At 41.3% G+C, this 71,712-nt stretch overlaps 3 protein-coding genes across 4 annotated transcripts; all 3 read left to right on the top strand.

The window, feature by feature from the left end:
* The first annotated feature begins 21,610 nt into the window (after positions 1-21,610).
* On the top strand, positions 21,611-34,535 carry LOC146633647 (sterile alpha motif domain-containing protein 9-like). Of its 2 annotated transcripts, XM_085352391.1 has the most exons (4): positions 21,611-21,663; positions 23,712-23,774; positions 26,855-26,918; positions 29,629-34,535. In XM_085352391.1, the coding sequence occupies exons 3-4, from the start codon at positions 26,888-26,890 to the stop codon at positions 34,266-34,268; spliced, it is 4,671 nt and encodes a 1,556-aa protein (XP_085208517.1). In that variant the 5' UTR covers positions 21,611-21,663; positions 23,712-23,774; positions 26,855-26,887; the 3' UTR covers positions 34,269-34,535. The 2 variants fall into 2 exon arrangements, with proteins under 2 accessions (XP_085208517.1, XP_085208518.1); XM_085352392.1 differs by lacking the exon at positions 21,611-21,663 and having other exon boundaries at positions 23,696-23,774.
* A 4,470-nt stretch (positions 34,536-39,005) lies between these two features.
* gaa (alpha glucosidase) lies at positions 39,006-45,621 on the top strand. The gene is made up of 19 exons (XM_085352390.1): positions 39,006-39,570; positions 39,897-40,048; positions 40,267-40,432; positions 40,602-40,698; positions 40,805-40,924; positions 41,131-41,249; positions 41,621-41,752; positions 41,948-42,058; positions 42,150-42,263; positions 42,384-42,468; positions 42,557-42,674; positions 43,005-43,138; positions 43,304-43,455; positions 43,683-43,831; positions 43,968-44,109; positions 44,269-44,367; positions 44,817-44,981; positions 45,115-45,267; positions 45,365-45,621. The coding sequence occupies exons 1-19, from the start codon at positions 39,037-39,039 to the stop codon at positions 45,428-45,430; spliced, it is 2,808 nt and encodes a 935-aa protein (XP_085208516.1). The 5' UTR covers positions 39,006-39,036; the 3' UTR covers positions 45,431-45,621.
* Positions 45,622-51,655: 6,034 nt separating this feature from the next.
* On the top strand, positions 51,656-71,389 carry tbc1d16 (TBC1 domain family, member 16). The gene is made up of 12 exons (XM_085352389.1): positions 51,656-51,836; positions 54,417-54,579; positions 54,730-55,038; positions 61,672-61,866; positions 62,031-62,178; positions 62,312-62,476; positions 63,166-63,314; positions 66,605-66,739; positions 67,542-67,728; positions 68,313-68,492; positions 70,299-70,445; positions 71,096-71,389. The coding sequence occupies exons 1-12, from the start codon at positions 51,656-51,658 to the stop codon at positions 71,387-71,389; spliced, it is 2,253 nt and encodes a 750-aa protein (XP_085208515.1).
* Positions 71,390-71,712: the final 323 nt, after the last annotated feature.

Here is a 71,712-nt window from a genome sequence, read left to right as displayed (position 1 = left end):
TTCAGCCAACAATTGTGAAAGTTCTCCAATTTAAAAAAAATAAATAAAAATGAGGCCTGTCATAGGTATACCTCAACTATGAGAGACAAAATTAGGAAAAAACTAAACAGAATCACTTTGTCTGACTTTTAAAGAATTTATTTGCAAATTATGGTGCAAAATAAGTATTGGGTGACCTACAAATAAGCAAGATTTCTGGCTATCTCAGACCTGTAACAACTTCTGTAAGAGCCGCAACATGAAAAAAGACGAATACCAGAGTGTAGGTGAAACGAGGTTTTACCTTAAAATGGACTCAGGTTGGCTAAAATGGCTAGTACCACCAAGGCAAAGACTAGTGAGCTCCCGGGAAGCTTGCCTCAGGTATGCTTTTATCCACACCTGACTAGGTGTGGCCAATTAGCACCAGCTGAAAACATTGAGATGATTAGGGGCTGCAGAGGGACGTAACACCTCCCTCGAAGGGTTCCTCTAGGACCCTTAAATTTATTAAAAGCCCCTCTGAAGCCTTCAGGTCCTTGACCCACAAACCTGGAATAAAAGTTAAAGCTAACAGAAGCAGTGTTCACATTATAGTTGGCATCTCTAAGCATGGATGGGCATGAGGATTTGAAGTTGCCACACTGAACACAAAATGTAACATGTGACCAACACAAAGGAGCACAACAGTCAAACCCAAAATGATTACCTGATCTGCTACAACACAAAACCAAAAGTAGCAACAAATAATCACAACTAAGTGATCTGTTGTCTCCACCACAGTCACATACAAGTGGCCCTATACCACAACAAGTTACTTTGATCCAAAAAGTTCAGTAAATCAACCACAAAACTGAGAGTTATGGCCACACAATGATCACATCAAGGGTGGCTCAGCACCCCACAGTGTTATTGCCATCACCTGGCCAACAACACTCACAAGTGATTCAACAAAATAGCCATATTCCCCACAACACTAAAGGTCACAGCACAAAACACTCACCTCACAAGGATCTCATTAGCATCCATCAACACTGACATATGCACACACATGGTGTACACACAATGGCAACTTAAAAACAGCCTACCTGCCTCAACTACAGACCATAATCATGAATGGTCTCAAACCTCCTACCAAGTTTGGTGCCACTGATTTACTATGTGCAACTCCCAGCCTAAAACACTAAAAACAAAACCCTTACTTTTCCTACCCTAGTCTTCAGTGGTGTACCAGGCTCGAGGCAACTTTAAACGCGAACTCGAGAGCAGGCAGCAGACCAGAGATATAGTCTCCTACCAAACTCTGAAGCATACCCCCACCCAGGATAGCCACCAAACACAATAAACTAAAACAATAAAGCAAAACAACAAACAAGTGCTTCGATGGAAGGGCAGCACAGCCACCCAGCTGAAACACTTACTAAAGGGAGTTTGCTCAATTACAGTGAACACCATCACTCACCCACTTAAAAGCAAAACAAACTGACATTCAGTCTCCACTAAAATGTCCAAATATCCTGGACGAGCCCCCACTTATGTTACAACCTGGCTCAAAAGCCGCAACATAAAAAAAGGAGACGAATACCAGAGTGTAGGTGAAACGAGGTTTTACCTTAAAATAGACTATCAGGTTGGCTAAAATGCTTGTGCCACCAATGCAATGACTAGTACACTCCCCAGGAAGCTTGCCTCAGGTATGCTTTTATCCACACCTGACTAGGTGTGGCCAATTAGCACCAGCTGAAAACATTGAGATGATTAGGGGCTGCAGAGGGACGTAACAGCTCCTCTGTCCACTCGTTACCTGTATTAATGGCACCTGTTTGAACTTGTTATCAGTATAAAAGACACCTGCCCACAACCTCAAACAGTCACACTCCAAACACCACTATGGCCAAGCCCAAATAGCTGTCAAAGGATACCAGAAACATAATTGTAGACTTGCACCAGGCTGGGAAGACTGAATCTGCTATAGGTAAACAGCTTGGTGTGAAGAAATCAACTGTGGGAGCAATTATTTATTAGAAAATGAAAGACATACAAGACCATTGATAATCTCCCTCAATCTGGGGCTCCACGCAAGATCTCACCCCGTGGGGTCAAAATGACCACAAGAACAGTGAGCAAGAATCTAGAATGTCATATGAAACCAAAATAGAAATTTTTGGTTAAAAACTCTACTTGTCGTGTTTGGAGAAGGGGGGGGCCCTAATGATTTGAGGCTGTTTTTCTGCAAAAGGGACCAGGACGACTGATCCGTGTAAAGGAAAGAATGAATGGGGCCATGTATTGTCAGATTTTGAGTCAAAACCTCCTTCCATCAGCAAGGGCATTGAAGATGAAACATGGCTGGATCTTTCAGCATGACAATGATCCCAAACACACCGCCCGGGTAAAGAAGGAGCGACTTCATAAAAAGCATTCCAAGGTTCTGGAGTGGCCTAGCCAGTCTCCAGATCTCAACCCCATAGAAAATCTTTGGAGGGAGTTGAAAGTCTGTGTTGCCCAGCAACAGCCACTAAACATCACTGCTCTAGAGGAGACCTGCATGGAGGAATGGGCCAAAATATCAGAAACGGTGTGTGAAAACCTTGTGAAGACTTACAGAAAATGTTTGACCTCTGTCATTGCCAACAAAGGGTATATAATAAAGTACTGAGATGAACTTTTGTTATTGGCCAAATACTATTTTCCATGATAATTTGCAAATTCTTTAAAAATCAGACAATGTGATTTTTCTGGATTTTTTTTCCATCTCATATTGTCTCTCTCTCATAGCTAAGTTGAAAATTATGATGAAAATTACAGGCCTCTCATCTTTTTAAGTGGGAAAACTTGCACAATTGGTGGCTGACTAAATACTTTTTTGCTCCACTGTATGTGTGCAATCACCTAGGTATATGGTTTACCAGGACAATTGTATACATCGGGACATTGTTATAATGAGCTTCAAAATACAAGTCAATTTAACACAGTGGTTTTCAAAGTGTGTGAGAGTTCTGACAAGTTGTGTGTAAGTTACCTGGCAAAAAAAGTCTTCCAAGACTATTGTTCAACATCAGAATCACTTTTACGGCAGAACAAAGAAATTCGCAGTTATGTTAATAATATGCGCATCCGCTGCATCGAGAAGGGTCTGGCTGCAGCCAAATGCTCTTGTGCTCTTGGCTGCAACCACTGAAAAGCTGCAGCCGCAATAAAGAAGTGTACTGAAAATTGCGAACATGTGGTTGGGTCTGTCGTGCATTGTTTAGTGGTTCCAAAACCCAGGATTGGGGCATGAGAGACCCGACCACATGTTTGCACTTTTCAGTACACTTCTTTACTGCAGCTGTTGACTTGCATACATGGCTGCAGCTTTTTGGCTACAGCCTTCACACATCAATGACAGGATCTAGTTCATTCTGTTTTAAGATGGCTCTGCAGTCAAAAACAGGCTCACTGCAGCCACTAAGAGTAATAGTATTAAACTCTCACTAAGTTGTATATTTTTCATCTCTGTTCACAAGTTTCTGGATTTTCTTTTCTTTTTCCTTTCTTTTTTTTTAAGACTAAGACTGCCAAACATGGGAAAAATAAAGTTCAATGTTCACATTCTGTTTAAATTGTTGCTTTTTTGAAAAGGTGGTGAAGACTAATGAAGCAGCCTAGTGACAAAGGTTACAAATAGTTGTTTGGTATGAGAGTTGTTTGGTTTTAAAACAAATTACTGAAGGATTTATTGTGAATGTGTTTATCTAAATAAAGTTGCAGCTAGGCATTTCTGTCATTGTTTTGTTTAGATGGGAAGTGAAAATATTTCTTCCTGCCATGTGGGGAACGAGAACCACTGGGTTAACAGCTGAATTTGTGTGTGCAGTAACGTAGGTATGGTTTACGGGCACAATGGTACATATCTGGTCATTCTCATGAGTTTCAGAGCATAAGTCTGCTGTCACGTCTAGTTATGATGTGTGTTACACAAAAGGACCCGACACATATCGTTGCAAGCTGGTGAATGTTTAAGCGTTTTCTTGTAGCTTTTTGTTTGCGCAGCTTTCCTACTGCATTCTCCTGATCAGCGCACATTCAGGAGAGGCATGATTAGATGATAAAGATCACCTGGGGTGGTCAGTCTTCCCTGACACCACACCCTGAACCCACTACTCCACCCCTCCCCTGCAGCCGGCTAACAAAATACATTCCACCACCTAGCCCCCCACACAGTTCTTTTAGTGTGTGAGATATAAACGAGGAGCCCTGGTCAGTCAGGGCAATGGTTTTTCATAATTTCTGGTCAATCTCTTTATCTTTCCAGGTCACTGAAATGGGAAATGATAGCGAAGGTAGAGTAGGCCCCTGCTAGCTGTCCCCCAGCAGATTGTCCCAAGCAGCCAGGGAAACAAGAAGGCTGGGTGACGGTGAGGAGGAAGCATGGTCTTAACTCATTCACTGCCAGCCATTTTCAAATCAGGTAACTCCCCACTGCTCGTCAATGGCAGTGAATGAGTTAAACAGAAGCCCCAGGTACACAACCAACCTGTTCATGTGTCTAACAGTTTTTCCCCAAATTGCTGTCTGTCTGAGTGGTGTCCAAAAAAAGACGATGTGGGCTTCATAGATAATTGGGAAACTTTCTGGAGGAAACCTGGTTTTGTTAGGAGAGACTGCATCCAATGCATGCAACAATTACTTCCTCCATACCATCAACATGTTTTTTATACCCCATTCCTACAAAACTGCTCAAAGAAGTCCTGCCATTAATTAATGCTTCAATCTTAAATATGATCAACCTATCTCTAATAATCGGCTACAATAAATATTGATCAAAATAGTCTAGAGTACAGCCTCTCCCTTTCTCATATTAAAAGGTGCGAAACATTGCATTGTAGCAGTTTGGCCAAAAATGAATCTGTTTTACCCCAAAAGGAATTGTTATGTGTCTGCATGTTTTCTTTCCCTCCTTTTGTTTGCCATTTCCTGAGGTACACAGATTGCAGGCTGGTGTCAATTCGGGGATCTCCAGCTAATTAGAGGAAGGAGGCTTTGATTGGACAAACCAGGAGTGCACACCTTGATAAGGAGATTCACCTGTGGCTGGGTGTGGCTCTCTTCCTTAGAATTGTTTGGCACATGTGTAAAGCGCCTTTGGTGTATTTCTTTTGTTTGAAGTTTGTGGTGGGAGTAAAGAGGACTAGCTAAGTCTGGGGACCCCATACACTTACTCACGTAGAGTCCTTTCTGTTAGAAACACTAGGTAAGTAGGTTGGTGCCACCCATGTAATTTTGAGCTTGTTTTGAGTTGAGGATTAGGGTCTTTTCCCCCTGTTTTTGTTTTTCTAGGGTAAAAGCTCAGCTAAGTTTTGGTTTTATTTGGCACAACCAAACTGTATGAATTTGGGTTATTGTTCTTGTGAGAAAACTGCCATTAAACTTTTTTTTCTTTATTACACTTGTACCGAGTTGTTGAGGTACCCCCTCCTGCTCTCGAGGAGGCATAACAGGAATCAATAATATGGTAACAAAGCTGTACAGAGCTATTGTGTGTCAGATGATGTTCCTATATTTAAAGCCGGACTTTACATATTAGGAAATAAAGTCGGTGAATAAAATTCAAATATAGTTTATCCCAGAAGAATTACAGACAAAACACTAAATGGAAATGATCCCCGTTTACTCTTAGATGAGAACATCAGTGTCCAATTTTGTGCACATTTTATACTTTGAGATGTTAACTACATACATAGAAACGTTTTGAGTCACACCTATTAATCTTTTAATATAGATGTATAAAAATAAGAACTTAGCCATACAGTCTACCTTTCAAATATTACTGAAAGACTGAGTTATTCTAAAGAGCGCTCTGGATTCAGTGTGGTGCTGTAATAGGATGCCACTCTTTCAACAAGTAACAACAAGATATCCCACTTGTTGTTGGATATCTAGTAAGGAAGAAAGTTCAGTCCGCTATAAGTGTTATTGCAAAGTGGCAGACCACTGCATAAATCTTTCCACTGCTTTGCTGACTCCTTAATTGCAGAGCTCCAAATGTCCTCTGGTATTAACATCAGTACAAAAACTATTAACCTATACCATGAAGCTCAAGGTATTCTTAGCTAAGCAGCTCCTATAGGTGGCCCAGTACTTTTGTCCATGTAGTGCATCTCAAAGACTATAAAGAGGACCCAAAAGAAATTGTTGAAGGACTGGGTGCTACCCTGTAAGCTGCTTCATGTGGTGTTTGAGGTATGAGGGGTTTATACATCTGTTGGGGGAAAACTCTGTAAAAGACCCAGGAGAAATAAAGACACAATGAGACAAAGTTACTTTCTTTATCAAACGTGTACACGGGTGAGCTGCTAAGAACAACTCACACCATGCACAGTGGCTTGGTAATTTTTATAGGCACAGAGCACAGAGACAGTGAGAACAGGATAACAAATAATAAACAGATAAAATAAAACAACTCCATATATGGTGCTAGTCTCGTCAGCAGAGAGCTAGGGAAGATAAAACAATCTAAAACAATATGTCCCAGAAGCAAGATGTCTTTGCTGGGAAAGTCTAAAAAGATAATTCTAAACTAATCTAACCATAGGCAAAGGGCAGACAAAAGGCATCTTTGTACATTTAAAAGAAGGTAAAGAAACATAGAATCATTTTTCCTGTAACATTCCCTCCTGTTTTAACTTATTTTAAATGTAAACAACAATTGTCTGTGAAGGTTATTTATTAAGTATCTTAAGCAATTTTTTAATTTTCAAAATGTCAGCATAGCAGAAATGGAAGTCATTTGGTCTAAAGAATAAAACAAAAGAAAATAATAAAAAGAAAAACATAGTAAACGAAAATCATAGTAAATGAAATAAATTCGTTTCCAAAACCAACAAAATAATCAAACAAAAAACATAAACGTGTCAGGACACAAAAGAAAAAAGAAAAATGCTGCCACCCGAACAAGGCAGAAGTCTGCATATGTTGGCTTGTAATAGCATGCAGCTTGTAACATGGTAGACTAATGTGCCTGTGTTAATTCAGCTCCATATTATTGTGTGAAGTTGCACTGGGTTGGGAGTGGTTTTGTGTGTGTCACATTTTTGGTGAGCCAATGGCTGGAATGGGGTTGGACTAATTAGAGGCAGGTGTACTTGATTGCACTGATACACTGGTCTTCTTATAGCCCACACTACAAACACTGCTGTGTTGTTTTGTCTCTCTGTGCAGGTATGTAATGTGATGAAATCAGATATGTTTGGGATGGACGGGTTTTGCCCTAGGAATTTTATATTAAGTGTGTCGTTTTGTCTCTCTGTGCAGTCCAGGGCCTATTATATGCCACAGCCTAAAGGCAGCAGAGTTGCAGAGGCTTGAGTGACCACTGACTATATGCTTGCAGGGTGGGCGGGTCTCCAAGGACGACTTCTAACCCTGTTAAAGGCAACATGTGGAGTGCAACTTGGCTGTGTGGCATAGCTGGCTCTGGCCTTAGGACTGTGTGTTTTTATACAATTCTTAAGTGGGACACTGGACTGTTTTATCCTTTATCTCTTGATATATTTTTTGTCAATAAATTATCTTTTAGAATTTTATTGACTGACATCTTTTTGCCCACGACTGAGACGGTTGGTCAGACCTAGAGTCTTTGTTTGTAGTGGCATTCGGTAGCTGTAGTCGGAGCGACAGTTTAGGCCCATCAGCGTCGTGTTACTGGCACAGGTGGCGTTGATTGAACAGGCCATACACTTCCTCTCGTTCCTTGGTGGGCAGAAAGTGTATATGTGCTTACATAGGTGAGTAGGCAGCTCCCCCACTGCCCGCGAGCCATTGTTCATCACACATACTGGCAGTTGTGATGCGTTCAGTTTGTTCAGTAGAATTACATCAGGCAGTGGGTCTGAGACTTGGGGCCAGGTCAGTAGGTATGTCTGTCCGGAACAGTTCACATTTGTGAGTGATGATGACCTCCAGGTTGCTTTCGCTGGGATGCTGTAGTTGGCTTTGGACCAAAGAGTACCGTAGCCTGGATGTGTTGCCAGGCCCAACAGGCACCAACTGCGATCTTCAGGTATGCTGTACGGCCACAGGCCAGACGTCTGTGAGGATAGAGGCATATGGGTACATGCATAGCAGTCAGTTTTGTTATTCTTTTTTTTTTTTTTTTTTTTTTTTTTTTTTTTAAATGACATCAGAAACAGCAGTATGCGACATTACGTGATGGCAGAGCTTCAGTTCATCCTTTGTCATTTTTTTTTTTTTTTTTTTTTTAATAAATAGGACAGGGGGAATGAATGAGAGAGAGAGGGGGAGAGAAAGAAAGAAAACCAAAGGGGAGAAGAGACGGTGAGAAGGGGGGGGAAGAGAGAGAGAAAAAAAAAGAACTCCTGGGTCACCTGTATGGAGAAAAAAAAAACAAACAAACAAACAAAAAAAAACAAACAGAGGAGACAGCAAACAACAAAGAGCAACATAATAATAGAGAAAACAAAGCACCATCACAATAAACTAGCTAGTCATAGATATCAATATTTACTAAATAATAAACGATATTGTGCAGCACGCAAGATAGACAGCGCACAGTGTGCTTTGAGGCAGCAGCCAAGAAAGCTTTAGTCCGCGTCTGTGAATACCCATGTGTGCATACCTGTGTGGATCAGCATGCTTGCATTCCAAAGGTTTCTCCATGTAATGATCTGCTAGGGAGTGTGGGGGGGCCACAGCCCCGTCCTCCAGGGTGTGAAGCGGGTATGGAGGAGATCAAAACTCCAGACATCCAGAGGCCCCCAGAACACAAGAGACCATGGAAGACCAACAGAGGGGCAGCCGCGCCACTGTCCCAGTAAGAGCTGAGGAGAGTCCCAGATGAGGGCTCGCCCAGTAGCCGCGGAGCAGAAGTCAGGGGGAGTTGCAGTGACGCGCCCGTGAGCTCCGCCGGCCCCCAGCTGCGCCTGAGTGACCGAGCCCTAGGCCGAGAGGCCGGGGGCACCCCACCTCCAAAGGGGCCCGAGCGAGCCCCAGGCCCCAGGCCCCGACAAGCGGCCGCCAAGGAGTGAGCCGGTGTGTACCCGGACGCCCACCCCCAGACACAAAGAACCACCAACACACCGACACCTGAGGGAGTCCGCCACCGGCAGGGGAAGTGGTGGTGGTGGGTGGAGATAGGCCTCCAAACCTTGGAGGGCCTGAGGTGTCCCCAGAGAGGTGGCGTCTGATACCCAACCTGACATATAGACACAGACATACAGGCACACACAGACACAAACATCCATTCCCACCCTCATGCTCTCATATGCACTCACTCCACACTCAACCAACGTGGAGACAGACATAAAGAGACGCTGTACACACAATCACACTCCCCAAGCGTACTCTACAAACCGGGTCTAGGTACCCTTGCCCCTGGAGGGGGGAATTGCACCCAGACCCAGGTGGTGTTACCCTTTTCCCTGCGGTGGGGAGAGGCAGACCACCCCGACTCCGCAGCAGCAGGGAGGCCCCAGACCGCAGTCGGACGGCCAACTCCTCCTACTAGCCCTCCCGCTCCAGCAGGCCGCAGAGAATGGGGGTGGGAGAAGACTCCAAACCTCCCTCCACCCGCTCATTGTAGTGTTGATGCATATGTGTTCTAAGGTGCAATTAAAACCCAGGAGGGCATGGAGCTACCTGCCAAGGAGCAGCAGGTAAGCGCATAGTCCCTCCTGCTAACCCTCAATGACTAAGTGTATTTAAAATTGAGAGGTGGGCAACGACGTCAGGGGTGAGGTATACACCCTGATGGTGATTTGGACTCCGTGTATCGTGCCCACCCCCAAGATCCTATATGTATGTGTAATGAGAGTGTGAATAATGTGAATGTCTAAGTTGTGGGATAAAATTGAGGCAGAGGCAGCCAGAAGGGGACAGGGGGGGTAGCCTCCTCTGCACCCTGGTGACATACCCCCACTCCAAGGCCCTGCATGTGTGGGTGGTTGTGGAGGAGCGGGAAGAGGGAGGCAGCTGGAGATGGGGAGGGAAGGAAGGGAGGGGCAGGTAACCCCTCCCTGGGGCCAGCTCCCCCGCTGACCCCAGTAGGCACTCCCACCCTCCGCGACCCGCCAGGGAAGGGGGGCCCAGGCCCATCAGACCGGGGCCCAGTGCAGTAGCGCCCCCCGGCTCCACAGAGCCCTGGACAGTCCACCCAACCCCACCACAGAGAAAACTGCACCCACCCCACCAACCACACATCTTCCAGACTACATAAGACGGTAAACGCCCAGGCTGAGATCTTCCTCCACCTCTCCTGTATCTCCCCCTCCTGCAGAGAGTTCCTGAAGAGAAGAAAGCTCCTGCAAGATGTGACCATCCCCCCCACCAGTTGAAGAGCCCCCCAGGCGGCTCGACGCACCGGCGGCACCCTGCTCCAGGGCCGGGCCCCCATGCACCCACCCGCCCACAACCCCGGCAACACACCAACCAGGACCCAAGCCCCCGAGGCCCGGCCCGGGCCCCAGCCCAGAGACGGAGCGCCCCCAGAACCTCACGCCCATCCCGGACCCACCCAGGGGCAGCCAGGTTGCCAGGTCAGTAACCCACGTCCGTCAGCACAGACCCTCCCCTAGCCCCGCTGCACGCAGCCGCGAGGAAACAGTCACCTGAGAGCCAACAGAGCCCTCAACCGGACGTGACCGCTACCCCGGGTTGAGCCCCCCAAGGAAGATGCCTCCGGGGAACCCCCCGACGCCCTAAGCCTGTCCCTACCCCCTCACCAATCACAACAGTGAAGGCAGGACCAAACTATGACCCCCCACCCCCACTAGGTGATGGAGCTGATAAAAGGGGCCCAGAGCAATTGATCTAATGTGGTGGCAGAGGCTGTGTCAAGACTAATGTAATCTAATAGATAATTTCTATATTGGTTAGAATTAAGATTATTTTTATTTTTCCAGTTCATGAGGACTGTTTTCTTGGCTATGCATAGGGCGGTGAAGATCATATGGGCTATATTCTTTTCTGAAGTGATATTATCTAAGCTGCCCAACAAACACACTAAGGGGGAGGTTGGAATGTTACATTTCAGACACTTTGATAAGTCTTCACATATCTCGCGCCAAAACTTTTGCACTGGTGGACAGAACCAAAGAGCGTGGATGTAATTGTCTGGTGTATTGCCTTGACAGTGTGAGCAGTTGTTGGAAGATGTAAAGCCCATCTTGAACATCCGATGACCTGTATAGTGCACTCTATGAAGTATTTTGTATTGTATTAATTGCAGACTGGGATTTTTAATTAATTTAAAAGTTTTTAAGCAAATCTGAGACCAGAAGTTTTGGTCTAGGTTGACTGATAAATCTGCTTCCCACTTTGCAGTAGGAAGGGATATTGATTCATCTAATTTAGAAAGTGTTCTGTATATTTTAGATAATAATTTGGGGGATTTAAGAGTAAGAAAATGTGCCGCACTTAGTGGTGTTTGTAATTCAACTTGACTGAGGTTAAATTTCTTTTTTACTATGGATTTAATTTGTTGATATTCTAAAAACCTTGTCTTGTTGATCCCATATTGTTCAACTAGTCTGTCAAATGGAATAAATTCTGTTCCCTCTAATATATGTTCTAAGTATTTAATTCCTTTACAACTCCATTCTGGGAAATTAATCATATTATTGTTTTGTAATATGTCAGGGTTATTCCAGATAGGTGTACGTTTGCATGGGATTAATGAAGACTCCGTTATTTTTAGAAACTCCCACCATGCTGTTAGAGAAAAGCTGATGTTGATACTTTTAAAGCATTCATGTCTTTTGATGTTTGAGCTAATAAATGGTAGGTCTGAAATCTCTAGATCCTTGCATAGTGCCTGTTCAACATCTAGCCAGGGCTCAACTAAGAAGGTATGTTTTAACCATTCTGAGATGAACTGAAGCCTGTTGGCTAAGAAGTATTGGTGAAAATTAGGCAGATCTAATCCTCCTCTATCCTTGGTTCTTTGTAGCGTTTTTAAGCTAATACGCGGGGGTTTATCTTTCCAAAGGAATTTGGAAATATATGAATCCAGAGATCTGAACCAATCTTGTGATGGTTTGTTAGGGATCATCAAAAATAAGTAATTTATTTTTGGCAAGATCATCATTTTTATAGTGGCGACCCTTCCCATGAGTGATATGGGTAAAGATTTCCATCTAGTCAGATCGCCTTCTACTTTCTTTAGAAGTGGGATGTGGTTTAGTTTAGTTAAGTCTGAAAGCTTAGGAGAGACATTAATACCTAAATATTTAATATTTCCGGATTGCAGTGGGGCAGAGGAAGAATTATGGAAGGAGCAGTTAATGGGGAGAACTGTAGATTTTGGCCAGTTAATTGAATAATCTGAAACTCTTGAAAACCAGTTTATTAAAGTAATTACCTCAGAGAGGTTGGTTTGTGTGTTTTGCAGAAAAAGCAACACATCATCCGCATAGAGACTGATTTTATGTTCTATGTTCTTACATTTTATGCCCTTAATTGTTGTAGCCTGTCTAAATGCTGCTGCTAGAGGTTCGATAAAAATTGCAAAAAGTGAGGGGGAGAGTGGGCATCCCTGTCTGGTGCCCCTCAGGAGACAGAAGCTGGAGGATGTCTGGTCATTTGTTCTGATACGAGCCGTTGGGGAATTGTATAATATTCTTATCCAGTTTATGAAAGAGTTTCCAAAACCAAATTTGTGTAAAGTTGCGAATAAAAATTTCCAATTAACTCTGTCAAATGCTTTTTCTGCATCTAGAGATAATATTATGGCTTCGATGTTTTTATCGTATGAGTAGTCTATTAAATTAAGTAATCTACGAGTGTTTGTTGAGGAGTGCCGACCTTTTATGAAACCAGTTTGGTCAGGATGAATTAAGAGGGGGGTCATTTTCTCTAATCTCTTTGAGAGAGCTTTGCAGATTATTTTAAGGTCTACATTTAAAAGAGAAATTGGACGATAGCTTGAGGGAAATAAAGGGTCTTTGCCTGGTTTTAGCAGGAGACTAATGTTGGCAGAATTCATATTTGGTGGTAGTCTGCCCTTTTCCTCGATTTCCTGCAACATGCTGTGGAATACTGGTGCCAAAATTGTCCAGAATTCTTTGTAGAATTCTGCAGGGAAGCCGTCTGGACCTGGAGCCTTATTATTGGGCATACTTATCAGGGCTTCCTGGAGTTCACTTGGCGTCAGTGGCGAATCCAGTTCCATTGCTTGACTGTCTAGTAATTTTGGAAGAGTTACGTTGTCAAGAAACAGATCAATTTCATTTTTAGATGGGTTTATTTGTGGTGAGTATAAAGTTTCATAGAAATCCCTAAAAATGTTGTTTATTCTTCCAGGATCATATGTTGTGTTCCCCGATAAATCTTTAGCAGCACATATAGTTGTTTTTTCTTTATTTATTTTTAGCTGGTTAGCTAGAAATCGACCTGATTTGTTACTGTGTTCAAAATTCTGCAAGCGAAGTCTTTGTATAAGGAATTGTGTTTTTTTTATTAATAGTTTCATTTAATTCTAGTTTTGTTTTGCATATTTTGTTCAATGTTTCCTGATCTTGGTGGGACACGTAGGCTTCTTCTAGTGATTTGATGTTTTTTTCTAATTCCTGAATATTTTTTTCTTCTTCTTTCTTTTTGTGTGATGAGAAAGAAATTATTTTACCTCTCATCACAGCTTTCCCTGCTTCCCATAGAACAGAAGCAGATATTCCGGGAGTGTCATTAAAGTCTAAATATGAAGTCCATTCCTTTTTAAAGTATTTAATAAAGTCTTCATCTTTAAGTAGTGATATATTAAATCTCCAGTTTTTACTTGGCGTAGTATTATTCTTGTGCATTAGTGTTAAAGATACAGGAGCATGATCGCTGACAGCTATAGGATGAATCTCAGTGTCTGAAATGTCACACAGCAGTGAGCTGCTGACCAAAAAATAATCCAGACGAGAGTAAGAGTGATGAACATGCGAGAAAAAAGTATATTCCTTACTGGTGGGGTGAAGAGAGCGCCATGCATCGCAAAGACCAAAGTCGTTCATATACTGTTTGATTATATTTGTGGACTGCCAATTACGCTGAGTTCCTGTTGTGTTGAGCCTATCCATTTCTTCATTTAGTCCAAGGTTGAGGTCACCGCCAAGAATGAGTGTGCAATCAAGGTGTTCAGAGAGTGCACTAAAAAAACCGTGGAAGAATGAGGGTTCATCAACATTTGGACCATATATACTTACAATACATAGTTTTTTGTTCAATATTGATAGTTTAATAATTAGAAATCTACCCTCTGGATCTATAACTGTATCGAGTACTGTAAAATTAACATTTTTATGTATTAAAATTGCTACTCCCCGTTGTCTAGAATTATAACAGGCTGCAAACACGTTAGGAAACTCAGGTGTTTTAAGTTCATTTAAACCTGTGACAGGTTTGTGAGTTTCTTGTAATAAAACAACATCTGCCTGTAGTTTTTTAAGCTGGTTAAATATTTTTAACCTCTTTCCTCTGGTGCCAGCTCCATTTACATTCCATGTGACAAACCTCAGCATGCCCTTAATTGTGCGTGTATGTTTAATGATGTATGCTGGGTGTTTCGTTTAGACAGGTGGAGAGAATATGGAAACATCCCTTGTTTGTAAATAGAAAGAGAAAAAGAAGTGTGGTGAGAGACTCCATAAGTCTGACTATGTGTGTGAATATTCACTAATATGAACAAGCGTGGCTTGCTTATGTGTCCTGCAAGTCTGTGCGTGCTGTGAGGCTGTTGTGAATGTGCTGCCGTTGAGCTGATGTGTTTGCGTGATCGTGTTGTGGAAATATGGAGAAATAGAGGGTGTTGTTTGTAGGTGAGTGGGGGAGTAGGTGACCACAGCAGTGAAAGACAAGAGAAAGAAAGAAACCACATGAACTGTGAGCGACAACAAAAAAAAAAGAGACGAAACGGAAACATTCCAATTAAAGCAATGACGGAGGGTGACGGTGTTATATCTGCTATGACATCCTACTGATATTACTAGGTTAAACACATTTTAAAGGAGAAAGTGTGAATGAATAAGAAAAGAGTGTAGCGGGTTCTTATCTGGAGTGCAGTCAGTATAACCACGGTGTGGTGCCGGGGTCGCGGTACAGCTGTCCGTCCACGTAGAGCCGGTCCACAGCGATGACAGCACGGGAGCCTTTCTGGATAAAGCTACGTCGAACTGGGAACAGGACCTTGCGTCGTTCCAGGATCTCTTTGGGGAACTGGTCGTTCACGCTGAAGTCCGTTCCTTTCAGCTCTCTGCCGCGACTCTTCACCTGTTCCTTCTGTTTGAATTGACTGAATTTGGCCACAATAGGCCGTGGTCTCCCGGTCCGCGACCGCGCGCCCCCCAAGCGATGTACTCTATCGAAGTCGATGTTCTTTACGGTGTCCTCCGGCAGCTTCAGGTGGATTTTAATGAAGTTTTTCACCGTTGCCTCTGCGTCCTCTCCGGCAGTTTCTGGAATACCAGAAAACACAAGATTATCTCTCATGCTACGGGCTTGTAGATCGATAACGGACTCTTTTATTTTTTTATTTTCAATGTTTAGCTGGGTCACGTTATCGGTGAGAGATTTAACCGACTCCCGTAGCGTGGCATTTTCAGCGGCAAGCGTTTCCACCTGCTGCTGGCTGAATTCCAGGGATTCTCTCAGAGATTTAAATTCCCGGTGTAAAATCTCCACCAGGGACAGCCTCGCATCGAAACTGGACAATCGCTTGTCGATTGACTCCAGGATTTCTGCGATGTCTTTGCCGGCAGGCGATGTTGTACCGGGGGAGTCTGCCTGGCGACTTCTCTTCGATGACGGCGTCTCGATTTTGGCCGGGGAAGATGCACTCTGGGCCTTATGCATTACTAAATCTTGAAAACAGCGGTCGATGTAATCTTGGAGAGCGTCTAAACTCTCCCCGTTGTCCTCCAGGGTGTTAGAGATGATAAAACAGATGTTGTTAGTTATATGACAATTGATTAGTATATTTGGTAATACTGAAGCTTGGAAAACCTTTGTTAAACTCTATGCTACCATTTGCTTTTTCTCCGCCAAAATCTCCGGCGTCTGACGTCACCTACAACATCACTTCCGTCACTTACCTCACAGGTGGCGTTGATTGAACAGGCCATACACTTCCTCTCGTTCCTTGGTGGGCAGAAAGTGTATATGTGCTTACATAGGTGAGTAGGCAGCTCCCCCACTGCCCGCGAGCCATTGTTCATCACACATACTGGCAGTTGTGATGCGTTCAGTTTGTTCAGTAGAATTACATCAGGCAGTGGGTCTGAGACTTGGGGCCAGGTCAGTAGGTATGTCTGTCCGGAACAGTTCACATTTGTGAGTGATGATGACCTCCAGGTTGCTTTCGCTGGGATGCTGTAGTTGGCTTTGGACCAAAGAGTACCGTAGCCTGGATGTGTTGCCAGGCCCAACAGGCACCAACTGCGATCTTCAGGTATGCTGTACGGCCACAGGCCAGACGTCTGTGAGGATAGAGGCATATGGGTACATGCATAGCAGTCAGTTTTGTTATTCAAGTGAGCTGTAGTGTTCATAAACTGCCACCAAAAGTTAGTGGCGTAGCCATGGGGAAACTCGGTGTACTGTCCTTTGTCATACAGTGTCTGCCTTTTCTCCATATAGCGTGACTTGTTGTCCCTCACGGAAGCAAAGGTGAGGAGCCCGGCCATGGTCAGGGCCGCTGCAGTTGTTAAGAGCCACCACCTCATGACGACGGAACACACCCTCCTGTCGCGAGTAGACCCCCCGGCCAGGAAAGCTGACCCCTCCACCGGGCGAGATCACAACAAGTGGGCAAGCCTGCCGTCAGCTGTGTTTAGATGGCTTCACTGACTCGCCTGCAGTGACTCTGATGGATCCAGGATGGTCGTTCCGCAATTTTGCAAGCGGTCGGTGTAGTGAGGAGGACTTGGTATGGCCCCTCCCACCTGGGTGTGCTCCAGTTTTTCCTTTGGAGCACCTTGATCAGAACCCAGTCACCGGGCTTTAGTCTGCAAGACACTGGAGAAACATCATCAGGTTGTTGATTATGTACAATGATCTCTTTGTTTTCTAACAGCTTAGACATCCATTCTGCTAATGTGTTTTCTCTGATTGCTTTGTCTATTGGTTGACTGGTAATGGGCAGTGGAAACGGCCTGCCATGAATGATTTCAAATGGAGTTAGTTTATGGGAGCCTTGTGTTAAGCGCATCCACATTTTCACTAAACCCAAACATTCAGGCCACGGCCTTCCTGTTTCTGCCATGCATTTCCTGAGCCTTTGTTTTATAGTGCCGTTAGTTCTCTCTACAAGGCCTGCGCTCTGAGGGTGATAAGCACAGTGGTGTTTTATGCTGAAACCGAGTGCTTCAGAGACCTTAGTGATGACATCATTTACAAAATGAGTGCCGTTGTCTGATCGTATCAAAGCTGGGATGCCATATGTGGGTATGAAGTGATTGCACAGGCACTTTGCTACTGAAATTGCATCTGCCTTTTTCACTGGATAGATTTCCGGCCACTTTGAGAACACGTCTATAACCACTAGGGCGTATTTTGACCCTTGACATTCGCTTAGTTCAATAAAATGAACTAAATGAATTGTGTGAAAAGGATGAGGCGGAGTTGGAAAACGGCCTCTTTTTGGTCGCAGGTTACCCTGAGCATTATATTTTTGACACGTCATGCACGTTCTGACAAATGCTGCCACCCGAACAAGGCAGAAGTCTGCATATGTTGGCTTTTAATAGCATGCAGCTTCTGCTCTAAAAGAAACAAATAAATAAAAATAAAAGAAAATGTGGAACATGCTCATCAGCTTAGCAGTGTCTACATATTTAATTCAGCTTCTCAATCCTGTAGTTTTAGCTGTTGTCTACAGGGTTTTGCTTATTGGTTGTTATTATAGGTGTGCTCTATATCTCAGCAATGTGTCATTCTAGAATGATAAGTTTCAAGCTGGTCAAGTGCCTCTATGCACTTCATTAGTTTAGTTATTCTCCGTATTGTCTTCATCTCACATGTCATTACACTGAGTTTCAGCAAACCTTAAGCTTGATGCAGACTACTGCTTAACAATTATTCACCTCATATCATAACCGACTAAGGTGCCTCTTCATATTAATATTATGTCATTGTTAATATTATCCTCTTTGTCTTATATAACAGCAATAGCATATTATATTTTATCAGTGTGTACCACTATACTACTACTGAGCCAATTTGATAGTTAGGATCATCTTATTCAGCAAACAGATAATTTTGAATTCATCCAATCTGCGGTCACATTTGTTCTCTCTGTTGCATGGCGGACCAGGCAGTTCTATTATAATATATTATTTATATTTTATTTTGTATCCATCAAGGGCTTCAGATGACCTGCAGAATCATCCTTTTCCCAAGGTGGAGACAGTTACCTTTTCACACACTGTCCTTGGCTGAACAATGACACAGCCTTAATATACCTTATTTATGTTATTAAAATATTTTCGTGTGAATTATTTGCTTTATATTCATTTTATACATGCTGGGCATGGTCATCATGCCAACTGTTTCATTGTTAATATCACTTTACAGGTTGTAATCCTTGCTATTATTAATTTCAAATACTCTAAAGATAATTTCTACTGTAATTTTCCCTTTGTTCATCTTTATTTCGTACTTTTTATATTTATATCTACTCAGTGGGGTCTGTTTTCAACCCTTTTAAACTACTTCAAACTACTTTGATCTCTAGTTTTCACTTAATAAGGGATTATTAAGTTCTTCCTGATATGGGTGGTGCTGCAGATGCGGCTGCAGGAATGAGTGATGGCTTTCTAAAAGGGTTGTGGGAACTGCACAGTGTCTCGTCTTCTGGTTTTACTAAACTGGCAGTTGAGTTCTGTTCTTCTGACTGTTTATATTTTGTTTTCTTAAATCTCTGTTTACAGACACTGTTTTTGTCCGGCGTCTGGACTTTTCTTTTCTCACCACTGCTCGTCAGCAGGAGTGAGTTTTAATTTCACTTGCTTGATTACCCATCTTATTTATGTATTTACTTATTTTTGTTTAAGTAATATATACACAATACAGCTGCTATCACCTTCGCTGGTATTAGAGACGAGAGTGGTTGCTCACACGCCCTTCTACTTTCGGACTATTTCCAAAAGCGGTGTGAACTTTACGAGACGGAACTCGACCGTTCTCTCAACTCACCAGCACGTCAGTGAATAGCAGTAAAAGAAAAACACAGTAGGAGCAGCTCAGTCTCTTATTGGACCGTGAAAATTCAGCTTGCTCCATTAATTAAAACAATACACACACACACACACATTCACATTCACAGCTTCGACGCGCGCGCGACCGGAACCCTTATGATAAGGGGAGCTCCCAGAGCTACTTACTCCCTAGACCCAGTCTAGACCCAGCTGGGGGAGCTACCCAGAGCTCCCAGAGCTACCAGTCGACGAGCTCCCAGAGCTACCAGTCGACGAGCTACTTCCGCTATTTTAAATTCCCTGAATTCAAAATGCGCTTTTACGCAAGATTGTGTCAGTGTGTCTGTATCTACCTGGTCGGTGTCGCCGGGTCTGGTCCACCTCGATCGGGCCCCACCACCGTGGGTCGCTTTCTAAGACGTTGGCCAAGACCCGAATTTAACGCTCTTGGTCTTTTTCTACACACCTGGTGTGTGGGCTGTCGACAGGCGAACAACGTGGACTGGTCACGGAGATGGGACACGATGGAGGTGATCCGGCTGTCGAAGGACCAAGAAATGTTGGGGGAAAACTCTGTAAAAGACCCAGGAGAAATAAAGACACAATGAGACAAAGTTACTTTCTTTATCAAACGTGTACACGGGTGAGCTGCTAAGAACAACTCACACCATGCACAGTGGCTTGGTAATTTTTATAGGCACAGAGCACAGAGACAGTGAGAACAGGATAACAAATAATAAACAGATAAAATAAAACAACTCCATATATGGTGCTAGTCTCGTCAGCAGAGAGCTAGGGAAGATAAAACAATCTAAAACAATATGTCCCAGAAGCAAGATGTCTTTGCTGGGAAAGTCTAAAAAGATAATTCTAAACTAATCTAACCATAGGGAGAGGGCAGACAAAAGGCATCTTTGTACATTTAAAAGAAGGTAAAGAAACATAGAATCATTTTTCCTGTAACAACATCCCTCCTGCCTTTAAAGCACATAAGAAGAGGAAAGGATTATTAGGATTACTGTAATTTAGATTAGTTGATTACATGAAATCCACCTAATTTTTTGCCTAATACCTAACTGACCATCAGCAGTATCATTGGAAACCTGCAGGTATGTGCGACCTGTGCTACTTTTTATTATCCTTTAGGGCACTGCTGACAACAGAGAGACAGAAGTTACTCAGTAGTCAGTTGCTGTTATTATTTATAGGAACTACCTTGTAAACACACTCTTCCACATATGAAGGGATATTCACCCTCCCTAGTTGTTGAAACTCAACTTGGTCTCTACGCACAACATATAATGCGCTTATATTTATCATACAAACATAAAGGATGTGATATGAAAATACAACTACTTAGTTCAATATCTTTTTAAAGTGTTTACAGTAGTCTGCTAGTGTGCAGTTTTCAATATTTAACTTGGCTGGTGGTACTGTATTATGTAAATAGTCATTCCCTGGTTGAAACTAAGGTGTGGTTCAAACAGGTTACATAATGTGGTGAGCATACTTTGTACTGCTCAGGTCAAATCAGTCCAACCAGTACCTTATTTTCTCATTTCAATGGCACTTGGTCTAGCTTTCTTTGGAACTGAGTTCATTCTACTTTTTTTGTTGCAAGTTGTTTGGCCACAACTTACAAGCATATTGACACAACAAGGAACTTGTCACACATCCATAAACATATAATTAATGTGATCTGTATTTACTACACTCAACGTGTTTTCTGTCTTTTTCTGTTATCTGCTCAGATGCTCACAAACTCACCTGGGCTTCTACAGCATAATAGCCATACAACAACAGAAGGGCCACAGGTGTAAACTACTTCAGTACTGTGCTAAAATTAGGCCTACTCCATTAAAAAAAATGTTCATTCATTTTGGTGCTTCTTTTGATCCCTGAGCTTTTAACAAGCATTTTTAACAATTGGACAGAACATGAACCCTCATATTTTGTGTATCTCCCCCCCCCCTAAATATTCAGTTAATGCTCTCTGGACTTTGGAAGTATTTTTGTGTGTGTCTGCATTATTATACCTACATTATAATCAATCCACTACTTTTTGGCTACTTGATATATCTTTTTAGAACTGTGATATTGAATTTGTTGCAATTTATGCTGCTTTTGAAAAACACATTTTTAATGTCACCGACCTGACACCGACGTACCCGGATGAACAAAAAGCGACTTTGCCAAAAAATGACTGCGGGATCGCCTTGTTACAGGAATGTTCTTTCTGGCTCAAAATGACTTGATATCATTTATGAGAGATGTGTTTGACAGATTATAGACCAACAAGTCATTTATAACAGGCCTGTCATCATTTTTTTTTCCAAACACATACCGGAAATCCCTTTTTGGCAGGGTTTCTCCAAAAACGAAACTGTGAGCATACACTGTTTGCAGCACACCGTGCAAACAACATATCGCACACAGGCGGCACTGCTTTCTTTGTTCCTCTATTAGCCTGCATTCTGGAGCAGAGAAAAGACTCTGTCGGTACTTCGCCAAGGTAAGATAATTGCCTTGCCATGTTTTGTTCCATATTACAATCTCCATGCGTAGTTTTAAGTGACCCGGTTAATGCACTACAATATGATTCTAATATATTGAACTTGCTTGGTGTAACATGGTATTGTGCAGAGATGCAATGGGCATGAAAATGTGGAATATTGAAATGTCTTGTAGGCTCATGGTGGTTGCCCGGGGCGGCATCGTGGTGGGGGGCGGATAAAAAAATTGCTCGTACTTATGCTGCCCCGACATCAGCCAGCGCGTACTGGGAATGGCCTAGGCACCGATCGGTTTTCTATCGCCCATTTGCTGGGAGTAAGGGCGCCCTCCGTTAGCGAGGTGCGCCTGCTGCTTGCGGCACAGGGAGGAGAGGGCGGCGGAGGATTCTCTGGCTGGAGCAGCATCTAATAACCAGCTCGCAGAATAAAACAAAATAAAAGCAAACAACAAACACGAAAACACCAGACATTATGACACAGATTTATAATTTGCACCGATGTTTTTTCGAAACGTGAAAAGTGAGCGCGACAGCCCTCGGTGCGCCTGCTCGCTGCTGAAGTCAAAGTAAACTTTATTGTCATCTCCGCTACATACAGTCCAGTATATAGAGAGACGAGGCTCCAGTTACAGCAGTGCAAGTAAACAAACAATAAATATAAAAAGAGTAAGAAAATAAATATACACTTTAGGACCAGGGGTAAAGGGATCAATAACAATTTATAATTTACAGTTTGATGATTTAAAGTCTCACACACAACCTGCCGAAAGGGGAGGGGGGCCGGCTGCTTCCAAATAGAGCACATTTCATTCATAATGATGTAAATCCAAGCCCATTATGTATTCATGATTTGAATCCTGGGTTGTGTGAAATCCCAGAAATACACCTTAGACAAAGTGAATCTGTGAACTAAGGTGTAGGTCTATTAGGTTATGTTGTGGTGATCCTCGAGTTGGTGGATTTGTGGTCATACTGGAGTGCAAAATTAAAACCAGTGGAAGATGGACAAGAAAAGTTCAAAGCCATCAGGTGCTCAGTTTAGAAAAAATAGAAAAGAAGAGGAGAAACTAGCAAAAGATACAGGTAAGCAGGTGTGTCATTGGATAATGGCAGGGCATGTATCCTGAAACAATCAGAATCAGAATACTTTATTAATCCCTAAAGAAAATTATGTGGGTTACAGTTGCTCCAAGAAGAAATGGTAAAAATAGTAACAGTAACAGACTAAACTCCAAAAAATATATTAGGTTACAGATTTTAATATTAATTAGTCATTGTCAATTGTTGATTTGTCCTGTTCTCATTGTATGACGAATTATGATGGCGGTTTAGTAGCCGTTTGCATGTAATGCATACTCTCTCTCTCTTCGTGTGTGTGTTTCTCTGGTGAAATTCAGTATGGTTCCGACAACAGTTTTATGTTAATTTACAATCCTTAATATGTTTTATGTGTGTGTGTGGGCGGGGGAGGAGGGCCAGAGGGAGTGTTCGCCCGGGGCGCCAAACAGGCTAGGACCGCCACTGTTTACGACTAAAAACAGACCTGCAATACAAATGCATTATTTGGGAGCAGGTTATGAATAAAAACGTGTGATCACGTTAAGCCCACACAGCCCAGTTTTTAAACAGAAAAAAAAAAAAGATGCCACAACAGCAGCAGTGATGATGACGCTAGCACACTAACGTGGAGGCAGAGTCTGTTTACACAACACAAGGAGCAAAGAGACGGAGCCGTTACCGAAGCAGTGAGCTCAGAGTGAAAGAAAATGTGCTTCTAGCGTCCAAAACAGCAGCGCTGTTCCTGTAATCACCGTTAACACCTTTACTGGGGAAAAGGTAGCAGGAATTTGCTCTGAGGATATCCTTCATCAAAGCACCTGATCAACAAACTCCATAATGAAGAAAAGGGAACTTTTTAACTGCTCCATCGACCGCCGTTTGTTTTACACAGCAAAAACAAACTGCACTATTCCCCTGCACTAAATTGTATTAAAATCTGCAGATTAACTGTTTACTTAGTCTAACACCTGACTGGTTTAATTATACAGATTGCTGAAGGCTGACGGCGGCCATCCTATTTAACATGGAAGCGATACCTGCAGCAAACGATGGTAAGTCGAAAGGGGAGTGTGAGGTGTACTAGAACATGTTAATTTCAAAGGCTGTAACATTTTTAAAAGATAAAAAGTGAAATGATATGAAATATTGTATTCATGAAATTGCATTATCATTTATTACCGGGCAGTTAAAGATTCAGGCCGCACAGCTGTGGACTTTTCTATGTCAGGCAGTCTGCACACGGAGAAGTGAAGTACAATTCACAATTCAAAACATATATTAGACATATGAAAACACGAAATATTTGTGATTGGCTACTGATGGGGAAATGCCATGGTTCAGATTCAATGCTCCCTGATTTGTTCCTCTCGTGGTCCTTCCACATGGCAATGGTCTTTGACCTCCAGTCAGGGATCTTGTCCTGCGTGAGAACATTCCTCCCTACTTTACAGTTGTTACCAGGGATGTTTTATTTCCATGCTGATGTCAGCTTTAACCCACACAATAAAGTCTCCATTTCTTGTTGACTAGAACACCCGGTTATATCCCCCCACACACAAGGCCAAGGCAGTCTCTCCTATCTGAAACTGGTGTGTAAGCCTGTAGCAATTGATAGATGATCTGATATCCTCGTGTTGGTAATGTTCCCACATCATCATAATAAATGTTGTTCCAGGTTCAACATTGCAAGGGACCAATCACATTGTTGTGACATCATACTTTTGCAAGCCAAGTGATTCATTCATTTATGAAATTCCAATGTTGCAAGGACATTATGTATAGTGCTTACCGTTTATTAAAGAACAGTATCCGGAAATGCAACGAATTGCTGGATTGGCGGACAGAGGCGGTTTCTTGCACGTTTAGTGATGTGTCGGTCGCGAACGAAACGGCTCTTAGAGCCGCCTCTTTGAAGTGAACGACAAGAGCCGGCTCCTTATTGGGAGCCTTGTTTTTTTTTTTTTCTTTCTCTCACCCTCTCTCTCGCCCTTTTTTCCGCTTCACTCCGCACGCGAGCCTTGTGTTTTGCGCTGGGAAGAGGAGGGAGGGGCGGTAGTTGCACTCGCAGTAGCACAGGAACAGAGCAGGAGGGAAAGAGAGAGAAAGAGAGCCAGGGACAACAACGTCACATTAGAAAGGTATAATAATCATCCACAACTATTTTCAGTTGCGGATGATAAAGGATTCAGAAAGTTTATTCCTGCAGGCCCATATGACAGAGAATGTGCATCTTCTTTTTGTCTTCATATATTAATTTATATTTAATTGTGTTGTGGTTTGCAGTGTTTTGTGTTGTTTCACTTTAAATTTGTTTAAAAGGAAAAAGCTGAAAATTTAAATAGTTAAAAGTTTAAAATGTAAATAGTTGGGTTTTGTATCATATGATTTATTTATTACATTTTATGTGGAGTGAATAAATAAAAGTATATTTACGGTGGCCCCTACAGACAAAGCACATACAAACTCCAAAACACTTACAAACTCCAATATATATTTATATATAAACACATATAAATAAAAACAGAGTTGTTTTTTACATTAGGAATTCATTTTGTGCACAATTTTATATTGTTGTTAATAATAAATTAATTAAAGCAACAAAACAACTTGAAGAGCCCGTTGGGAGCCAAAAGAGCCGACTCTTTTTAGTGAGTCGAGCCGAAAGAGCCGGTTCTCTAAAAAGAGCCGGAAATCCCATCACTACGCACGTTAAGTAGATTCTTTTTTTTTTGTTTTTTTTTAAGGCGTTTTTTTCCAAAGTCGCAAAAGTATGACGTCACAACAATGTGATTGGTCACTTGCAATGTTGAAACTTGACACAACATTTATTATGATGATGTGGGAACAACACCGACACGAGGATATCAGAGGATATCAGATGGTGCGTAGCAATTTACCTTCAACACTCCACTCTCTGTGCCTCTTAGTTAACCATTGTTGGTGTGATTTTGATGCTATTTCAATAGAATAGAATTAAAATGAACTGAAAATTTCTAGGCGCAGACAGGAAGTAGAGGTTGGAGAGATTAGTGGTCACAGTGTCACCTGAGTGTGAAGTGTTTGTGAACAGAATCGACAGCCCCAAATCTGCAGCCATTGCTCTTAGTTGGGAAAAGGGCGAAGTGTGCGTTGCGAATGAGTTGCTGCCCCAAGCAGAGTTTCTTAAGGTCTTGTTTACCAGTGAGGGGAGGCTGAGGGGAGAGCTGGGTAACTGGCAGACAGACTAGTGCAGCATCAGTAGCAACACTGTACTGGTTTGCGGTGGTGAAGTGCGAGCGGGAAACAGTCGATTTACAGTCCATCTACATTCCTACCCTTACCAATGATCATGAGTTGTGGATAGTGATTGAAAGAATGAGACTGCAGACAAAAGCGACAGCAGTTAGCTTAGAGATAGGACGAGGAGCTTGGTCATTCGGGAAAGGCTCAGAGTATAGCTGCTGCTCCTCTTTATTGGAAAGAGCCAGTTGAAGGGGTTCGGACGTCTGATCAGACGTCCGAACCCCTTCCGTCTGTCAGGAATGTTCCACTGTGAGAAGGCCTCGGGGTAGACCCAGCACACTGGATAGATTTTGACTCTGGGCTGCCTGGTTGTGTTTTTATTTCAGTTATTTTATATTGGAGTCTAAATGACCCAGATTAGTTCATCATTAAAATGCAAATGAAAACTAGTACAGATTTTTGGTTGACAAAATATGTAAAGAAACAAAAAGTAGCAAAAATAATAATAATCTATGTTTTCTTAGACGACATTAATTACCTTTGGTAGTCCATGAATGCAAAATATGTTCATCAGATGAAGGTTAACATGCACCTTATACTATACATTAGTGTCTAATAATAAATTACACAACACTGCGTGAGTTTTTTTTCTCTAGTATTCTGCCTTAAAGATCCTATATCAGTAAGCTCTATTCTTGAATATTTGTAATGTGTAAATTCTAATGTAAAATCTGACAGTATTTCGCATTGGATTCAGGAGACATTTGGTACAATAACTCTATCAGGAAAGATAAAATTTACTAAAGTTATAGTCAGTTCCAGTTTCAAAAGTTAATGATAAAATTTGACAACATAAATGACCCAGCAAAAATAATACAGGACTTAATGTGACGGTTTTTCTTTTTGACAGATGGAATGTGATGATAAGTAAAAACCAATACTGATGTGTGACAAAACAAGAAAGGAAATCATGGGTGAGTGAAGTTTGTTTTTATGAGATCCCTTTTTTTTCTTTTTTCTTTTTTCTTACATACATGATACTTTTAGGTTTCTGTAGACTAATTGTATTTTGTTGTTTTAAACATTCCATGTTTAACTGGCTTTATCATCAGTGTATAATAACCAGACAGCTGAAAATGACTAACTATTTGCTAAATCTGGGCTATGGTAACTGCTTTAGTACAAACATCATCCTCTACTACAGCGGTCCCCAACCCTTTTTGCGCCACGGACCGGTTTAATGTCAGACAATATTTTCACCGACCGGCCTTTAAGGTGTCACGGATAAATACAACATGCTCTCTGGTTGCTATAGTAAAATGCGTAAGCATTTCGCATAAACACGGGAAAAGACCCAGGGAAACCAAGTTAACAATAAAAACTCTGAAAAACCCTGAAAACCATAAATTTCACACCTGAGCCTCAACTCTCGGGGCCCGGTACCAAACGACCGGTACCACTGCTCTACTACACCAACTTAACATGACAAAATTAAGTCAGATTAAAACATATTTAGATGTATGCACTTTACATGGACATCTTCACATCTTCACCATATTGTCCTTCTTCCTGGCTTAAGAACTTTTAAATGTTACAGCTTCTTTAGTTGAATAAATACCTACTATATTACCAAAAATATAGTAGGTATTCATTATTATTATTATTATTAATAAAGTATTGTTAATATAGTAGGATTTATTATTAGCTGAAAATGACAAGTTGTGGGGGAATTTTCAAACCATTCTTTTAGGAAAAGGCAATAAAATACTATGAAAACACCTCAATACACATAAAGGTATTATTAGAAAATTGTACATAAAGTTTCAAAAGTAAAAATAATATATATACATAATATACATAATCTTCTGTAAAGCATATATTTGCAGTGGCTGTCCTGTGAGAAAAAAAGATCAGTTGTTTGTAAGCTCAGAATCACAGGCTTACATCTTTTTTTTCCCCACAAAGTGTATTCAAATATTAGTAACAAAAAAAACATCTAAAAAGGCTTGAGCCATGTGTGACATAGTTAGATATCATTATTTACAAGCAGAATATCAATGCACAATGAAGATATAGTGTTGGCAAAAGAGCTCATTAAATCTGCTAAATTCAGACATTCCTATAGATGCTAATCTGACAGTTCTGTATTAGTGCTGCTGTCCCCTCTCCATCATCTTCAAAGTCATCTTCAAACTGCTTCCCCCTGCTCTCAGCCTACCAGGCTGAGCTGTTTCGGGACTTGGGCCACCTGCTGGATAAAGGTACTCCTACAGTTTGGGTGGAGATATTTATCGTCACTGATCTTATTCTCTGGACCTCTATGGGCGATAAAAAAATAAATAAAAACGCCACTACCACAGCCACAGCCAGGCATAGAGTCAAGGATGTTTACAAAAAAAATCTGAAAGTGGAGGTCAGTCTGTCACCTGAGACATCCCCCAGGTCCATTAGCTGCCAGAGATGCATGTGCAGTCAATCCATGGGTGTTAACAACTGTTGCCAGGGATTACAGACTACAGTTTGCAACAAAACTACCCACTTTCAGTGGCGTGGGTTCAGTTGCTACAGGGGAAGCCACAAAGGCTTTAGAGAGCAAAATCTCCTCTCTCTTTAGCCGAGGGGCAATAAGAGGAAATTAATAGAATCTAGACTTTTATTCCAGATATTTCCTCATTCTGTCCCATTCTGGATTTACGCTCCCTCAATTCTCATCTCAGAAACTACAAATTTAGAATGTTAACACAAAATGTGCTGTTTTGATCTATTTGATGGAGTGACTGGTTCACATCTACAGAATGATTTCCACATAAGCTTTAGTCCAGCACACAGGAAATTCCTAAGGTTTGTCTTCCAGGGCATAGCCTACAAATATCAAACCCTCCATTTGGGATCGGCCCTTGCCCCAAGGGTTTTCACCAGGTGTGTTGAAGCAGTTCAGAGCAACCATTTGACCTGCTTCAACACACCAAGTGTGTTGAAGCAGGTCAAATGGTTGCTCTGTTTCGCAACAGAAAGCTGGTCTCATTAAGAACTTGTATTTAACTGGGCTGGTAGGCACTGAAAACTGCTGCAGATCTGCTCTCCAGATCTTCTTTATGGAGAATGGGCACTCAATACAGAAATAGTGCACCAGCTGTGCATAGAGGTTTGGCCAGGCGAACCTCTATGCACAGTTCCTGTCTGCAGTTTTTCCCAAATTATAGAAAGGTGGCTCTGTGCCCTAAGCCTACCTTTGTGTCTAAGGTTAGGGAGTCTACCATTGGAGCTATCAGCTTTTCATCCACCGGCCATTTGCTGATTAGAGCCAGAGGCGGCTTAATTCACTTTGTCCTGTCTGCGCATTATGCATTTAGCTAAACAGGACTCAGGGGTTTAGGAAAAGCAACCAATTCTTTGTGTCCTGGGCTACCTCTCATAGAATGAAGCCTATGTCACATCTATGGCACAGGGGCTATTATAAAAGGATGTCTGTGTATGCAGCTTGCCTCTCGCCACATACATAATGCGATTAGGCGGAACGGCGAAAAAATGTTTTAATATACAAGGAATTTCAAAATAAAGAAGCAGTATAATATATTGTCAGTTTTTGTCATAAATAAAAAAAGTTATTGTCACACATATTATTTAACTGTTTTTATGCATAGGGTAATTCATGTTTTGTTCTGCTTTTTTGTCCTTTCGCAGCTGACACACCTCAGCAGTCACCCAAGAATTGGACTGAATCTGAAGTAAGCACCTGGCTAAGATCAATTGGAGTGAAGGAACAGTACATAGAAAAGCTCCATGAAGAAGAAGTAAATGGACAAATCCTACTTGCACTAAATGAGGACTTTCTAAAAACAAAAATCTACATGAAGTCAGGGCCTGCTCATTTGATTATTCAGAGAAGAGATGAGCTTATCAACTCTCAGCAAAAATGTCAAGAAAAGAAAAAAACTACTGGTTCCAAAAGAACTGAGTTTGAGGAAAAGAGGAGTCAGAAATTGGTTCAGTCTCTTTCAACAGTAAGTGATGGTCCTCCAGCACAAACTACAGAGACAGAACAAGATGTCTTTGAGGAGAACCATGCTTCTCAGGAACAATGTGTGTTAATCTCAAAGGAAGACTGTAAACCAAGGCCATTTGATCAAGAAGGGATTGATTTTTTATATGTGAAACACAGAATCCTGCAGCCTGAATCAGGTGCTTTTAATCTGATATCGCCATGCCACGAATTTAAGTCTTTTGCTGTAGCTGCTACATTGGATCGCACAAGACTCCAAGCTAAGTTTGCCAAAGAGGTTCTTAAATTTGCAGCTGGTTGTATGAATATCAGATCAAATGGCACAATACACTTTGGTGTGATGGACAGCAAGGAGGATGGAGGATATGTGCACGGTGAGATAACTGGTATCCCTGTAACAGACAAGGATATTTATGTCGATGCTTTGGACTACATTGAAAGGAGTTTCTCCTCTGACAAAGAGCACATACGCCAGTGTGTGCGACCGCCAAGGTTCATTGAGGTTATAGATCGACAAAGTACAGAAAAGCGATATGTGGTAGAGGTTGACATTGTGCCATTAATAAGTATTGTCAAGAACAAAGTGTATGCAGTCCGTCTGCCAAATTTCAAAGAATCGGCAAACAAAGTAGAGTATGAGAAAGAGATGATTTTGCGAAGAGTGGGTTCAAAAACGGAGCCAGTGAGTGACAAGGACCTAAGTGACTTTTACCAAAGAGTCAAAGATCGTGATGCTCAAAGAGAAGAAGCAGAAAAAAATCATTTCCTTATTGCTCCAGAAATGTGTCAAGACCTTGGAAGGAAACTCACCATGCTGATGACCAGTGGTAAGAAATTCATTGAAAAGGAAAAATGGTTCATACTCGTAACAAACAAATTCAAACCTGATGACCTTTGTAACATTGACTGGCTGATTAACATGAATATTTTCTGCGTGTTTGACTTTGACCCAGACTCAAAGATATCAGGTCTTTGCAGTAGATACCTTGAGTACCGTGCTGCAAACATGCATTTTTTGCAAAGCTACAGAATATCCACTGGCACAAGCATCAAAGAATTCAAAGAATTCACAAACCATCTGCATTTATTTGATCAAACTAGTTGGATCTTTTGCAATGGCCGCACTGACTTCAAAGGAAATGAAACTTCATGTGACGAAATGACTTGGATCAAGACAAAAATGACTTTACTCCGAGAGTCTGTGTCTTTGATCTGTAAACAGATTTTGCCAAAAGGTACATTCCAGGTCATATTCCTATTAACATCACCAGTTGAGAAACCACTCTTGCACACCTTCTATGAGTTTTTCACAGACATGGAAGGCCATGAAGACATCATCTGCATCTGTGAATCAGAGGAAAACTTCCATAAGTGGCAAAGCTTTGCAGAGGGTTCATGTGGGAAAGAAGCTCTAAACAATTCCAGTGTTGTTGGAATGAAAATGAGCCACATTAATGCAACTCTGCAACATATACAACCTATGAAAGTGTGTTTCACCAAACACTTGCCGGTCTTTGTGAAAGGAACATGTCGTCTTGAAACACAAGTAGAGGAACAGATGTACTCACTGGAGATTCTAACGGTCAATCATTGCAATGAAACATGCAAAGAATTCATCAATGAGAAAAAAGAAAACATTGAGCGCCAGTTCTACCATGGTGGGAGAGTGACCTGGTTGAATTTCTGGCTTGCTGAGAACAAATATGCTGGAGAGGTCATTGAAAGAGATGCTTATCACGATACTTCCAAACTTCTCAACGATGCCTTGAAATATAATGCAGACCAGACTCCAGTGAATATCATAAACATCTACCATCACCCAGGAAGTGGTGGAAGCACTGTGGCAAGACAAGTGCTGTGGAACAACAGAAAAAGTCTAAGGTGTGCGGTTGTGAAGCCCTCATATCCAGTTTCTGTTGTTGCACAACATGCAGTTGAACTAAGAGAATATGAAGAAAAGGATCCACAGAGATGTCTTCCTGTGCTGCTCCTCACTGAAGACTCAGACAAAGAATATCTAGATGATCTCAGGAATGAATTAGAAGTTGCAGTTAATGTTAAACAAATCCAGTATGGCACCCCGTGTTTCATTTTGTTGAGCTGCAGACGCTCCCATGATCCAGAGAGAAGATGCAAGGAGTCTCCTTTACAGAATGTGTCTGTCACTCATAAACTGTCTGATCAAGAGAAGAGAAAGTTTTCTGGAAAACGGCAGGCACTCGAGGAAAGATATGAACCTCAATTCATTCTGACATTTGTTTTGATGAGTGAAGAATTCAGTGAGGTTTACGTTCATCAGTTTGTGAAACATCTGCTCCAAGACATTGACCGTCACTCTGTTGTCACTCGACTCATTCACTATGTAGCATTGCTGAACACAAATGTTCAAAACTCTTTCATCTCTCAATCGCACTGTGAAGCTTTGCTTGCCTTAACGATCCACTTGGAGAGGTTTCGCCACTACGAGTTTGAGAGCTCTCTAAGTGATCAGGCTAAGCTAGTCTTCTTGCACCTTCGAGATGACAAGACGCACATTGAATCAATCAGAATCATCCACCCACTTGTTGCAAAAGAAATTCTTCAACAACTTCTGGGACCCCAACAAACTCAAAGCAGTTTGGCGATGGATTTGCTCCACGAGGATGTGCTCTTTGAGCACAGATTTGGAAGGGATGAGTATCTCACATTTTTGAGACAACTTTTCATTCGGAGATCCAGGATAAGCAAAGGAGATAAATATGATAGCTTTTTCTCTCCTTTCATTGAGCATGTGTGTGAAAATGAGAAAAGCCCGGACAAAGCAATTGAGTTGCTCAAGGAAGCATTCGAGCGTTTCCATAATGATCCATTCTTTGCACAACAACTTGCTCGTCTTCATTATACTTATGAAAAGTTTGAAGAGGCTAAACACTGGGCAGAGACAGCAGCTAAACAGCTGCCCAACAACTCTTATATACTTGACACAAAGGGACAGGTATATAAGAAATGGTTCCAAGCAAAATGTAAAGCAATTGAAAATGTACCAAAGACGGTGCAAAACACAGCAGATGCTGTGGAAACTGCACTGAAAGCACTTGAGTGTTTTCAAGAATGTGAGAGAGCAGCTGATGCTGATATGGAAAATGTCAACACTTCAGGATTTTTTCACGAAGTTGAGGTTGGGTGCAGCCTGCTCAAACTGATTTCTTCATTACAAGTGTTTGCAAACAGATCCAATGGCCATGCAGAATGTATGAAGTACCTGTTAACTGATTACATCCCAGAGGAAGTTGAAGATGTTTGGGAACCATTCCATAACCGTTTGAAAAAACTTCACAAGACAATGCAGGATGCATTGGAGTGGATTTCAGAGGACCTGAGTTACTTCCAGACAGACATTGGTGCAGATGAAGAAGAAACACCTGAAAGTCCCGAGGAGAAAATAAGCCATCCACTGACATGGCTGGCAAAAAAATCCTCTGAGTATGGAAAGTACTTCAGTGAAGCGTATTCCACTGCAGTCCTACAGCATGGTAAAGCAATCCCAGCCAACCTCACTCCTTTCCAAAAACGCATGATCATCTATCATCTTGGTGGCGGCAATATAACATCCATCCTTTCCAAGCTAACTGATCAGAGGGATGCAGTAAAACTTCTAGAGCATATAATTTCTCTCTACCCCAGTAATCCATTAAAAGCCAAATTCGGTCAAAGGGACATTGTCAATTACATTGTGGCCCATATTTCTCTGAACTGCCTGTCACCGCAAACTCACAAGGTAGCTCATTTGAAAGATCTACAAGCACTTTGTTGTCAGTTTCCATCTGATAAAAGGAAATGTTTGCCAAGTGCCCTGTTCTTGCTTACATTGCTATTCTGGCCAGAGGATGACGACACAGAGCATGAGAAAGAAACCAAATATGAAATTGTACAATCAGCAGTTGAACACCTTGAAAAGGGTTACTGGAGCAAGATGAAAGACATTCCTCAGCGGAAGAGAAGGATTTATAGCCATTTTTTTCTGGGCAATGGGAATGGATTGGACAAGTTTGTTCACAAGAAAAAGTTTGAAAGAATCACCAAGTGCTTCTCAGTCACTGAGAAACGCATGAAGTGGTTTAGTGGTGAGGCATGGAAGATGCCAGAGATTGCCACAATGCTGAAGCGGGTTTCTGGGTGGACTGAAGATCGTGTGGTTTATCTTGAAGGTCCTAAGAAAAAGAAGTTCAATATCCTGCCTCTCTATGTACCTTCAGTGCCTCATAGTAATGAAAACATCACCTTCTACCTGGGGTTCACCTTTAGAGGCCCTGTTGCCTGCAACATCCTTGTGAAAAAGTAGTTGGTTGTCAACTTGCTGAAGCGTGGGCCTAGAATCCAGCTTACTCCAAAGGGAAAGAAAAGATTGTGGATGATGACTGAAAAACCCACAAGCTTTAGACTGTTAGTCAGTTGGTCAAAAAACAAAACTTAAAACATGATTATATTCGTGAAGGTATTTAAGGTTCTTAAAAATACAACTGAACTTGCTTTGTTATAATATTGGCCTCACCTAGAAAGCACTTTGGGGTCATTTCAGCTTAAAATTGTTCTTTTTAAGTGTACTATATAAAGGAAAAAAAATTATATATTTACTCTGAATTTACAAATTAATACAAATGTATTCCTTAGCTTGTTAAATGTAATTTTTTAGGGTTCTGGTTGTTTTTGAATTCCTCTGTTTTCCTGTTTGTACTTATAGTTTAGAAGGACTGAAGTTCATACTTGGCTGACCATTTGTACACTGATTTTACAAGGTGTCTTATACATGTTTATGTAAGCAAACCTAACGTGCAACCATTCAGAATGCATAGCAATATCAATGGTTGTCAAATTGTGTTCCATTTTACATTATAAGTGTTCTTAAAACATGTAAAGAAAAAGAGAAAAAATTAATACATTAAACTCTTTTTCCATTTATGATTTTCTGTTGTTGATTCTTTGACATTTCTTCTCAATTTGATATCTCCACTCCAGCTTAAAATAAAATTATGATTTAACATTGGAACAACTGTCAGCTTTTAATGCAGACTTAACTGGAAGATGAACTTCCATTACATCAGAGGGTGTGGGACTGATAATTCATGAAGTATGTGAGAAGTTTTGTCTATTGCATGATGCATAAATGCAAAAGTAACATGAAGAACTGTGCACCTTTGAGTTAACTATCTTAGAAAAAATGTGGGTCCTGAAGGAAATCAGAATGGGAAAAATGGAAGTTAGAAGCTGTTAATGTACCAAAAAACAAAATGTATTGCATTTTTTTCATAATCTCTATCAAAGCCTTATCATTCTTGCTTTTTTTTGTTTTGTTTTGACTTGGATCAAAACAAAAATGATTTTACTCCGAGAGTCTGTGTCTTTGATCTGTAAACAGATTTTGCCAAAAGGTACATTCCACGTCATATTTCTATTATAATCACCAGTTGAGAAACCACTCTTGCACACCTTCTATGAGTTTTTGACAGACATGGAAGGTCATGAATACATCACCTGCATCTGTGAATCAGAGAAAAACTTCCAGAAATGGCAAAGCTTTGCAGAGGGTTCATGTGGGAAAGAAGCTGTAGACAATTCCAGTGTTGTTGGAATGAAAATGAGTCACATTAATGCAACTCTGCAACATATACAACCTATGAAAGTGTGTTTCACCAAACACTTGCCGGTCTTTGTGGAAGGGACGTGTCTTCTCGAAACACATGTAGAGGAACAGATGTACTCGCTGGAGATTCTGACGGTCAATCATTGTGATGAAACAAGCAAAGACTTCATCAGTGAGAAAAAAGAAAACATCAAACACCAGTTCTGCATTTTTATGTCCTTATAATATATAAAAATAATAATAATGAACTAAATACATTAAACTTCTTTTTTCAGTTTCAGCTTCTACAGTTCTGCTCAAACTAAAAGAATTATTTCACAGTGGAACAAATATCACCTAATAACGCAGACTTAATGGGACAATGCCATTACATCACGGGCTTGAGGAGATACTCAAATTAAAATTTTCTGCATTGAGGAACATTATTCTGTAATTTTTTTATATGTTTTTAAGACTGGTAAATCTCTGGTTTCTATACTTCTGAGAAACTCTGAGATGCTCTTTTTATATTTGTCATGTTACTGCTGCCAGTGAACCTAGTTAGCTGCAAAATGTTTCTCCAGCTTTCTCTTTTCAGTGCCACTTACTTTTCAAGACTTGTGTTGTGCCCATTATGTTATTCTAATTTAAATATTTTGTTTGTTTTCTATGTTTTATTGTGAATAAAATATGAGTTTATGAGATTTGCAAATCATTAAACTTTGTTTTTATACACCTTTTTAATAATGTCCCAATGTTTTCTGGAACTTGGGTTGTAACTGCCACTGCTCATTTGTACAATACAGAAAACAGATTTGGAGGTAAGTTATAATTATTTTATGAAATATAATTAATGTTTTTAATGATAAAAGATAACCATCTGGTTTCTGTTTTTCATCTAAACTATTGCTATTTTGATCACTTTTGTCCCAGTATAGTGATGGGATTTCCGGCTCTTTTTAGAGAACCGGCTCTTTCGGTTCGGCTCACTAAAAAGAGCCGGCTCTTTCGGCTCCGAACCAGCTCTTCAGGTTGTTTTGTTGCTTTAATTAATTTATTATTAACAATAATATTACGCACAAAAGGAATTACTAATGTAAAAAAAAGTGGTTTTATTTATATATGTTTATATATAAATATATGCGGTGGCCCCTAGACAAAACACGTACAAACTCCAAAAAGCACGTACAAACTCCAAAACACATTTCTAGCATGAACTGAACTTCCAAAACAGAGCTACCTAGATTACTGAAATTACACAATTGAAAGCATGAAAGCATATGTGTATTGTTTGTGTATTTATACACAAGCATTCATATATAGTCAAATAATAAAAATAAAAAAAGTTCATTTACCTGTTATTGCCACATACCAAATCCAGTCGTTGGTACTTGCTGGCTTGTATAGCCACTAGGTAACAAAAGCACAACACTGCGCCTATCATCCTGGAGCACTTCTGTTGTCTTTTGTACGTGTTTTGGAGTTTGTACGTGTTTTTACATGTTTTGGAGTTTTTACATGTTTTGGAGTTTGTACGTGTTTTTATGTGTTTTGGAGTTTTTACGTGTTTTGGGGTTTTTACGTGTTTTTGAGTTTGTACGTGCTTCAGGGTTCGTACGCAGTGTTGGGAAGGTTACTTTTAAAATGTATTCCATTACAGAATACATGCCCCAAAATGTATTCTGTAACGTATTCCGTTACGTTACTCAATGACAGTAACGTATTCTGAATACTTTGGATTACTTAATATATTATCATGCTTTTTACAACAACGTGAATGTACTATTGCTGTGTGATTTATTACTGTTACTGAAGGTCCGCGACTCCGAACTGTAGTAAAGGGACCTCTGACTAATACGGCGGGGTCCCTGTCGGCTCGTAGCCGAAAAATAGCTTTACTTTGTTGTGTGGGTCAACTTTTCTTGACAGAGAGAGGCGTTGAAAGGCTGCTCCAACAGAACTTATTGTTTTCGGAGGAAAACACGAACACGGTGTACAGTCGAGTCTTAATAGCTTACTTACAACTGGGCTCCTCAGGCACTCTTCTTGGCTGCAGTGGTTATTATTATATTTACATGCTTCCAGCTCCCGTTTTTCCTCGATGACAACTCGTACCTTTCCACTCCCCTTTTTCTTCCTCCTCGCACTCACAGACCCATAACGTGTATGGCAGTCCATTCTCCCTGCAGCACGGACTACACTGCCCATGATGCTACATTCTTTAGAGCTATGCTTGTAGCATTCTGCCTGTTAGCTTAGCACAACAACAACGAAAAGGCGCTCTCTCACCCAGGAAACACACAGTCGCAGAGAGAGAGAGAGAGAGAGCGTCGCCCTGTAACCATGGCAACCGTAACACAACAGAACGTAGCTGTCAAACAAAACCCAAACAGTCCTGACCTGCGACAAAATGAAACAGGAAAGTACCGCAGTGTAATCCATTTATTTCAACAAAGTAACTGTATTCTGAATACCACCTTTTTAAACGGTAACTGTAACGGAATACAGTTACTCATATTTTGTATTTTAAATACGTAACGGCGGTACATGTATTCCGTTACTCCCCAACACTGTTCGTACGTGATTTGAAGTTTGTATGTGCTTTGTCTGTAGGGGCCACCGTAAATATACTTTTATTTATTCACTCCACATAAAATATAATAAATAAATCATATAATACAAAAATCAACTATTCACATTTCAACTTTTAACTATTTAAATTTTCAGCTTTTTCCTTTTACAAATTTAAAGTGAAACAACACAAAACACTGCAAACCACAACACAATTAAATATAAATTAAAATATGAAAACAAAAAGAACATGCACATCCTCTGTCATATGGACCTGCATGAATAAACTTTATGAATCCTTTATCATCCGCAACTGAAAATAGTTGTGGATGATTATTATACCTTTCTAATGTGACGTTGTTGTCCCTGGCTCTCTTTCTCTCTCTCTCCCTCCTGCTCTGTTCCTGTGCTACTGAGTGTAGCTACCGCCCCTCCCCCCTCTTCCCAGGGTAAAGCACAAGGCTCGCATGCTGAGTGAAGCGGAAAAAAAGTGCGAGAGAGAGGGTGAGAGAAAGAAAAAAACAAAACAAAAAAAAAAATCCACAGCTCGGGACAAGGAGCCGGCTCGCGTCGTTCACGTCAAAGAACTGGCTCTAAGAGCAATTTCGTTCGCGACCGACCCATCACTATCCCAGTATGCTTGCCCTAGTTTTGCGTTAGCCTTCATGTTGCTGTTTTTGCTATTAATGGTTAACCTAATTCACTGTAGACGTCTTGATTTAATGTGTCGCAACTTCACAACAATGTCTATTTTCCGACACTGCGGATAATTTGATTAGAGGGAACAGATAACCGCTGGACACCGGACTGGGACTGCTACATGTAGCTACATGACCTACTACATACCCTACTACCACTGAATATTTTCATGAAGACAGCGCAAAGTTCATTTAAGGATCCTTAGACTGAGCAATGCACGATGGGTCTGTTGTCTCACTTCACTGTAGCCGTGCTCCTCTTCGCATTTTCTTTATTAGCTTGTTTGTTCATGAACCGCTTTTTCACCAGTGAAGCCCGACTACAGATTGGGTCAGTTCGGGATGAGCAACATGACATCACGGCACATGGACGGCTTGTTTATAATCCCGCAAAGCCACAGAACAATTCAAGTCGGGGTATACACCCTGAAAGATCCCAGAAATGTAATATTTCCAGAGGAAGTGAATGCGCCATGGCCCCAGAGAGTCGGTTTGACTGTGGCAGGGACAAACTGCTCAGCCAGAGCGAGTGTGAGAACAGAGGATGCTGCTACGCCCCTCTGCTTGACTCCGCAGGACCACCCTGGTGCTTTTACCCCCGTGTGTATCCTGGCTATAAAATGGGACCCCTCATACCTACTCCTCGGGGTCAGGGTGCCACACTGACTCGTGCCAGCCCCTCCTACCTCCCCAAAGATATCTCCACTCTAAGACTAGATGACATTCAAGAGACAGCAAACTGTTTCCACCTAACAGTAAGCATTCATCCCCAAACATGTGATCAAGACAACACAGTCAAGGATAATATTTTAATTTTATTTTGCTTTATTTTTATGTTTGAAATAGTCCAACAAATCTATTTTATAAAAGCACGTTTGTCTTGAATGTCCTTGAATTAACCCAGGAATGAATATTTATGCTGACTTTTCCAGTAATTTTCAAATGAAATACACAAATAAAGAGTCCCACCAGTAGGACAGGCACCACAGTTTGAAAAAAAACTGAGTATTGGACCCTCTATTATTTTACATACTTTGTCATTTCAAAGAAAAATAGTTATCAACCTTTTTTTTCTATGAAGTTAAAGGACCCATCATCTCAGCGGTATGAAGTTCATCTGCCAGGCGGTGTTCCTCAGAGCAAAGCCAATACACAGAGTGTCCTCTATACCACTGAATACCAGTCTGACCCATTTGGCTTTATGGTGCGACGGAAATCCAATGGAAGGGTGATGTGAGTAGTTCACTTCATTTTTAATGTATTTGAGGATGGACTATATAGTGAGTTTCATCATAGTGTCAGTCAATAACTTACTCTGATGTAGTCAGCTTGTTCATATTTGCTCTGTTATCTCTGTTCATATTTATCATTTTGTGCTGGTAGTTTTTTCATTTCACTTATATGTTTAAATCACTTTATTTTTTGTTTGTACACATCCTCTGCCTGTTTAGTATGAACACCACAGTTGCTCCTCTGCTGTTTGCTGACCAGTACCTGCAGCTGTCTACCACACTGGCCTCTTCTTTTGTGTCTGGCCTTGGGGAACATTACACCTCTCTCCTCTTGGATCTAAACTGGACTTCCCTGACTCTCTGGAATAGAGACATGGCACCTCATGTGAGTCTATTGCAGTGGTTCAATAACAGTCGTCAAACTCAAAGGTTAGGAGCGCCCCCTTCTGGACAGATACTCAAACGATTTAGACTATATGTCTGGCAGCAGACATTCATATTAAACAGTCTTTTGTAAGCTTTCTTTATGATGTTGACACTGTCTTTCCCCACAGGCTGATGCCAACCTCTATGGCTCCCACCCATTTTACATAGTACAGGAAGAGGATGGCTTAGCACATGGAGTTTTCCTTCTAAATAGCAATGCAATTGGTACTGAGCTCTCTGATCCAACATCCCACACTTTTTGAATTCACTTTCCATAGAACAGATTCTAGCATCTGATGCCATTTCACTGACTTCCCAAATGTTTCTGTAGAGGTGATTCTACAGCCGACCCCTGCTCTCACCTGGGTGTCCACCGGTGGAATCCTGGATCTCTACATTTTCTTGGGTCCTGACCCTCAAAGTGTTATACGACAGTACCTTCAGATCATTGGTATGCAGCATGAGTTGTCTGGCTGACATTCACTAACACATGTCCATGCAGTAATAAGCATGTATACTTACTACAAGAGATGTGAAGTTTGAAAATAGTAATTTGTAAAAGCATGTGAGCGTTTGTGCATTTGAACGAGTCCTGGGGCATCAGAAAAAGAAGGAATGCATTTATGTGTTTCAGAGTTATCATGTATCTGTCCCCAGGCTATCCTATGATGCCTTCTTATTGGTCGCTGGGCTTTCATCTGTGCCGCTGGGGTTACACGACCACTAATACGACCCGAAAGGTTGCACAAAGCATGCATGATGAAAACTTTCCGATGGTATGAAATTCATAGAAGATTCTCCATCTGTGCATTTGCTTTATACATTTGTTTAAGAAAGTATTCAAAATTTTATTTTTCATTCTAAATTTTCATTTTAGATTGATAACATTAACGATCCATGTGTAACAACAGTAACTCTAATGATAGTTAAAAAATGAATTGAAGGCAGTTTGTCCTCAGTTTTTCATGTTTATGATTTTAATGTTTACTTTTTTAATTATTTGTTTATAAGGTGGCTGATGTGCCAAACTGTCTAACTAAATGAAAATATCTTTAGAAGTCTTAGGCACTCACTGATTTTATGTGGCAGCTGGAGTCTTCATTAAACTGCCTTTTTCCTGAGAATATTTAACCGTTTTCACCAACAGGATGTACAATGGAATGACCTGGATTACGCAAACAAGCGAAGGGTATTCACCTTTGACCCCTGGAGATTCGGGGATCTGCCAGAAATGGTGGAGGAGTTTCACAAGAGAGGCATGAAGTACATCCTTATTCTGGTGTGACATCTTTGTGTTTAAAAGACCTGACAAACTACTATATACATATATACATTTGCATTTGAATTTGATGCAAACAAAACATTTTTGTTCTTGCTTTCACTGGAGCTAAAAGCAGGTATTAACCATATTTTTCCAGTGGAGGGCAGCAAAAATGTCCTAAGTTTTGACTGAGGCTCCTCGTTTATGTTACAGGACCCAGGGATAAGCAGCAGCAGCACCCCAGGAATGTACCCTCCCTTTGATGATGGACTTAAAAGAGATGTCTTTATCAAAAACGCTACAGGGCAAATCCTGATAGGGAAGGTGAGATAGGGTCGGGGTGGGTGGGGGGCAATATGTATGTAGCATTTTTTTTTATCTGAAAATGTGGGGTTGTCATATTCTGTATACGCAGGTTTGGCCAGGCCCAACAGCCTTTCCTGACTTCACGAACCCAGACACCAGACAATGGTGGGAAGACTGCATCAGAGATTTTCACTCTAAAGTTCCTGTAGATGGTCTCTGGATTGTATGTGTACACAGGACAGGGTTGTAATTCACAAATAATGTGCATGACTTTTTTGAAATGTGGACATTTATTATACACTATCAAATAAAAATTGCTTTCCATGTTTTTCTTTCCACACAGGATATGAACGAACCAGCCAGTTTTGTGCAGGGCTCGGTGGAGGGCTGTCCTGACAGTGACCTTGAGAACCCACCATACACACCAAGTAACACATTTAAAAGCACATAAACATTCAGATTTTATGTTGTTTTTTTAAGACAAAATGTTATTCTACAAAACTCTCCGACACACAGGTGTCGTTGGAGGACGGTTAAACTCAGGAACCCTCTGTATGTCGGCTCGGCAGAAGATGTCATTTCACTACAACCTGCACAATCTTTACGGACTCACAGAAGCTTATGCAACACACAGGTTGGGCCAGGATGTGATTAGACACAGTTGCACAGTTAGTTGTTTTGTTGTGGATGAAAGAACGAGTAATAAATATATAGTAACACTTTGTAAACATGATAATTTTATGAAACAGTGATTTTATTGTTGCATAAAAAAGTCAATAATTTGAGATGAAATGACAGAAATCGAATGCTTTTACCACCTGGTCATATAACTTCTCACTTCCTGTGATGTCTTGTAGGATTCAGAATTTGAATTTGGAATAATGGTGCCCAGTGTTACAGATTATGTACATGTAGCTGTTCTTTGTGGGGGGGGTTTTATCCTGGGGTTTGTTCCCATCCTCAGTGCTTTGCTGAAGATACGGAGGAAGAGACCCTTTGTGCTGTCACGCTCCTCTTTCCCCGGCATCGGACGCTTTTCTGGAGTGTGGACAGGAGATGTCAGGAGTGACTGGGAGCAGCTCAGATTCTCAATTCCTGGTGAGGAAATGTCATTTCTGAAAGGTCACATGAACTGGCTTTTTGAGATCCTCTCATCTCGTAAGAATATTGACCCAAAACATCAGAATTGGAATGTATTTTTGAAGTTACCACAGCTTAATAGTGAATTGACCTAAATGGAGCTTTTGTACCTGTCCCCTCCAGCGGTGCTGCAGTTCAGCCTGTTCGGGGTCCCTCTGGTGGGAGCGGACATATGCGGCTTTGGAGGCAACACCACTGAGGAGTTGTGCGTTCGGTGGATGCAGCTTGGGGCCTTCTACCCATTTATGAGGAACCACAATGACAAGCCCAATGCTGTGAGACACGGACGCTGATACTGGTTATGTTTATGGTCTGTTAATTCAGATGCATGTGCAAACTGTTTAGTGACAGTAACTGTCGGGGGAGTTATATGATGAAGAAGAGGTTTATCCAGCATGTTTTTCTTTTCTCGGGTCATGTAGAGACGTCCATCTGTTTCATCTATTATTGAAAAGGAGTAACTCAATCTCTTCACTGTGTGTGTGTTTGTCTTGTCCCTCAGGCTCAAGAGCCCTATGTGTTTGGGCAGCGGGCCCAGGCAGCCATGCGGAGTGCGCTGTATCTCCGTTACTCCCTACTGCCGTTCCTTTACACACTCTTCCACCATGCACACGCCTCTGCTGAAACTGTGGCCAGACCTCTATTCATGGAGTGTGTGTCCTCTTCATAGCTATTCTTCCCTTACTTTTTTGGTACTCTATTGTAATGCATAAACAAAGCCATTTAGGCCATCTCATTTCACTTTTCATCTTTCTTTTCCTCTTCCCTGTATGTCCATCGCTCTTAGGTTTCCCAATGACCCTAACAGTCGGACCATAGACAAACAGTTCCTGTGGGGGAGTTCACTTCTTATTAGTCCAGTTTTAGCGCAAGGGGCTGTAGAACTGGCTGCATACCTGCCCCCCGCCACTTGGTACAGCCTGCACAATGTGAGTCACTCAGTCATATTCAGCCGTCTCTGACAACACCACTAGAATGTATGAGCCACACAATAATAAATCATGTATGAATCATGTATGAACCATGGAGGGACGTGACATTAGTGTTTACTGGATTTACAACCTTATGTTGTGTTTTGGCCTCTCAAGGGTCAGCCTTTCTACAGTAAAGGGCAGTTCCTGCTCCTGCCAGCTCCTCTGGACACCATCAATGTTCATGTGAGGGAAGGACACATCATTCCCCAGCAGGTGGGTGTTTGTTTTAGGGAAAAAAAGCAAATGTTTGAAGATCTTGATTCTGTTTGGAGACACAATTTACAGGTTTGATGGAAAAACTGATTTTAAAAAGGGCTTGTTAAGTTATGCTTGAGTTCAGTATAAAAGAACAAAGCAAAGCACATCGTTTACTGGATAGTTATTCATTCAGACATTGCAGTTTACGGTAGTCGTTATCAGTACATCACTTCACCCTGTGATGCTTTTCTTTATAAGCAATACAGCTCTTTGAAGGAATTATTTCGCTACATGGGAGAAATCTCTTTTCATCCACAGTTTCTATGATCAAATGTTGACCCATTACTGTCACGACTTCCTAGATGAGGTGTTAAAGTTCAAAACTAGCTGAGACACTTGGAAGAAAAGAGGATGTTTTGTAACTTAACATCATATTTTCTTTGATCTTCCCTTTTCTTGCGCAGGAGCCTGCTTTGACAACCACAGCCTCACGCAACAACCCTTTCTTCCTGACTGTGGCGCTGTCAGCGGGCGGCTGGGCCCGGGGCGACTTGTTTTGGGATGATGGCGAGAGCGTCGACACTTTTGAAATGCAAAATTATTGCTACGTTATCTTCTCTGCTGAACAGGTAAGTAGAGATTATTTATATTTCCATATGGAAAGCAGCAGAGACTTTGCTATGCATTGTGATGCACGACTGCTTGATGCAAAAAGTGTGAATGAGGGACAGTGTTTCACACACATCTCTGGCTTTACTTCAGTCTCAGGTTGTGAGTAACCCTCTAAAGCTGAATGGGGCACTGGACAGTCTGGTGCTGGGAGGGCTGCAGGTTTTCGGGGTGCCTTCACCACCTCGCTACATTTTAGCAAATGGGGAGAAAGTCAGGGACTTTACATATCGCACTGACACCAAGGTGAGCTTTTAACCAGCAACATATGAGCCCCACTACTTCCATCATTTCTTTGCCTCAAATAAACTTTTGTCTTTCTCCTCCCTGTCTCTTCTCGTAGGTTTTAGCAGTGACTAGTCTGGCCTTACCCATGTCAGAAGTGTTTACGGTCCAGTGGGTTCTCTAATACACTGAGTTTCATTTAAAAGAAAAAAACACTCATTTTGTGCACCGTAGACTTGCTGCATCTCTTCTTCAAAATTGCCTGGAATTTGGATCAGCAGGTTTGTTGAAAAACAACAACAAAAAAACAAAACAGGACATGATAATATCAAAGCACGGGAGCCACCGTGGTATATCTGGTTTGCATGTCCTAACTGCTACACTCAAAACGGTTTAATGCCTTGAAATGTATTTATTTTTTATAACTATTTTAATTGTTTTTATTTTTGAAAATGATTTTTGCATTTATTTTTTTGTGAAATAGTTAAAAAATAATTCAAAATTGTTTGTCTGCAGCACTTGTGTAGCATTTACTATGATGAGATGTCACATTTACTGTGTCCTCTGAACAGTTTGATAAAAGCCAACCATGATGTAACTGACTCATAGCTGGATGAATCCTTGGATGAGGGTGATCATGCTCCCTCTGAGTAATTGGACTTGCATGCCCCACTAGTGTATGCATTTGACACAAAACTACTGCACACTTTGTATTCTGAGTGGTATGTATGTATGTATGGTTGTATGATTTACATTAAGCATATTATTCTAGTGGGAAATAACCTAAAAAAATAATCAGGTTTGTACTGGCAGGTAAAGGCAGCAGTGCTGGTGTGTGAAGAGCCTCTGACCAACTGTATTCAAGCCTTTGCCAGTGACCTTTAAAACGTCACTTATGATGAAAAAGCTCTGCTTTTTTATGATAGGCTGGGGCCGATGACGACTGCGGATGGTGTGAAATGCATTTGTATTTTCAAATGCAGCCATGCTCCAACTTTTCTTTCACTATTTTGAATATGAAATCTACGCCCAGGCTTTTTTGGATTGAAAAACCCATTTAAATTTCCGGAAGCAGCAATAAATTTGTGGATTGGTCTGGGAGCTGTGAAGTCAAGTAGGACGCAAACGATCGGGTAGTTGTAGGAAGCGCGACATGTGCGGGCTACAAATTAAACCGCACGCATTGTTAGTCTAGCGCGAGCTTTTACTTTGAAAATTCGAACCGGAAGTGTATTTTTTCCGCTGTAGAAACCGCAGCAGTCAGACATGTAGCGTGCCCTGTCGGAAAACAAGGATACAAACAGGACTTACAGTTAATAACAACAGAGCCGGATCTGGGAGAAAGGAGGCGAGACAGCGCCGGTACGTCCCGCTCGGCCCCTGCCTGCCCGGTGTGATGGCTGTCCGGTGTGGGCTGTAGACTCCTGCGGCGGGACTGACGGTGAGAGCTCAGCTGCTTTAGCCCCCTTCCCCTCTCGCTCCGCTTCTCTACAATTTGCTTGTTATTCATTCATTTCTGCCGCTGGAACAGGTGTGTGCCAAAGCGCCGAGGAGGACGCTTTTCTCCGGTACGAGCCCGAAGTGTTTTTGTCTCCCGGCAACTTTTAAGTTGCATGCAAACGCGGACGGCTTTAAAACACCAGCCAAGCAGTCGGATTTCGGCCATGGCTCAGCTGAGCTAAAGTAAAAATATTTATGTTCAAGGTGCTACAGAGTGAGGCTCAGGCCACAGAGCCACAGTAAAAACTCGTAAGGGCCTGCGTGTAAATAGGCTTGTCCATCCTCGCCTCCGCTGTCAGGCGGATGCTGCCTGTCAGGACTGTATTGATAGCTGATGGACATCACGGCACGCCTCTGCTGCACAGGCTGCCCCACCGCAGTCAGGGCAGGGATCAAACCACCCCCAGGCACCCTTTTATGTCCTCAGAAACGCGTTGACCCACGTCACGGGTGCACGTCTAATCTGTATAACCTGAGCGCATCGTAATTAAGTCAAGTTTCTCAAAGTGCTCCCTATGTGTGGGACCTGTTAGAGACAAGTTGTAGTTTGTGGTCTGTTTCTGTTGCAAAATGAGATGGATACATGTTATCACTTCATATTTAATAAAATAAAATTAAAAAAGGTGAATCATCTTTTCAATTCTATCTATAAAAAAGCTACTTATCTTTGTCCTGTTTGTACTGCAAGTTATCAACACCATATCTGAAAAAACTTAATATTGGTTTACACTTAAGTCATTTTAACATGTAAAACACCAAAAAGAAAAAATGAGAGAACTATGCTGTGTTTATAACCATTTCCCACTGAGTCACCTGTAACATTTTATCATAACTCGCCGACTTCAGAAGAATCTTGTTTCTCAGCCTTCCTTTTTTCCACCTGCCTTAGGCATTAATATACAGTGGTGATGAAATAGGAGTGTTAAGTATTGGCTCCTTCATTCATATGTCACAATGTGACAACTTAATTAATGTAGCCCAGAGGTGAGAATTTGAGATCGTGGAAGCTTGTTGCTTTCTACATTTTCAGCTCAGCTTCAGTCTTGCAAAGTTTCATGTTCACATTAAGAGTTTCAATCTTTCTGGCAGGTGATCCGTTAAAAGTTTGCGAAAAATGTGCATCATTCTGTCTGTCACAGCAGGACTAGACTGAGGCGAACATGGTGTTTCAGTCTTGAGCATGTGAGCGGTTTGATAAAACTGAAAGGTCAGAGAAGAGAGGGAATGTGCGCGCACGCCAAGGCGTTGACAGCATAAAGATGAAGGGGGAAGGAAAGAGTGAGAGGACGCTGTCCAGCCTGATTGAGAAGATGACCCGGTTCACCCTGTAATCGCATACAGACCAAAATAACTACACAGTAGCAGGGATTTCACAAAAGAATCATTTTTACGGTCTAGCCCTCTTATTATTTGAATAATGGTCAGTTTGCATGTTTTATGTGCATGGATCAGAGTATGCAGAAATACAACTATTCTTTTTCTTCATTTACTGCTAGTCTGAAGTATTTATGTATATTCACTCATAGGCTACTGTATTAGCTGTACTTTCCGAGTAGTGGTTAGAACCCCCTTCCCCCTTAAGAATTGCCTTCATTCTTTGTGGCACAGATTCAAAAAGGGTGCTGGAAACATTCCTCATAGATCTTGGTCTATATTGACATGACAGCATCACACAAATCTTTTTTGGCTCACATCCATGATGTAAATCTCCTGTTCCACCACATCCCAAAGGTGCTCTGTTGGATTGAATCTGGTGACTGTGGAGGATTGCCAAGAAAATATCCCTACACCACAACACCACCATCACATGACCTGCGAATGGATCCATGATTTTTATGTTGTTTACCCTTCAAATGTGGCAGCAGAAATTGAGACTCATCAGACCAGGCAATGTTTTCCAATATTCTGTTGTCCACTGTTGGTGATCCTGTGTGGACTGTAGCCTCAGTTTCCTGTTATTAACTGATAGGTGGTGTCGACTTCTGCAGCCCATCTGTTTCAGTGTTTGAGGTGTTGTGGATTCATTGATGCTGTTCTGCAAACCTTTGTTTCATCAAAGAGACATTTTTACGCAGACAAATGCCGCTGACTGGTTATTTTTTTCCTCAACCCTTCTCTGTAAACACTAGAGATGGTTGTGTGGGAAAATCCCAGGAGATCAGCAGTTTCTAAAATGCTCAGAACGGCCGTCTGGCACCAACAACCATGCAATGAGCATTTGTCTCTATTCTGATGCTCAGTTTGAACTAGAGCAGGGCGATATGGCCAAAAATATTTATCACGATATATATTTGAAAATTTGCGATAACGATATAACTGACAATATAATTGATGGGAGACAAAATACAACTCCACAACTTTACTAGCGCAAAAAAAGCAGCTGTTTTTTATGTGCATTAAAGCTATATAAAAATTTAACAGTGCAAATGCAAATTTCTTGCTGAAAGTTTAATCCAAGGGCATTTCCAGTAGAAATGGGCAGATGTATCCTGAGCATAACCATGTATAATATCCACTGAAGTTAAAAAGAGGTGCTTTGCAACATTAAACTGCATTGTGCCAAATAAAAAAGTCAAATACGTATTTTTCGGACCATAAGGTGCATGGGATTATAAGGCACATTAAGCGAAACAAAGCAGTCAGATAAATCAAACTTTATTCAACTCATACTTCTTGCTTCCTCCACTTCTGTACCATTGATTCCTTAATGCTGTATTCTATCACAGCTGCTCTATTCCCATGTTGTTGCAGTATATTAATGACTAACCTTGTATTGTGGCTGGATTATCTCAGACTGAAGTTTGGTCCGTTTATAGCATGCTGCCATGCGATTGCATTTGTCTCTAACCATCAGGAACCCTCACGTTTATCGAGTGGAAAAGTGTTAGCATTCATCCTGCATCTTCACTGTTTTTACTATGCTAACATAGCTGTGTCGCTAGCGATCACGTAGCACATCATTATATACCAGCTAGCCCAACTTCAGTAACCCTACAAACGTCACTGCTGTTTAGTTTCCTGTCTTCATTTATGTTGGAAGTGATAGCAGAGCTGTACGTTTTAATTTTTTCAGAAATCTCTCAGTCAGAACATGCTATATCATGCTTAGGTAGCTAGTGAAACTAGCGAGCTAACTTCCTGCTAACTTCTAACTCCGTTAAATGTAATAAATTCTGTTTTCATGGATGCTTGGATGTTAAACTTAATTGTTACACCTGGTAAAGCAGCAGTGCTGATCATTTTATTAAAGGTGAAATCATTTAGACAGTTTTTAACTCTCAATATGCCACAGTTGTTCGTTTGACTTTGGGACCCGGCCGCTTGCATGTTCTACAAAAAAATGTCCTTTGGTGGGTATCTGACAGACAAACACCAAACCAGTTCAACATCACTGAAGTTGCACCATTTTTACAAACCAATTCTGGTTCATCCATTGCACTCAACGATCCGCTTCCCCCCTTCTCATTCTCCGTTGCCGCCATGCTTTTTGGAACAAAGGCACTGCGCATGCGCGTTTTACCCATATTCTATCGCGATATTTTATTTTCTTATCGTTGCCTAACATTATACCGGTATTACCGTGAAGGGTATAATATGGCCCAGCCCAAGTTTGAACTTCAGCAGGCTATCTTGACCATGTCTTTGTGCCTGAATGCTGTCATGTGATTGGCTGATCAGACATTTGTATTAAGCAGCTGAACCGTTGTACTTAATGAAATGGCAGGTGAGTGCACAATAGATTGTCTTATGACGGGTTCAGTAGCAGACTAATCTTGTGCCAAATTCAACAAAATGTTAATGTGTTAATCTACTAATTAATCTACTAAATTAAAAACAGTGATGAGCAAAACTAGTAAAATGGGACTAAGCCTAAGATTACTGACATCTGCAAGAAACCACAGACACTTTCTAACCCCCACCCCCCAAAAAAGTGGTCCTGCACCGGATTTCGTGCCAGTAGCTTTCCTGTCTGGGGCCTGGCATCAGGAAGTGGGGTGGCTTCTTAATCAAGCAGAGGTAAACATGCCCTCTGAGGAAAAAGCAGGGAACATTCCTCAGATAGTGAGGAGTACATGCCGGGGTGTTCAGCCTGCAAGAGAACAAGGTTACACACTTGCATTGGATTCAAAGATACAGGCACAGCTAAGATAAATAAAAGTTATCATTGCATTCTGCAGTTCTTTGATGTCAATGAAGAGAAGTTAAATGCAAAAGTAAGGCTTTAATTAGTTTTCTTTGAGTCTGCAAACTAAGATCCCCTTTAAACCTTATCATTGACGAAAGCCTTCAACAACACGCTGAAGCAGAAGCTTCAAAAGAGCCCTGTTACATCTAACTTGACATCGCACAAAGCTTTCTTTCTAAAGCAGACAAGTTAAACACTGCTGGTGTGACAAGCTGATCCCAATTCATTGCTGGCATTGATGTCATCTGCTGGCTACTGATAACTGCCCTGAATTTCACACAGATGGAGTAAAGTGTGTTTGCGCACGTCTTTCTCTCCGTGTGTGTACACACAACGGCATATGTGTGTGCTGTTTGCAAAAGGTGGGACACCCTCGGCTACACAGTAGTACAGTATGCAGAAGGTGGTAATGTGTTTGGGAGCGCAGGTGCACGGCAGAGAAAATGTGGGATGGGGAAGTGCTGAACAAGTACGGCGGGGAGAGGGGATCCTTGTAGGGCTGGGCGTTGCAGTAAGGACACTGCAGTAAATACTAGCACACGTGTGACGGAGGATCAGTGCAGCTCTTAAACCAATTTGTGCTGCACCTTCTGTCAAATATTTACCTTACTGAAATTATACTTTTAATTTTTCCTTTATATCCTCCCCTTCACCTGATGACTTTTTCTACTCCCTAATCTCTCATATTCAGAGGATGGGCGCAGTGTCCTGGTGCCTGAGGAGATGTCTTTGGGTCGGCTCCTACGGCGTGCCTCCTCCAAGGCCTCCGACCTCCTGACCTTTAACCCTGGGGCGGGGGGCTCATCGTTACGCTCGGGACTGGATGGCGAGATTATCTTCTCCAAAAATAATGTTTGCGTGCACCCCGCGGAGCCCCTGCCTGGCCTGGCTGAGCACCACCCAGGTTAGACTGAACCAAGTGTTTCTTCTTCTAAACTTTTCAACTTGACAAATACAACAGAAGAAAATACATAAATGTGCTGCAAGTAGCCAAGACAGTAATACAGTTGTTTATAGAGGTCATGATGAAAAAGTGAAAATGGCTGAGACACTTGTTAAGTGTTTTGTACCCTTTTAATTTGCTCAAGTCAGCTATTTGTCCCCAGCTGTTACTTAGACTTTTTTGCAGGGTATTACTGACTTTGCAGTGCATTTGTCTGTTTGATTGTGTTGTATTTGCAGCGCATGCATTACATTACATTGTGTTTTATCTATCTGTAGCTGGCATGGAAGTGCTTTTTACACCTCGGCGCTGGCAGCCACCACAACCGGAGGTGTTATACTTTGGGGGATGTGTGTTCATTCCAACTTGTGAATGTGATATCTCTTTGGCGGTTTGGCACAACTGGTCAAAGTGCAAAGACGGTCAATGTGACATGCCTCGTTCTTCAGAACATGTTATTTGAGAAACTCCAGGAGATTACACTACTGTGCAAAAGTCTTGATTTACCCTTCATTTCTTTTTATTTTGCTAAAAAATGGGAAATGGGTGCAGCAATTTACAGTATATATAAGGCAAACACAGCAGTTAAAAGTCAATATTTAGTGTCACGGCACAGCGTGAACTCTTAGCAATCTCTCTTGTAATTTCTTTAAGCAGTCTTCAGGAATAGCTCTCCAGGCTTCTTGAAGGATATTCAAAGCTCTTCTCTGAATGTTGGATGCCTTTTGTTCCTCTATCTGTCAAGATGATCCCACACTGAGGTCTGGGGTCTGGGTTGGCCAGTCCGTGGCTAATGTTCCACTCTGTGTTTTTTCTATCCCTGTAAGCTTTTAACGTATTGGCCGTGTATTTTGGGAACGCTGTCATACTGAAAAATAAAGCAGGTGCCACGTCAGACATCTTTCAGATACTTATGGTGGATGAAAATCTGAAGGTATTTTTCTGTACCTCAGTTTTGACAAAATCCCCAACACGGGCTGAAATGCAGCACCAAACCATGACAGTCTCCATCATATTTTACAGATGGGTCTAGACACTGTTATCCCTCTCTCCCGACCTCCTCCTTAGATATTGACAAGTTCTCAGCCTTCTTTTTCTTCTTAACAGCCACCCCGACAAAGCTTCTGTGAACAGTTCATTGATCAGCTGAATAGGATGTGACTTTCAGACACTCTCCAGCTATAAATTATAGCTGGAATTATACTAATTAATAAAAATTATAATAATTCACTAAAAGGACTAGATGTCCTTTTGCTGAATTATTATAATTATTATTTTTTTGTTAACGCCTGACACTTCTTCTCTTGTCTCTTCCTCAAATGTTTTCACCTCATGGCTCTGTAGAAATCACTTTGTTGGTGCAAACATTTCACACTCGTCCAACTGTCTTATCTTTGGCTACCTTTGGTTAGGTGCTGTTTTGTATGTTTGAGTAACTCCCAGGTCAGTGTTAAGTGGCTTAACCAACAAAAGTGTTCCCCTGGTATAATTGAAAATATATTCAGAAAGCCTGAAAAGCTACTGCTCAAGACCATGTAAAAAAAAAAAAAAAAAGTCTGGCTCCTTAGAAGCAAAATGTAAAGAAATGAGGGGTGCAAAGCACTGTATGTGAATGCAAAAAGCACAAATTGGATTGAAGTATGAACTCAACAGTCAAAGGTCAAGGTCACTTTGACCTAATAAAACGTGTTTGTGACCACAACTCAACAATCCACATGCCAGCGATGATAGAATTTCACACCAGTGTCAAATATGTAGAAATGATCTAGTGATAACCTTTGGATTTGAATAGATGGAATATAAATTTGCCTGTTTGGGGAAAGTGTTCAACTGTGAAGCAAGCGATGTCACACTCTTTTAGCTATCATGCATTTAGATATAGAAGAAACACAAGGGAATATAAAAAGACAAACATGAAAACCATAAAACGATAAATGAAGAAGAAAATGTGAGACGACGTTTTAAAAATATAAAAAGAGCAGTAAATTTAATTGAGTAAAAAGGCACTTGATTTAATATAAACCTATATAAACCTCACTGATACTGCTGCTAATCCAAAAGAGCACACTTTTGCTTTGAAATCAAGGTTAAAATAGCTAGAGTTATACTTCTAACCTCTATCTAAAAGGTAAGATTAAAGGGGCTCTAAACCATGTGACATTTATAGCTGTGTCCGATAAGCTGCTGTAAACTTCATTCAGGTTTTTATTGTACTGCCTCATAAATTCAAACAAGAGCTGTTCCTCTGTTTTATGAAGCCTTTGGTCGTTAGTTGAATTGCTTTACCTTTGTCTACTTGCCTTATTCATACATGTAAAGACCGTACACGGCTAGTGGAGTGGTTTTGAATACGTGTTGTCTTTTTTCCTGGCATATATGAGCAACACTTCCTCTGTCATCATCATCTCCCTGTTCTCGAGTTACGTGTTTGTTTTAAATTGGCTGCTATATATAAAATGCTTCACAAGCTCTTCTTACATTCCCAAATTACCTCCACCATAATTAGTCATAACACGATCAAGGTTTTGTTGCCCTCTGCAGGCTACCTCTGTGTCCATGTGGAGAAGGATGAGAGCCTGGGCACCACTCTTATCCTGACCTGGGTCCCCAACTCCCGCATCCAGAGGCAGGATGAAGAGGCGCTGCGATACATCACTCCGGAGAGCTCGCCTGTACGCAGGAACGCCCGCCGCAGAGGCAGACGGTACAAGAACGTGTTACTTAAAATGTGTCTCTGGGTTGTTTATGCGGTGCTGATATCTCGATCAGCACCACACAGTAGTGGGAAGCAGTTTTCAGTAAAGCATGAACTGAAATACTCTCAAGGAACTCAATTTATAAACATCCTTTCCAGACCTCACTCCCGTCCCCCAGCAGCCCAGGAGGAAGACGAGGATGAGGAGAGGAACATTACGAGCAGCACCTCCACAGAGAGCCACAGCCTGGTGGTCGAGGCTGGAGCCGATCCGTCCTCACACCAGCAGCAGCTCCCCTCAGGTGGGGAGGAAGGCGACGAGGGCTCCTGTGAGCTGTCTGATGAAGTGAGCCGGGACAGCACTATGGGTTCGGACTCGGACACCTTCTCCTCTCCCTTCTGCTTGTCCCCCGTTAGTGAGGCCCTCTGTGAAAGCAGTGGCTCCGTTTTCCTGGACAACGAGAGCAGGTCAGTGAGAGGATTGAAAGTTGCCTTATTAATAATAGAATAGAATAAATTTATTGCCCACATTAGTGGAAAATTTGGCTCACCAAGTCACAAATCAATTAATAATAAAAAGACTGACAATTATGAGCAAATGTTGCATTTGGCACAAATTATCTTTTATACAGCTTTTTAGTAGCTAGAGGCAACTTATAACCTTGTCCTGAATAAAGACAATAATCTTTATTATTAGTTATACATAGGAGAGTTTAAACTGTTTAATTTTGTATGTTTTTTTTTCCCTTCAAGGTTGAGTAAAAATAATAATTATTAAAAAATATTATTATTATTATTATTATTATTATTATTATTATTATTATTATTATTATTATTATTATTACGAAAACACACTAATTGGTCAGGTCACTTTTTTCCTTCTCATATATATATATATATATATATATATATATATATATATATATATATATATATATATATATATATATATATATATATAAGCATGCTACTAACGAGTGATTTAGACAGCTGTTAGCACATGATTCTCCTTATGCTGCTGAGAATATAGCCCAGAAGAAGCGGATAGTATAGCTTTTATTTTGGAAAGAGACATTTCTCTGTAATAAACTCTCTTTTCCAAAGATGAGTGATTCCTCAATCAGATACAGGGCTTGCAATATCGCTAGCCCGACGTCCTGGAGCTAGCGATTTTTTTCAGTCGGGCTACCAAAATCTATCTCTGCCCTGCCCGTCGGGCTATTGTAGGAAGGAAAAATATATGTCAATGCTTTTGCATTCTTTCAGAAATGTAGCTGGGTAATTATGTCATTGGCATCGGTGAGCCACTGTCAATATGTGACATATTGAAATTGCGTTTGAATTTGCGCTTGTTTTTTTGCTTTCACTTTGCAATCGCACGAACTGTGTATAGAGAGCGACAGCACTGATCTGTGAGTGATGATAATTTGTGCACCAATTCCTCTGACATCGTCTTATTAATCGTTAGCTTACTATGCAAACATGACAAGTGAAATCTCCTGCAGCTTAAACATGTGAGAGGTTGATCGCGCAGAGAATCGCTGAGCTTATGTGAGTCCGTGTGTAAAAGCATTTCAGTTCTGCTGAGCCAAATAAGACAGGTCAGGGTGAAGAAGTGACAGCCAAAGAAAAGCTTACCACAAAACGGAGAAGTTATGACAAATCAGACTATAAGGCAAAAAGAAAGTGCAGCTTTATGGTTTCATGGACAAAATAATTTCTGTGGCTGCAATATGACGAGCTATATAACCAGGGCTGCACATAAGTGGTCCGCAGGTGCGCATTCGCTGTCAAAATAAAAAACACGCACAAGGGTTAGGGTTAAATTTAAAAACTGTACTTTTGAGTTAAAATATATATTTATAATTTTAATAAATGACAAATTAAAAAGGCATGAACATTTTTTTTGCACCCCTAATATATATATATATATATATATATATATATATATATTAGGGGTGCAACGATACACAAAATTCACGGTTCGGTTCGATACCTTGGTGTCACGGTTCGATATTTTTTCGATACAAAAAAAATGTTCATGCCTTTTTAATTTGTCATTTATTAAAATTATAAATATATATTTTAACTCAAACGTTCAGTTTTTAAATTTAATGTTGCAGAAATCCCTCATCTTTGGAAAAGAGAGTTTATTACAGAGAAATGGCTCTTTCCAAAATAAAAGCTATACTATACGCTTCTTCTGGGCTATATTCTCAGCAGCATATTAAACATATCAGGTCCCCATAAGGAGAATCATGTGCTAACGGCTGTCTAAATGACGGAATAGATGAATGATGAAATAGTTCCAAAGGCCAGATCTGAATGAGGGTGGGGGAGGTTCAATTTCCCATGTTGCAATGAGCTTAGCTTCTGTCTTGCTAGCTTGTGCTGTGCTCAGTGGATCTGCGCTCGACAGTGCAGCCTAGGCGGAGTAGTCGAACGCAGATCCAGTGAGCTCTCAACACAGACAGCATCGTCAGAAGCAAAGTTGATAAAATAAATTAAAAAATTTGTATTGTTCGATACATATGCTTACCGAACTGAAAGCACTGTATCGAACGGTTCAATATCGATACGAGTATCGTTGCACCCCTAATGTGTGTGTGTATGTGTATGTGTGTGTGTGTGTATATATATATATATATATATATATATATATATATATATATATATATATATATATATATATATATATATATATATATATATAAAAATAAATTTTAAGCACAATGCAACACTAAATCCTTCAGTGCGTGCAAACTCAGTTTTAAAATTATTCGAATGTAATTATTTGTTGGGGTTTTTTGAGGGATGGTGTGACTTAGCATTTTACATATTGTTTTGTGTTTGTATTTGTTATCATAAAAATAAAGACACTGTGTGAAAACTACAGTAACTGACCCGTTGTTGTCCAGGTTCTCAAGTTTATTTAACAAACAAAGAAAGGTGAAGCTAAACCGTTTACACTTCTGTTTCATACAGCAGGGTTCATACACACATCTCTGTTGACTGGATAACACTTCTAACCAGTCACCAAACAGGAACTAACACATTCAAAGCCTGTTATGCGCAGTTTTAAGAAAATATAATCAAAAACTTTGGACAGCTTTTTTCAGACTGAGCCTGCCACGTGTTTAGGAACTAACTTATGGGAAGGGTTATTTTGGGTTATTTTTGCATACATTTAAAGATCATGGAAGTGTTGTGTGAGTAGATTGTGTTATAAATATTATGAGATTGTGTGTGTTTCTTTTAAAAGCGAATGAGGCTATATTAGTGGGCTGTTCCTACATTCCTCGAGGTATTCAGTGGTACTCCAAAGTAAATTTATAGTAAATATTTCATTCTATTTAATATCAGCTAAGTTGCTCCATAAAGTCAAAATTATTGATTTCTTTCCCTTTCTTGTTGTGGCTTCGAATAACATAATGTTAAATTTTCCCTTACTGTAATTTTTTGTGTTATTTTTATTCACAAATTGTTTTTTTTAGTTGCCCTAAGCTACCAGAAGGTGGAGCCAAAAAGAAAAGAATTGATTGCATGTGAGCTGGTTTACAGTTTGAAGCCACAAGGTGGCTCACTGCACTACAGCTAAATGTCCCGAGCGACCTGAAAGCAGGTAGATGACTTCAGCAGGAACCATGAAATGTTATCAGGCTTCACAATTTCAATTTTTATTTAAATTGGCCTTCGATCTAAATGCTGTGTAATGTCACAGAGGTCTTTAAATAAGTCTCCAAATCCTAAAAAAACAAACAAAAATAAAGCAAGCCAAACCACAATCCCTCCACACACTGTTCTGTAGTCAGGGGAGCCATCTGTACAGTAATTGCGTTGCTGTTCAGACCTCGCGGTCGTGTGATTTTATGATTCCCTTCGCGGATGTTTCCTCACGCAGCTATGTGGCCTGATATGTTGCCCAGAAATGTGTAAGCCTGTGTCAGTGTCGTCCCCCCCCCCCCCCCCCCCCCCCCACCGCCCCACCCCCACCAAAAAAGAAAAAAAAAAGCGAGAGAGTGAGACAGTGTGACTTTAAGTGTTTTTAGCCACTTTTTCACATTCGCTGTAAGTGCAGTCAGTGTGTGACTTGGCATTGCTCTTTGCTTCACAGCTTCTAACCTTTACTCCGTCCCTCTCTTCATCCAAAACTCTCTGCCTCACTTGCTGTTGGTGTCTCTTCACAGCTCTCTGGCACTGTATCCATCTTTTCCTCTGCCTGTTATTTTTTTCCCCCCTCCTTCTTTTTCTTCTTCTTTTGGATTCTCCTCTGTTCTCCATATCTGTCAACTCCTCCCACTTTTCTCATTATTATTATTTCACATCTCTTCCTTTTGCATATTCTCGAGTTGTTGTATCGTTTGGTGTTGTCCACCTCTCAAATACTTCGGCCCACCACCACCACCCCCTTTCCCCTTCCCCTTCCTAAAGTCTGTGTGAAGCCCTTTGATTCTCAGTGCTCCCAGGGTTGTTGTGCTGGGCTGAATGTCAGCTCTCTGGATTAGAGGACTGAAGAGAGCAGAGCAGCAGCCAAAACCCTGGAACCCACTCAATCTCTCTTTCTCTCTCTCTTGCTTTAATTGACACTGTTAAGGGGCCAGGAACTGGAAACATGTCACTTGGAATCATTCAAAGAGAAAGCTCTGCGAATGAGAGTGAGAGCGGATGAAAAGGGGGGGCAGAAAGAGGAGAGCGGTGGGAGAGGGCAAAAAAGAGGGAGAGAGAGAAATCTGCAGCAATCTCTGTCGAGCTTCTTAACAAGTTTCTTTAAAGTTTAACATTAGTTTATGATGCTGTCAATGCGTACTGCCTTCTTGGGGCTGCACTTTGTGGAACGTTTAGTATATGATTATGTCTAAGAACAGTGGTTTTTTACTGTGACGCCTGAAAACGTTTGCAACCATTTGTTACGTATATTTGGTCTGGCAGTTGCGATCTTAGTTTTTCCTTGTTTTTCCAGTTTTCCATGTTTAAATATTTTTTCAACTACCTAATTGTTATGTAAGGGGGAAAAAAATCGGTAAACAGGATTTTTTTTTCAGCAGAAATATTTCTTTCTTCTTTATCTGTTGGTTTATAATCAAATTAAAGTACATTTAACATGGACAAAAGAGTGTCCAGAGTGCAGAAAGTGCCTTTGAGGGATTATTTCCGAAAAGGATAAGATGATGCTGGATGTTTTTTCTCCTTTTCTAAAACTTCAAATTGTACTGACCACTTTTCAGTGTGCGCCCACACCGCCCCCTTCATCTGAGCCCTCCCTTAAACTCCCTGTTCTCTCCAGGGATTAGCTAGAGGACCTGGGAGTCTCTGTAGGCCTGTTCACTGCGTGGTGGTTCTCAGGGTGACCTGGCAGCACTTTCCCCCGGAGTAAAGCCTTATGTGTGTGGAGGGAAGCATTACACAGGGCCTCAGGGCAGTTTGATCTCACCCTGGCCTGGTGGGACATGATGGTTACAGCAGTCTCACTCAAGCAAAACAGCTTGTTTATATAATGTACACTGTGCAGAATTTATGGCGTGACTGCTGCCTACTTTTGCTCCCTAATATAAATGAATAGAATCGAGCTCTAAACACTGACAGATGTTGTTAATCACTTCTTGAGTTTACGCTTGAACGCAGCACAGTGAATGACCCATGCTCAGATTTCAGAAATCAAGTGCTTTTTCACTCTGACCTTTGTTACTTTTTTTTTTTGTCTGTGTGGCGAAATATACAAAAAGATTTTAATGTATGAGTCTTAAGCATGCAGGAAAGAGAGAAGGAAATGTCAGCTGTAAATGGGCTTATGGGCCTTCACAGTCACTTAACAAAAAAAAAGGGGAAACACAGTTGTCCGTTAAAAGATCTCCTTCATAGTTCACATTGCCTAACTCTCTTACCAGAACTCTCTGCGCCTCTCTCCCCGTCTCGTAGTCTTCCACAGTCTGGTTTGTGGCATGATACATGAGACAGAGAGCAGTAAATCACCAGATAGCATAAGGAAACAGTGCAGCTTGGATTGATCAGCCTTGTTATTTTCCCATCTGCTAACAGGCAAATTATTAGCAAGACATGATTGATTCGGGGCGTAAAAGGCTCAGCCGGCCTCCCTCGTGATCAAAGAAGCCAACGTGTCAGCTGATGCGAGCAGAGTGGAAAAAATATATACATTTTTACAAATTGATATTCTTCTCTTACTAAATTTTGATCGTGAATGACCTCTTCTTGGCTGTATTGTTAAAAAATATATTTCTGATGCATATATATATATGTGTGTGTGTGTGTAGGATTTATAGCAAGTCATAATCAGGCAACTTAATTTACACGTGTGCTTCTCAAATGTCGCCGGGTTTAATGCATTTCTGTTTCTCAGCGTTAGCAGGTCTGGAGACGTGTTTGCGAGTGCATTTTGGTCATTAGCTATGGTCCATTCTTGAGCGTCTGTGTGTGTGTGTGTCTACATGTGTGTACGTTAGAGAGAACACGCCAGCCAGCGAGCAGTTTGGCTGGCGTGTGGTTTGCTGCGGTGCGCAGTGCGTGTTTGTGTTGGCCACGTACATATTTTGGCATTGTCGCATGCATGTTTCTCTGCACACACGTGTGATTATAATGTGTGTGTTCTTGTGTGTCTCCTCGTGCAGCAGAGGAGCCTTCAGCTCAGGTTTCAGTGCCGGGAACAACATGCTTGCCATGAGGGAATGACAGGGGAAATTGGACAGCGGACAGTGTGATTTGTGTGTGTGTGTGATTTGTGTGTGTACAGATTTCCTTGTGTGTTTGTGCATGTGTGTGTTTCTGTCCTCTGACGCCTCCATGCATTCCTACTATTCTCAGCCTCTTGGTGAAAAACATATTGAGACATAAAACAACAGGGGAGAGCTGAGCCGAGGAGTGTCTCCACCAGCGGCCTCTGACTTTGTGATATTCACTGTCAATGCTTCACGTTGAAAAACACAACTTTCTATCTGAATGTGAGGTTAAAGAAGCAAAGAGAGAGAAACTACATTTAAAGACTCCCTATTGTGATGTAAAGGGGAAAATACTTGAATTAAACAAACCCCCAAATTCTGATTCCAAAATCTTTTTTCTTTTTTTTTTTTAAATTTATTTGTTTTCCAGGGAGCTGTGCGAGGAATCCATGAACCACTCGGCCAGCTCTGCTTCAAGTTTGGACAGCCATGCCCCCTCTGAGAGCAGCAGCCAGTCGCAGGGCATGCGGTGGGAGGAGCAGCAGAAGCTCCTAGCTCTGGAGCAATTGTGTGGAGTTTTCAGGGTCGACCTGGGTCACATGAGGTCGTTGAGACTCTTCTTCAGGTCAGTCGGAGAGTGCAAAAGGTCGGAGAAAGGTCGCGAGGGGTCACTTTGCTGCGCTACTGCGTAATGTTTCACTCTCTCTCACAGGCTCTTTGTTCGCTGCGTGAGGTTCTTTATTACTACAGTAGTTATTGACTTTATCATTCACCATTGTGTTGTTGCAGTGACGAGGCCTGCACTAGTGGCCAGCTGGTGATAGCTAGCAGAGAAAGCCAATATAAGATCCTCCACTTTCATCATGCTGGCCTGGACAAGCTGGCTGAGGTGTTCCAGCAGTGGAAGTGCTGCAGAGAAACTCAGCTCAAAGACCAGGTCGGGTTACAGCCCAAATTCCCAGTTTGGCTTCTAGTTTTATTGGAAAAGGAAGCATTTTTTTTAACAGTTTTTATTCAGTTGTAGTGTCCTCGCCAATGTGTTTCTCCCCTTTGGTCTCATTTAACATCAGGTGTCAGATGAGAAGTCTTGCATGCAGTTTTCCATCCAGAGGCCCACCCTGCCATCGGCCGAGACTCACCCAGAAGAGAGGCTTTATCGAAGGCTGGATGTCACCACTTGGCTACGTCACCTCAACCAGAACGGACAGGTGGAGGAGGAGTATAAGCTGCGCAAGGTATGTATGCAGGTGTGAACACAAGCAGGCTATTATAATTCTGAGGAATCAGTCAGAACGTAATCAATCAGCTAATATGTTAAGCTCAGTCATACCTATCCATACTGTAAGCATCACATTTTCTGGTAGCACATGCTTCGGAAAGTCATTTTGAAACTCAGCCCTACACTGAAGTTTCAGTTTGAATCAGCACTCCCAGGTTGTAAATGATGAGAGGATTGGTCTTGGCCACTGTCCCCCTGTGACTCATTTCAGTCTTCTTTGATTGACTCAGTTTAAACTTTACCATATTGTTGAAAATGACTCAGAGGCCGTTAGACTCAGACCAAAACATTTCCTCAGTAAATGCACAAGTGCAGGAATTGCAAAAGAGGACTGTTCTTGCTGGACCTGCTGACAAAGCAGTGTTTGTTTTTTTGTTCCCCCCCCCCTGCTGACAAAGCAGTGTTTGTTTTTTTGTTCCCCCCCCTGTTAACATTACAGAAGTTTCAGTTTTGCAACATTTTGCAGCACTTGATAAACAAGCCTAGTGAGGTGATAGTTGCATTGCAGGCTGTGCCGCACTGTCTGCATGCCTTGTTTGCATAAAGTATGGTTTGCTCTCATAGTTATCAGTTTTGGCCCCTGCTTGCCCTTTGAACGCAGAGAACACACTCCCTCTGTGCTCACCTCTACACTCTTTTTACCAGGCCATCTTTTTCGGTGGTATCGACCCATCCATTCGTGGTGAGGTGTGGCCCTTCCTGCTGCACTACTACAGCTATGACTCCTCTTCCCAAGAAAGGGAAGATTGGAGACTGCAAAAGCGTAGCCAGTACCATGACATCCAGCAGAGGAGGTATGTTTGTGGAAGTACAGTGTTAACATCATGAAGTCTTTTTAAAAGTATTAAAAAAAAAAGAAAAAGCTTGTATTGAGAGACATCTGTATGCTTCACTCTCTGAAACACAGATAAACTATCATGTGGCTGCAGTGTCTGCTGCCAAATGCTCAGTCAGTCAAACATTAAACCATATGTGAGCCTATTGTGGCTTTTCATCGCAGGCGCTCAGCAATCAATAGGCGCAATCAGGAAAGTGTTAAGGGGAGGTGCTGGGTGTGAAATAAAAGGTCTCTTGAGAAAAAAACATGTCAGCGCTTATCAGATCATACTGTCTTGTCGGATGGAAAAAATAAAACAAAAACAAAAAAACAGAACACAGCTTCGGTATGCACGTTCCCCAGTCTTCATTTGCCTCCAGCCTGCCATCAAAAAGGTTAAGTGTACACATATTTTCACACATTGTGCCCCTCTGTCTGTAATGAATATGATAATTGGACAGGTTTCATGTGTATGGCCTATTAACATTTTGAGTGCTTGAGAAGGTCTTATTGAAGTCAGGTAATTAGAGTCCTTGTTCTGACTGTGATGTGGATTCCTGTAAAGAGCCTTTGAGTAGAGCCAGCCTCCGGGGCCACTAGTTGATCATTAGGAGCAAAGAGACATGTCTTTTCATTCTGTGTCACCCTCAGATGTGATAACTACCTGGCCGTCAATGGAAATGGGGCAGCAATAACAAGTAAAGCAAAACTAACCAGACTGACACTAGATTATTGTGATTACTGTGTATGACTGTGTACGTGACAAATAAAATTTGAATTTGAATTTGAAATGTGAGCGCACAACAAGAAAATATGCGAAACTAACAGAGGAATGTGAACATACATTAAGCATACCAGTAGTTGTCCTTTTTCTTATCCCTATCATTTAAAAAACATTTCAAGCTGTTGTCATAATTTTTTTTGTTTGCAGCTTTTATTACATGATATATATTGAATAAGAAAATGTCCTCTGGCTAACTTGAAGATAAATTGTTTTATTTCATTTTTTTTAGAGCTTATAAGTATAAGTATACTATACTATAAATAAAAGTTATTTTAATTTTTTAAAGTGGTCTTGAGCAATAGCTCTCCAGGCTTTTCTGAAGACTTTTCAGAGGTTTTCTTTGGACATTTTTTGGACTTTTTGGCTGCTTTTTCAGTCATTTTCACTCTAGTCCTTCTACCTGATGATTTTTGTAGGAGATTTTTTGTTAAGCCACTGAACTCTGACTTCTGAACCATTCAAGGATTAAAAACGGGTGACTAACTCAAGGGATGAACCAGTTTAGGGTCTATACACACAGACAACTTGGCAAAGAACCAATTTTAAATTGTATCTGTAGGTTAGCTATTTTTAAATTAAGACTGCTCAACTTTTAAAAGAAAATGGAGCAGATCTGTCCTCAAATTACAAATAACAAAACAAAACAATAAAAACACATTTAAAAGATCTTACCTATACTGCTACAATGAGAAGCCTTTGGCCTTTAATCACAGTCTAGTTATTGGATACCAAATAATCCAGTTGATAAGGCTTCTGAGCTTTTATACTTACCATACATATGTCAAATTTAACTTGCTGCTTCTCACTTGTGGCATGACAGGAATCATGTCAATCGCATTTCTGGTCTAACCTGAATAATGTCCGGCAGATGATATCATCCGATTAGGTTTCTTTTTAAAGCAGATAAAGGTTTCATTGTTTTCAGTTCCTGCTTGAAGAACGTTTAAAAAAATATATCAATGCCATCAAGATTAAAATTAAAAATAGTTCATTATTGGTTTAAGAAAGTTGTTAAGAGCCAGGTTTTCTTGTAGTTTTTAAAGGGGTCTTGAGCAATAGTCTTTGGACATTTTTTTTTACTCATTCGTCCAGTCTTTGTATAGTATATGACCGCTTTCAGAGTAATGTTGTTTGTTGATTAAGCCACTTAACAAAGACCTGTGAAACATTGAAGCATATAAAAGAGACCTAATTCAGGGGATGAACCAGTCTACACATAAAAGACAACTTGGAAGAGAAGCAACATTAAATTGTATCTTTAGGCACTTTGTTACTTGCAGCCTGCCACAAAAAACACACAATTTATTTCTTTAGTTAAAATTTGAAAAATCTGAAGAGAGCGTTTGATCCACCATGAATTGCCACGTGGAAAGAGTCTCAAAGTCTCCACGACTGCATCCCACACACAGTGCGATGGAGTTGGTCATGGATTGGCCTCCCCAGAGCCTGGAGGTCAACATTATTGAAGCAGTGTGGGATTATCTTAACAGAGAACAGAACAAAAGGCAACGAACATCCAAAGAAGAGCTTTGACTGTCCTTCAAGAAACCTGGAGAAGTGTTCCTGAAGACTACTTAAACACAATACACAAAAACGTGCCTAAGAGAGTTCAGGCTGTGCTCAATAAAGGTGGTCACACCAAATACTGACTTTCAAGGTTGTTAGACTCATGCAAACCAGAATTGTTTTTGCCTTATATCCTGTATTTCCATGTATGTTTGCACATTTTTCAATAAATTGCTGCACCTATGTCCCATCTTTGCAAAATATATAGAAACGAGGGATAGATTAAGACTTTTTTTCCCTCAAAAAAAGTCTCACCTCAGAAAAGTCACATAAAAATACAGATTTTTGCCTCATTCAATTATAACTATCTATGTTCTTATTGTCTAGGCTTATGAACTACAAAGTGATGAAAACAATTCAAATTTCAAGTCAAAGAGAAGTAGAAGGGTCCAAGGACACGAACACAACAAAAACTAAACAGTTGCGTGGCATTGCATCAGGTGTGCGCTCATTATTCCTGGTGGGGCTTCATGGAAAACAAACAGTGTTAATTAAATCCCCTCTGCTTGTTAGGACTTGAGTACATTAGTGCCACACTCAGAGTACATTGCTAATATAGTTGCTAACATCTACAGGGAAGGATAGGGGGAGTTTTATGGTTGTGGTATTATTCTCAGTGGAACACTTGATTGTAAAATACCCTGCCAGGCCCACTGTTTACACACCCCTGGATTTTTTGTTCATTTCTAGCTAAGTGTTAGTGTTACACCTGAGTCACATTTGCATCAACGATCACTTGATAACCCTTCATTTTGTGATTCTAATTACCAAGCATTTCCTAAGAGACTGTGCAGTGAAAAACTTTTTTTTTAACGCCACCGCTTTAACAGCTTTATTAACTGCTGCAACTTTAAGTTTGCCTTTTCTTTCGCTTAATATTTCTGTTGCTTTCTGGTGTTTATATGAATTTTTCTCAGGTTGTCCATGAGCCCGGAGGAGCACAGTGAGTTCTGGAGAAAGGTCCAGTTCACGGTGGATAAAGACGTGGTGAGAACGGACCGCAGCAACCACTTTTTTAGAGGCGAGAACAACCCGAATGTGGAGATCATGAGGTCAGACCACCATCTTTTTCTCATTTTTCCCATCCACTTTAAATTTCTATCTGTCACCTTCTCCCAGTCCAGCCTTATCGTTCCTCAGCCCAACGCACAGGCGTACCTATTCATTTCATATTCTGAACCCTGAGGGAACGGCAAATGAGTTTCATGCTTTATTGACTCTGACTAAGCCGTCTGAGCACTTTTGATGCATACTCAGAGCTAATAGCTTTCCAAACGAGGAGCAAGAGGATTTAAATAGCATATTAGTTTAGTGACTCTCATCAAGGCTCCTGGTATTTGTCCTGGCATTATGTCTCATATTGTATGTGAGCTGGGGTGATACCAGCACTGCACATGTCCAGATAGAGAGCACTCATCTCATAAGTTAGCTCACAGCTATTACTGATATGTCAAATAGACATTTGTCTGGATCATTTAGTCTAAGCAGAGAGACCGGCATCCTCATATTGCAGTCTCCGTCTCCACAAATTCAGTCTTTGTTTTTAATTTAGTGCTCAAACAACAGAAACTATCTTTAGCCTGTTTCCTTTGTTTATGCAGTACTTACTAAGGTCTGAAAACAGCAAAGGAAGTTTTCTCAAAATTGGTAACCATGCAAGAAAAAGGGAAAAAAAAACCTGAGAGTGTTTGGGTGGGACTATACATTTGGTTTGGCAGGACTGTGTAGAGGCTGTATTGGAGACTGTGAAAGGGGTTTATGTTTATGGTTCTACTGTGGCCACTTACAGCGCTTTTTTTGAGATGCTGAGATGTTATGACACCACTAAGATGTTCGTGGTTGTTGTCGCCTCAGGCGGATTCTGCTCAACTATGCAGTGTTTAATCCTGACATGGGCTACTGCCAGGGCATGTCTGACCTGGTGGCCCCGCTGCTCACTGAGATCCAGGATGAAAGCGACACCTTCTGGTGCTTTGTCGGCCTCATGGAGAACACCATCTTCATCAGCTCCCCGCGGGACGAAGACATGGAGAGGCAGCTGGTAGGCAGTTTCTCTGTGCGTCTTTTGTGAGTTGTACGAATGTCTGAATTGATTCTGCAGAGACGCTTTACACCACAGCTTTCTGACACTTCAGCTTCAAGTTGTCTCTAACAATTTCTGTAACTTAGACATTTATATCTATTTTCTTGACCAGATGCAAGTGGCTAGATTAAGCTTTCTTTGTTCATTCTTTAAACAACTCTTTCAGTTTTCTGATGAATCACATTGTACAAAGCTACTTTGATCTACTCCCTTATTCATAAGTCATCACCACAGTTGTTGGTGCTGCATATTTGATGCCAAATGCCCTTCCTGATGCAATCCTCAAGGGATTTGTCTCTCCTCCTGGGATCTTTTTGCTTGTTAGGTGACTGTATAAATCATTACGCTATAGAGCCACTATGCAGTATAAAACTCTGACTCTGTGATGTCAGTGAGGGTAGATATCCCTAATATGGTCATCCCAGCCACACAGCTCCACAGCCTGCTGTTCAAACTTTGAGTTTATGAAGGGCAGCCAATCATAAAGTTGGCTTAAATAGAAGGAGAAATAAGCTTAAACAGCTCTATGATCCTGCTTCCAGATGTACCTGCGGGAGCTGCTGCGCCTCATGCTGCCACGTTTTCACCAGCACCTGACCAGGCTCGGGGAGGACGGCCTCCAACTCCTCTTCTGCCATCGCTGGATCCTGCTCTGCTTTAAGAGAGAGTTCCCCGACACCGAGGCCCTGCGCATGTGGGAGGCGTGCTGGGCACACTACCAGGTCAGGTCAAAGTCCGAACGGCTCCTTTGCATACACAAGTTTGAAAGAAAAACTTTGCATATACTACGCTGCATGTTACTCCTTTAATGCTTCCCACTGCAGGCTTCTGTAATCCTGCCTTTAAAACCTGTAATTGCTCTTCAAGGGGTTTAATGGTTTTGTTTATTTTTGGGTTTTGATTCCCAGAGATTACAGTGACCCCTAATAGCATATTAGCTTAAAAAACAAATTGTAAAAAGTAAAAATACTGTGTTTAAAAAAAAAAAAAAAAAAAGTCATTTGGCTTATCTTGAATCGATCTACCCAGTGCATATTTTCCCACCCTTTCTGTATTTTATCAGAGTTAGTCATGCCTGTGTAGTGCGTAGTGAGAAAGAGGTTAACACCTCTCCTCAAATATCAGCCTCACTGCTTCGTGCCATCTGCTCAAACTCTCTTCTAGATGTTCTGATCTGAAGCTACAGGTGGTGATAGAAGAGATATGAGAGTGAAACCTTGGTTTAGACAGTTGAGTGTCACATACCAGATGGGCTAAAAGCAAGAATTTCTGATTGATATCTGATTTTTCTGTGAAAGGGAAGAATCGTGTAATATTGGGTCACACAATATTTATCTCGACAGTTCTTGCTAAACGAAATGTTTGGGGTTAGTCCAAAAATAGATTTTTCATGAAAAATGTTTTGCTTTTCTTAAAGAATTTATTGCTTTCTTAATGATAAAAGGACAGGTAAAATGTAAAAGTCTGGCTATTCCACCAGGAGGTGAAAACAGACCTATAATAAAGGCATGGGGGAAGATATTTTAAAGTGTTATGGACAACTGAACAAATACTATTGCACATCAATAGCTCATTGTGTACAGTAGATTTAATAAAGGCCTTATTTAATTTCGTATTGAAAATCATGGTAATTTTTGGGCTTTTAATGATTTATTTGAACCTGCATCCACACAGGGTCAAACGTAAATATACACTCACTTAAATCTTTTAATAAATGGTCCTGAAGGTTCTACAGTGTCTTTGAACTTGCCAAATCATATCAACTTTTCATTAGTGATCATGATTGGCTACAGCTGGTAGTTTCTGGTAGACACCTCCCATTGGATTAACCAACGCTCAGAGCAATGAGAAGGTTCGAGGAACTCAGTGATCATCTAGATTTACACAAGTTACAGACAGTTATACGTAAGGACAAGTTATTCTGATCTTACACCACTCTGGTGGCATATATTCCACAAAGTTGCTGGAATTAACCACTCAAATCAGCAGCTAGATGGTTGTAACTTGGATACAACTGGGTGTTTCAACAGGATAATTATCCCAAACACACAAGAAAACTGGTTTTTAAATGGATAAACCAGGCTAACATTAAGCTTCTGAAATGGCTTTCACAAAGCCTCGACCTCAACGCTATTAAAAATCTATTTACTATACTTAAAACTCTGGTCTATGCCAGTAAACCAAACAATTTAAACGAACTCTGCCAATTCTGCCGGGAAGGGGGTCAAATATCCAGCCATAATCATGCCAGAAAATTATGCCAGAAACTTGTTGATGGCTACCAAAAGCATCTGATAGAGTTGCAACTTGTTAACGGACATTTGAGCAAATATTAGTGAGCGTAGATGTATCCTTATCCTAGACGTGTCCTTAACGTTGTTCCTTATAACAAAGGCATGAATAAATGCAAAGCACTTACTGAAATTTAAATTTGCATTAGTAACATAACTGACTGTACACCACAGAAGCTGATAATATGCATATTTTCCTTCTACCTTTCACTTCTTTGCTGATCTCCTCCTCTTTAGACGGACTACTTCCACCTGTTCCTGTGTGTGGCCATCATTGTTCTCTACGGGGAGGATGTGACAGAGCAGCAGCTCGCTACTGACCAGATGTTGCTGCACTTCAGCAATCTCTCCATGCACATGAACGGAGAGCTGGTTCTGCGCAAGGTATCACAGTAAAACCTTTTTTTTTGGTTTTCATGCCTTTATGTTACCATTTCATCTCACTACTCCGCTTCCTTCATACCAAAAATAAAGGTTATCACGCAGCAATCTCCAAATATGAGAATAATCGGTTGTTTACGATCATCATAAGAATTCTTCGACAGACTGCTGCATTGCTACACATTTAAACCAAATCCAGTGCTGCTTGCATTAAGGCAGCCCTGCCCCAATGCTGCAGCAAAGCAACTGATGCACATTAAGTTGCCCACAGAGGCCTTGAGGTACTAAATGGGAGGCTGCCATGCCAAAGTGGAGGATTTATGATCTCCATCCCGGCTATTGTGTCCATGCCTGCTTCCTCATGTTTATGGATACTGTGTGTTACTACTGCAACCACAGGCAGTGAGTTCATGTTAGCATGCAGGTGGTGTAACTCCACAGCTTTGCTGCATGCGATGCGGACTTTGTAGCTTTAGGCAACATCACGCTTTCTGACCTTGAGAGTCTTTTGTTATCTTTTAGCCTGGAGTCGAGCCCATTGATTTATTTTGGTGTTTTAATGCGCTGTTTGATATCAGCATCGATCTGTGTTGCATTTATTGGCTCCGCATCGTGGCAAACTAGAACTCCTTTCCTCTCGTCCTGCTTTCCAGGCCCGCAGTCTACTCTACCAGTTCCGCCTGCTTCCCAGGATCCCGTGCAGCCTTCACGACCTCTGTAAACTGTGCGGCCCGGGGATGTGGGACAGCCGCTACATCCCCGCCGTGGAGTGTTCGGGTGAACATCCAGACTCGCAGAGCTGCCCCTATGGAGGCACCTCCACCCCCCAGCCCTCCTCACCCTCCCCGTCATCCACACCCTCACCGAACCTCACCCCGACACCTCCACCGGAGGGCAAGAGAGGCTCTAAAACTCGAGACATTTTCACCTTTCGGAAACAGACCTGAGGTGGAGGTTATGAGGTGCTTTTGCTTGTCACCGTGCAGCACCTGTCCCCTCCCCATCTCTCTCTTTCTCTGTGTCTCTCCATCGTCCATGCTTCTAGTTTTACACTCTTAAAAAGGATATTTTGCCACACATGGAGCAATGTAGAACACTGCCTTACCAGAATGTTGTTATTAACATTCATTTCACAAGACTCCGTGATGAGGATTCGCTGTTGGATAGATCAGAGGTCAAGAAGCTACTTTCCTCCAGGAGCAAAATGGACAATCACCAGCCTCTATGTTGGCTGGAGTTACTTTCAGGTTCTAGTCTGCCGCTGGCTTGG

This window comes from Diplotaxodon limnothrissa, linkage group LG4 (genome assembly GCF_057381915.1).
Source record: "Diplotaxodon limnothrissa isolate DT_005_m linkage group LG4, D_limnothrissa_male_GT1.1, whole genome shotgun sequence".
Lineage (NCBI taxonomy): Eukaryota > Metazoa > Chordata > Actinopteri > Cichliformes > Cichlidae > Diplotaxodon > Diplotaxodon limnothrissa.
The sequence above is the reverse complement of the archived record's forward strand: the minus strand, read 5'-3'. Positions and strand labels throughout refer to the sequence as shown.

What these genes read in the sequence shown, in the direction of transcription:
- LOC146633647 (XM_085352391.1), top strand. Translation starts at nt 26,888, where the DNA reads ATGTGTGACAAAACAAGAAAGGAAATCATGG. An exon ending in AACAAGAAAGGAAATCATGG is followed by an intron (nt 26,919 to 29,628) that starts GTGAGTGAAGTT and finishes GTCCTTTCGCAG; the next exon opens with CTGACACACCTCAGCAGTCA.
- gaa (XM_085352390.1), top strand. Translation starts at nt 39,037, where the DNA reads ATGGGTCTGTTGTCTCACTTCACTGTAGCCGTGCTCCTCTTCGCATTT. An exon ending in ATGATGAAAACTTTCCGATG is followed by an intron (nt 41,250 to 41,620) that starts GTATGAAATTCA and finishes TTTCACCAACAG; the next exon opens with GATGTACAATGGAATGACCT. An exon ending in GCCAGACCTCTATTCATGGA is followed by an intron (nt 43,832 to 43,967) that starts GTGTGTGTCCTC and finishes CATCGCTCTTAG; the next exon opens with GTTTCCCAATGACCCTAACA.
- tbc1d16 (XM_085352389.1), top strand. Translation starts at nt 51,656, where the DNA reads ATGTCTTTGGGTCGGCTCCTACGGCGTGCCTCCTCCAAGGCCTCCGAC. An exon ending in CCGAATGTGGAGATCATGAG is followed by an intron (nt 66,740 to 67,541) that starts GTCAGACCACCA and finishes TTGTCGCCTCAG; the next exon opens with GCGGATTCTGCTCAACTATG. An exon ending in CGTGCTGGGCACACTACCAG is followed by an intron (nt 68,493 to 70,298) that starts GTCAGGTCAAAG and finishes CCTCCTCTTTAG; the next exon opens with ACGGACTACTTCCACCTGTT.